Source organism: Mastacembelus armatus, chromosome 5, assembly GCF_900324485.2.
Source record: "Mastacembelus armatus chromosome 5, fMasArm1.2, whole genome shotgun sequence".
In the NCBI taxonomy this organism is placed as follows: Eukaryota; Metazoa; Chordata; class Actinopteri; order Synbranchiformes; family Mastacembelidae; genus Mastacembelus; species Mastacembelus armatus.
Window position 1 is genome coordinate 7,944,767 of NC_046637.1, and position 72,089 is coordinate 8,016,855.

At 39.1% G+C, this 72,089-nt stretch overlaps 3 protein-coding genes across 6 annotated transcripts; 2 read left to right on the forward strand and 1 right to left on the reverse strand.

The window, feature by feature from the left end:
- Positions 1-14,476: 14,476 nt before the first annotated feature.
- On the forward strand, positions 14,477-29,791 carry rtf2 (replication termination factor 2). The gene is made up of 8 exons (XM_026306714.1): positions 14,477-14,631; positions 15,045-15,139; positions 15,265-15,358; positions 15,552-15,691; positions 16,245-16,323; positions 27,167-27,277; positions 28,216-28,270; positions 29,020-29,791. Exons 1-8 carry the CDS (start codon positions 14,563-14,565, stop codon positions 29,214-29,216), a joined length of 840 nt encoding a protein of 279 aa, XP_026162499.1. The 5' UTR covers positions 14,477-14,562; the 3' UTR covers positions 29,217-29,791.
- Positions 18,511-25,962, reverse strand: gcnt7 (glucosaminyl (N-acetyl) transferase family member 7). The gene is made up of 5 exons (XM_026306713.2): positions 25,553-25,962; positions 23,344-23,594; positions 22,270-23,011; positions 20,638-20,733; positions 18,511-19,573 (listed from the first exon to the last, which is right to left on the reverse strand). The coding sequence occupies exons 2-5, from the start codon at positions 23,548-23,550 to the stop codon at positions 19,332-19,334; spliced, it is 1,287 nt and encodes a 428-aa protein (XP_026162498.1). The 5' UTR covers positions 23,551-23,594; positions 25,553-25,962; the 3' UTR covers positions 18,511-19,331.
- A 2,666-nt stretch (positions 29,792-32,457) lies between the features above and the next one.
- tfap2c (transcription factor AP-2 gamma (activating enhancer binding protein 2 gamma)) lies at positions 32,458-43,121 on the forward strand. Of its 4 annotated transcripts, none has more exons than XM_026307632.2 (8): positions 32,458-32,570; positions 35,423-35,884; positions 36,235-36,286; positions 37,557-37,628; positions 38,245-38,467; positions 39,716-39,834; positions 41,226-41,367; positions 41,597-43,121. In XM_026307632.2, exons 1-8 carry the CDS (start codon positions 32,493-32,495, stop codon positions 41,889-41,891), a joined length of 1,443 nt encoding a protein of 480 aa, XP_026163417.1. In that variant the 5' UTR covers positions 32,458-32,492; the 3' UTR covers positions 41,892-43,121. The 4 variants fall into 4 exon arrangements, with proteins under 4 accessions (XP_026163417.1, XP_026163418.1, XP_026163419.1 ...); XM_026307634.2 differs by lacking the exon at positions 32,458-32,570 and adding an exon at positions 34,436-34,854; XM_026307633.2 differs by lacking the exon at positions 37,557-37,628.
- Positions 43,122-72,089: the final 28,968 nt, after the last annotated feature.

The window sequence follows — 72,089 nt, forward strand, 5'->3', positions numbered from 1 at the left end:
CTGAATTATTGAAACATGGCCTGTTTTTCAGTATCTGTAAAATATTATTGTTTTCTAAGTTTTTAGTTACATACTTTTGTGTTATCCGATCATCTGAACTTAGGATATCCAGAAAATGTTGTTTTTATTAAATTAGTTATAATATCATTTTGCTAGCTTAAAAATCATTTTATTTACATTATAATAAAGTAAAAATCACAAATGGAATCTTTAAATGTTACTCAAAGCCAAATTATTTTATCTCTCAACAATTGCAACCAGTTTAAGTCAGATGATATTCTGTATTTTTCTTATTGTTAGAGAGTCCACGAAAAGACCAAGATCATTAGTTCTTTAACTTTTGTATACCTGACCATTACTTATTACTGTTTCCCTAATCTTTGCTAAGAACTATGGTACCCCACTGTAGGAAATTATTTAGCTTTTTTTTTCCAATTAAGAATGTTGGTATTGGTGAAATGTATTTAAGAGTTTTGATTTTTAATTGAAATACATTGCTTGATGGGAAGTCTAAGAAGTATTTAGATTTAGAGGTGGGCTAACACATTATTGGTTCTGATTTCTTTGCAGGATTTATTGACAATAAGAAACAAATATTAGGTATCACCAAACCTTACTCGTAAAGTGGTTGACTGTCAGATTTATTTTTTAAAGAGAAGTGTTATCCTTTCCATTGATAATAATCATTGCTCTTTGAACTCAATTGTTACCTTTCAAAAGAACAAAGTGTCCATATGTTAAACCTCACAAAGGAATACCTCTCTACTCCTTGTGAGCTTTGCAGTTCCTATCAAGATTGAGGCTCTAAACAGCTGCTGCCACGCTTTCTCTGTGTGATGTAGCTGAGAAACCTGAGCTGTGCTATTGATCAGACTTCCACTACCAGGTCATTAGCTAGCAGCCTGATGTCTCTGCATTCACTTCATGACCCTCTCTTAAAAGACAGTGGGGGTGTGATGAATGACAGACAAAAATATACCACATAAATCTTCCCAGTGGGGTTTCAGCATTTATACAGGAAGAGTGTCAATTTTAAATGCTTTCTTGTTCATGACCAATAATTCTTTTAAAGCTCTTGCTGATGTTCATATTTCTTTTTGAAGATATTTAATCATCATTACACCACTGATGTCTCCAAAGAGCACAAAGAATGCACACCAAAGGCAGCTGAGTAGAGTCTGTTTTTTTATTGTCACTTTAAATGCTGAAGCACATTGATGTCCTTTGCTTGAGACAAACCAGGCAAACCTGGATTTATTGTTCCATACTTTAATGAATATCGGGCTGCTGTAGTCTGTCACTCCAGCCTTGAGACATGGCTGATAAACTTGGTGTAATCCTCCTTAAAAGAAAAAGAGAATGGCTGACCAGTGAAAAGATAGGTGTAAAGAGGGGGGGATGCTGAAGAAAAATATTTGAATGTCATTTTGCAAAAGCACCTCTTAAGTTAAGAAAACATCGAAGTTGAGGAGAAACAGCTGTGTGCACTGAAGCCTGGCATCCTCAGGATGAAAACATAGGCCGTTAATAATAAAAATAATAAGTCTGCTGAGTTCCTAATAAAAGGACCCTGATGAAATAATTCAGTACAGTGAGAGGCTTTTGTTGTATCCCAGGCTACCCTTGTGACCAGTCCAGCTTCACCACCGCAGAAGAAGAGAAAAAAGGAGTTAGAAGGGACAATGGGATGCTGCTGGTTTCAATCCATACTGCAATACACCAGATTTACCACAGAAAAAGAAAGTTGGCAGGACAACCTGGTCTTACTCTATTTTGCCACACGTGGCTATAGACTGTACTATATTAATGTTGGCTCAGAGCCAGCAGAGTCTGGACCGACTATTTCAGAGTTTGTGCCTATTTGTGTGTGTGCATGTTTGTGTTCTTAGCTCAATGCAAAATGCCAGGGAAACCCCAAACTCTTTTTCATGCTGCCTTCACTCTTTTTTTTAATTTCTGTCATCTGTCTCTCACCCTTTCTCTCCTTCTGCCATCTGGCTCTAGTGAACAGAGCTCTGATAGCAATGCTCAGAAATCCCAGTCATTCTGTTCTGTGTGGTGTCAGCAGGGCTTGTTTTATTCCCTCAAATCCCAGTGTAAACTTCAGTGCCAGCTTCACCAATAAATACTTAAACACAAGCAATAAACAGCACCAGATTTTTTGTTCATATCTTTATGACTGAAGCAAAGTACAAAATAACAGATCATCCATAATTGTCATTGAATTAAATAGATATTGTTGTTAATAACAGTGAGGTACCATTTGATTTGTCTTTTATGCGTTCCTGTTTTTTTTTTAGCCTTTGCATTTCCTTTGAAAAATGTGTTTGCTTGGCATGAGTGGCATGCAGCCAAGCTTGTCTCCATAGCTATACTGATTTATGGGAGTTCAGGGAGAAGGAATAAATGAGAAAGATGAGTATTAGAACATAAATCATCATCATCAGAATAGCTACCCCATCATAAAACAGCAGTCAAACCTTTGGTGGAGGGAAGAGGGAAATCCATAAAGATGACAGAAAAATGAGAACTGTGAGAAAAAGGAGAGATACCAAAGACCAGCTATGGTCAGTAAACTAATACTGCCATGATTAGTCATGCCGTCTATAGTCTTTGGAAATTACCCTGTATGCACAACACAACCTATCTACTATATTACTAAATTGTGTCTCTTTTTCAATTCTGTTTCACCTAAATTGGGCTACTTGTATTTTTAAAGGGTCTATAGATTACTTTGTGAAAACAAATCAGTTGTGTATTAAAAACCTAAACAATATTATTATATATTAACAATGAGTTATACACACAAACTTACAGTTTCACTTCAGTCTCACCATTGTCATTAGTTGCTGTTTTTAGATTAAAAAAAAAAAAAAAAATTAAAATATGTAATAACACACTATATGCTACCCACAGAACACCAAATAATAAAATAAATAAAACATTCTGTGAGCTCAGTCTGAACATGTACTTATTCCTCCCTCATGTAGAGCTGGAACTGATATGGCAAAAGTGGAGTTGAATGGCCAGTTCAGGTGAAGTCCCTGGGCTGTGATGGTGTTGCTGTGTAGTAAAGGTGGCTGGTCGAATAGGATCCGTCCACATGTATATGAACCCAAACGCAAACGCACATGTTGTTTTTGGGTGTCTGTTTCATGTTGTAGTGGCCACTAGCCAGCTGGTTTGTAAGCACTCACAGGGGGGCAGTGGAAAAGGTGTTTGTTAGTTAATGTTGTTTATCTTTCCTCAGGGCATCTCCAGTGGCTGAGGTAAAAACATGGCTGCTTACACACTAGGACACTCCAAGTACTGTTAGTGCTCTTAGTTACTAGGATTCTCCACCTTCTATTCAGCTCAATAGACTCTTATCACACGCCCATGATGACACTCACCGTCTGGTCTAGTAGAAGGTGGCGTTTGTCCCTTTTCAAGCAGTTGTTGGAGTGATGACAACATAGCATCCATTAAATGGTTTGATATTCAAAGTGGGGGTGTCCCAAGGTTATTGGTTATCAATTTGTTATCTAGCCACAGTAAATATTGCTTTCACATGAATTAGTAGCAATCAATACTGCAACACATACCTCTAACACAGTGCCAATATATTATAATCATATGATGTTGTTCAAGTTTGTTTTGTCTGATGGCCTGACCACAATGTGTGATGTCAGTGTTTGGAGAGCTTAGGCTGGAAAGCTGCTTTTCCATCCACCCCCTCTCTGCCCCTTTATCCCCTTTTCCTCTTCCTGATATACAGTTCATGTGTTGCTGATTACCCTCAAGTCCAGGTCTAGACCCAGAGCTTCCACCTTCTCTGCTCATATGGTTTGGAGCTGGAAGTCCCCCAGTTGACTCCCACCTTAATGCACGCAGCAGTCAAATGCATGTGCACAAGTTTGTGATGCTTGTGGTTCATGCACGCAAGCACAGATCCCATCCCAAGTGTTAACACATGCGCACACGTACTATATGCAAACATAAACACATATATCCACATACACAAGTGCCTGCACATGTCTTCTCCTGCCTTTTTTCCCAGGGGTTCTGTTGATTGACAGTGCCTGCTCCTGCAAGGGATTATAGTGGAAAACAGTGAGGTAGAGGGGTTGGGGGTCCTGGGGAGGGGTTATGAGGTTTGGGGCCAGGGCGAGGGAGAGTGAGAAAGGGGGCTGAAGATTAGGACCACTGAGCTTCATTAACCTGAATGTTTACACAAGCTGATCTCTTGCAATAAGACCCTTTTCCTTCCCACAAGTGTCTCCTTGAAGAATCTGCTGCCCCTTCCTCCATCCCCTCATTCCCAGTGAAGCAGTGAAGCGATGTCCACAGTCATCATACTGTCTAGCCTGATAAATGCCAGGATGTAATATAGTTGCAAAGTAGCATTAACCAATAAATACCTTTAAATACTCACGATTAGAATTCAAATATAAAGTTTATACATAAATAAAAAATTTTGACGTTTTGATACATTTTTACATAGAATGGAGGTTTGTGAAAATGTTCTAGTTTTAATATTATACAGTCTGGTAATAGGGTGGAGGAAGCCAATCTGCTTATATTTGAAATGACCCCCATCTCCCTGTTTTCTTTTCCAAGGCTAACACTGGTAATATACTGTAGTAAATGTTCATTTTAATGGTAAGCAAAAATAACTCAGGGACACATGTGACCTATACATCTGCTACTTCATAATGAATGAAAAAAAAAAAGAATATATAATGAAACAATTTTTTTTATTACGTTTGCTGTTCAAAACTAAACAGAGTTAATGTGCTAAGTTTACGATAATATAGTTTTTCCAATTTGAATTAAATTATTGTATAATGTAGGAATGTGGGAAACTCATATTTTGTTGCATCACATTTGTGGTTTCCATAATGAATGACCCAGAGGATTTTCAAGAGCAGAACATTTGACACTTTTGACAAAGCAGTTCCTGTTTTACCAGAGCAGGATAAATCACAGCTAATTCTATAAGGCATTACAACATAATGCAATACAAAAGTACAAAGGAGGTAAAGAGCCAGTAAATTAGTGCCAATCACATGGCAGACTTCAAACACACCGACTTGTGCTTTTGTTGCTTCTCTCCAAGGACCCATTGAGCCGTCCAGAGTTGTGCCTGAGCTCTAAGGACAACACTGGAGGCTATTTGCTTCTCAGATTAAAGAGGCTGAGAGAGATAGCCCTGAAAGCAGAGGCAGTAGAAAGAAGACAAGTTCCAGAGGTTCCCCCCTAAAGAGCAGTTAGCAGGAAAGGACTGCCTGTATTGTTTAGCATCTCCGGGAAAGTGTGTTTTCTCTCAGCGCTGAGGTGGAAAAGTAAATTAGCGTTCACTCTGTGGCTGGCTCCGGCCCGACAAATGGAGAATGCTGTGTTGACAGCCACAAGATTGCTGTCTTCAAAGAGCTGTAACTAAAAGGACATGGCTCATGCTAAAGTAAACAGAAATAAGTCTAGAGCTCTTAGTTAGACAGACAGGCTGTGGCATGAATTTCAAAATTGCCATCACATCAAATAGGCAGGCAGATCAACTGGGAGTTTTTTTTTCTGTAAGAGGAACTTCTTTGGAGGCATCTGTCATGTGGGTCTAATTTTTCACCTTGAATGACTGAGAATGCTGTAGGTTCAACATAGGTCCACGCCTGCTTGACAAGATGCCGATTCTAAAGACAGAAAAAGAGAAAGAGAGGGAAAGTTTGAAACGGAGAGAAAAAGACAGAAAGACAGACAAGAATGCCAAATCACGACTGCTGAGGACTAGCCGTCTACACAATCTCAGACAGGAAAGGGAATGTGGGGGGAAGAGAAGGGGAATGAGCAACTGGAGAAAGAGGTGCAGTGAGGAAAAGAGAGAAATAGTTTTTGCGACATCTGGCTTTGATTAAAAAGGGCAGTGTGGACAAGCCAGCCTTTGCTGCTTGTTTTGACTGGGCTTTTCAGGGAAGTTGATTCCTGTTTGTTTTTGAATATTTTTGAAGTCGACTTGAATTGATTCATATATGCCATGAACACAATAACTCCGCAAAGATTAAGCATTTCAATAGGGATAGCAGTAGCTTTCCCCATTTGTGTATCTAAGTGTAGTTTGTGCACGTGCATGTGCAAGTTGTGAGAGTGGGTGATGACTCTGTGGGAGGATGGAATACATACAGAGCATATATTTTTCCTAGAGATGCCAAAGTTTTCTTCAATATTGGATTTAATGGGCTTTGATGTCAGATGGATGTCTTTCTTTTTCCAGTATCTTAGAGGCTCAAAAAGCCACTGGAATTCATGGGGTAGATGCTGCTGAAGAAGTGGGCTGTCACTATAGAAGAATAGAAAAGAACAACAACAAAAAAAAGAAAAAAATAGAAAAAAAAACCTAAAAACAAATATACACTATATAATTTCAGAAGTGACATGATTGGACTGCACACATCTAGATGTAAAGTAAAATACAAATCATTAAGTCTTGTTCAACTGTAAAATAGCTCAAATTTTTGAGAGAAGCAGGGAAAATCTGTGGTGTTAGCTGATTTTTAAAATGATTGTTCAGACAAAGAGCAAAATGTCAAAAGCACATAGAACAAAACTGGGATTTATAGCTCCCTTCTGTCACTTCCTTGTAGACATATTGAGTGAGAGAGGAACCTCATGGCACAGCTTCCTGCACCACTGAATATGAATAAACCATCAAGTGCAGATACTCAAGCCAAGCCAAACTCAGCACACAGGCATCACAGCATAACAGGGCGGGAGGCCCTGGAGCTCTTACTGGCAAGCACAGACGAACTCCACCACCCCCCTTCTTCACCACAAACCCCTGTTCCCGAAGTCAATTGCCCATCAAAAAAAGATAATGGCTTAAAAAAACATGATATTTTGCAGTGATTTTTTTTTGCTCTCTGATTTTCAATTATCATTAGGGTGAGAAGACATGCACTCTTGCAAAAGAAGAAGATACCGTAGCTCAGAGAGAACGGGAATCTGAAGGAATACTGGTGATGCCGGTGGGGTTTTGAAGAGTTTCAGAAGTGAAACTGGAGACCCTGAGTCAGGCTGCTTGCTTTCTGAGGGCTCTGAGGTTATGATGATGATTGGAAGTGATGTCTGTTTGGTAGCTGCTGCTTCTGATTCAAGGGCAGCTGAAAAAATGTCAGAGGGGTTTTGAACCTTGGTCTCTGGCACAGTTAGGCAAATCTAAACCCAAATGTGCGTGAGGGATTGAAGAATTAGTGGCGTTTAATAGCTGATGCTCTCTTTATGGCAACCAGGTAAGACTGTTACTTTAGATCAAGTTGGACTGGCTGGGATTGGATAAAACTCACTCTTACAGTAAATACTATTGGATTGAAGTAACTCATCCAAACAATAACAAAACTGGATTAAAATTTCAACAGGGTATTTTTGCTTAATGCTATATCTGTCAGTATTTCCATCACATTGCAATATTTTCTGCCAGATGATCCTAAAGAAGATTCCTTTGATTTAAAATGTCAGTAATGGCATATTATACAGTTTATGCTCATGGAAAAAGAGTAATAGTATGCAATTGTGATTCAAATGATTGTTTTTCTTCACATTTTATAGCCGTGTAGTTGTTGTAAACTACACAGGATACTGCACAGACATTTATTTACAGAATCTAATATATCTTATCAAAACACAGAAATTGAGAATAAAAAATGTCCTAGATTTTTAAATTAATGATGACATAATCTTTCTAGCTATTCTAGTTATTAAATTAATCAAATGCTGATTACAATAACACATTTGCCGTTTGCTTGTCCTAATGTACACTCTCTTATAGCAACCCTAACACCAGGATAGAAATGTTAACACCTCACACAATGGACAAGCTTGTTATCAATGCTGTGTTTAATTGGCTTAGAGGTCTTCAACCTCTGGCCACCACACCTTGGCAGCAGCGGCGCAGTCTGACAGGGGATCAGTGAAACAGTATCCACAGGATGAGAAACCAGCTGGGGAGTGGAGTGCAAGAGTGTCTTGAGGATGTTCTCTATGCTTACCAAACAGAAACGCAAGAGGATTTGTTCTAAAGGTGAGGAGGAAGGTGTTAAAGAAACTATCAATGTCCTGGCTCTTGTCCCATAGCTTTGTAGCCTTCTGATGTGTTTGTGGATGGGATCTAATGTATGCGTGTGTCTAAGAAAGAGAAAGAAAGAACCTACATTATTTAGTTATCAGTGATCACAAAGATGACACTTGATGTTGTCCAAAAGATAATATTTCTGTAACATTTCCCAGCCTTATAAAAATATTTCACACCGCCCATCACAGCCAGCACAAAACAGTTTTGACCTGTAATGGTGATCATTTGCCAAGTGAACACACTGCTGGGAGAGGGAGTGAAGGGGAATTAAATCCATGTTTTTCATTGTTATGTCTGATGACTGGGTGGTCTGAAATTTCTAATTTCCTATAGCTTTTATTAACAGGAAAAATAGGTGGCAATAGGTTTGACACTCAGCACAGTTCAATTTTCCAGCCAGATGCATTACTTCATCCCATCCTCCGCAACATCTTTTTCATCTTGAATTTTAATCAAACTGTTTGCAAATCCAGCGATTATCCCCTGTAAATGTAAGAACAGCATGACATTCAATATGCTAACAGAGGTGAGTTAGATCTGTCAAGCATAATAACACTCATAATTTCAACAGTGTGAGTCAAAAGTTAACAATGCACTGAATTAATAGGGGTCCATATTGAAACTTGAAATGACAAAGCCATGTAAAAAATTTCAATACGACTATTTCCTTCTTCACTGAGAATCTGTCTTGTTCAGATAGTTAGCTGCAGTGTCAAAGCAGGCGATCACAGATGATCACAAAGACCTGTGGCTGTGGGTTATTATGTTATCAATGCATTAGTCAGATGGAGGCACCACCCTGAGGACAGCATTTGCCAATAGGCACACAGGTGAAGTCATAAATCAGTTTTAATTGGGCTGCTGAGTAGCAAGTGTGGTTAAAAGGTTTGGGAAAGTGAGACTGGTGTCCATGAACCTTATTAGGTTCTGACAGACTCGTCACCAACTGCAGAGCCAGATAATTCTCTTCCTATCATCACCTGTCAACTCCCCTAAAGACATACTATTGCTAAACCATTGCTTTTTCCTGAAAACTTTCTCTCACTGCACCATGTCTGTCAGGCTGTTGACCACATGACAGTTATGATTTGTATATGATTGTAATAAATTCTACTATCTATTTTTTTGCACATTATATCAGGAACCTTTTTAAAGAATATTGTGTTGTTTAAATTATTTCTCTATAACACTCACAGAGAAACACCCAAGCAGCAGGATGCCAATCTACATGGCTTTAGTACTACATACTTCTCTCAACTCAACACTGCAAGTTTATTGACAGCTTTTAAAAAATATTTACTGCCCCACTTCCTCTCCCAGCATGCACCTAGTCTGTAATCTCACTGCCTGTTTATTAGATAATTTGTCAAAAACTTTTTTTTTCTCTCTTTCTCTTTTTGTCATCATCCTCTGCTTTAACATTTTGAAGGGGGGATCTGTATATATTGTATGTGCATGTGTGCATGAGAGACGTTGATGGAGAGAGAGAGAGAATAAAGGGTGAGACATAGAGTGAAATGGGCCTTGGAGATTAACTCCTTCCATGCCTTCGCTTTCCTTTTTAAAAGAGAATTTACAGCTGATTAGCCTCTGTTGTAAAGACAGGCCCCAGTTCCCAGAAGGAACACTGCTAAACATTTATGCAAGGCCAGACGCAAAGACTCTTATTAAAAACATGTGTTCTTCCAAAGACCCCTCAGAGAGACATCCAGGAGTGGGCAGAATAAAAATGCTGCAGTCTGAAGGCTCGTTTTCAGCACATCATTGGAGAAATGTATGTCATACTGTACTAGACACTTGGATATGCCAAAAATGACACATCTTATAGTTTTTAGAGAATTTGTGTTAAAAAAAATGCTAATCTTAAGTGCAAAAAGTATGCATATTTGCCAGAATATCTTAACATTATTTTATGATTTGAACTCTATAACTTTATACCATGAAATTACACACAACTAATGTAAAATCTTAGCTTAACCCCAATTTTTGGTTGGCATTCAAAATTAGAGCTCAACAGGTATGTGTAATGTGAGTGTGTATGAGGACAAGAGAGTAAGAGAGGAATCAGATGGTGAAAGTGAGAGTGAATTTTATTATTGCTGAAGTCATGTATAGTGAGGTGGTGGCTGCTGTGTATACCCAGACTCTTAGCTACCGTTGCTGCCAGGCCTCAGCTGCTACGTGTGCTTAGTCTTCACCATGTTCCCACTGAGTACACAAAGCAGCCACAGGTATGTCACCATTACCCGGGGCCACACCAATCACAGCCAGGATGCTGTCAGAACCTTTCTGGTATCCCATCAAGCTAATGAGATGTGACTGAGTCTGTGCTGCCAAAGCACAAGTAATTGTTCCATTCATATACCTTCTACAGATGTATGGAGACTTTCCTTCCTTGGTCACAGTTATCAAGGAGGGACCTAGGATCATGTCTGCGTGTGTATGGGTGTGGGTGTGTGTCCTACAGTTGTCTGTTTATACAAACTGTAAATGTACACATATAAATCTGAGCCATGTGTGCGTGTATGTATCCATTTATCTGTTGCTGGATTGGTATCTGTCGGTGTTTGGTCTGGTTTACCACAGTGGAAAAGATCATCATAAATTGGCTGATGGTAAAAATGTGTCCAGGTGGACTGTATGTGTGTGTTTTGGTGGATGGGTTTGTGTTTTGGCTTTGCTGGGCTCAAGAATGGTCTCAGCGTTTTGTGACATTTGTGGTAAATAAAATGATGAGCTGTACACTTCAGTGCAGCCAATGGATTTAAAACTTTCACATAGCAGGCTGCAACAAGAAAAAAATCTCTGCAATCATCAGCTGGAGGAATTATGGCAGCATTAGACATGTTTTTATTTAACAATCATAATTTTTAATCATAATTCATTCTGAAAAGATTCTGAAAGATACAGACAAAACCTGATTTTTTTTTTTTTTGATTCATCTGTAATGTTTGCTAATCTTAACGGAATTACCTAAAATATTAAATCCTAATCCTTTAATTTTAGAATTAACAGTTAATGAAACTTTGTCAGACGACATGGGGCAATTTAAAATACTAGATCTCCTAAATCTGTATCAATATGTCAGAAGTTCAAGCAGGTTGATCGCACACCATAAGGATAGCAAATTAGCCGCTGCATGAGCGATGTTTCCAATTGACATAATTTTAACTATATGAGTTTCAACATAAACAGAAAAAGGAACAAGAAAATAAGTGTGGTCGCCTGATGTGTGTGGTAACCAATTGCAGTCTTCACATTGGATGTGGTGTGCTTTTTCCAGGGTTTTGAATTTCTCATTATATGTTAGGTACATGAACTTGCATATGGTCTGATGCATGGTGTTAGAGTTGACCGAGTACAGGAGCAATTCCTTATTTAACCTATAAACACAAATAAAGTATTCTTTTTAATAGCAGAGGGGAAATGTTGTGGTGATGGTAGAATTTGCAATTATATTTTTGATGTGGAACTTCTTGCACATGGTATTTTATCACTTCATCCACCACTGTTCTGCCAGAAATTATGAAAGGTCTTCACAACTACCTTTATAATGAATTATATTTATAAGACTTTGTGTTTTGGAATTTTAGTAATGTAATACTGAAATAAATTTGTTCCATTGTGACTCATGAAAGTGCTTGTTGAGGACATTTGCTCTTTCAAACCTCTAACGTTTTTTGCTGCTTATTCCTGTTTAACACCACTGCAAAACTTCTGGTTTTGAGATCAGATCACATTAAAATATTTAACAGCAATGAAAAGATTCATTAGCTCCAATGCTGTTTGAATCTTTCTTTAGTGCACAATACTCCCACTGCTTTACATTAAGGGGAGTCATTTGATCCTACTTAGCTCAAATACAGTATATACCCATTAGATTTAAACAAAAATCTGTCAGAAAAAAAAGATTTCTTCTCACAATTCCCCTTGATAAATCCAAGTAAATAGTCCTCTACTCTCTCCCAAATAATTTCCTTCCATTTCTGTCCAGAGATTTCAGGGACTAGGCAGTTTGGGATTTTTCCCTTAGCCTTCTAGACAAAAATTGGCTCGGAAGCTAAGGGTCCAGCTCTATCAACTAGAGCCAACATAAACACAGGCCAATTCCTACCCAATTAGAAACGCTAAATGCATTGGACTCGGTGCACTACCAGGGCTGATCGGCGCAATTAATGCAGCCTTGGTCTCCTCTGGCTGCTTTAGATGACTGGGATGGTTCAGATGTATACAATTTCAGTTCAAGGCCAGTCTGTGGAAGTCTGATTGGGCACGTTGGTCTCATCATAAAAGTATAAACACGAGTTTGGATGGGGTGCTTGGTGGTTGGGGTTTTCTTTGGGTCAGCCATGCTAGATAGCACCATAACAGCACAGGAAGATATGTGTGGTAGGGAGGTCAATCAGAGGTAGAGATTTAAGGAATAGGACCCTACATTTCAGCTGAGCAAACTTCATTTTTACTGCGATGGTTGAGAAGATGTGTTCAGTAGAGTGGATATGTACTGACAATGATACATTCTGGCTTACTGTTACTTCAGATGTTACAGATAAGTTAATTTATTTATCTACTAACATTTCAAGGTGTTTAAAATTAATTTTTATAATTAGATTTTTTGTTAAACATTAGAACACTTAATTTCCTTATTTAAACAGATCACATCCATGTTGATTTGGAAACTGGCATTAAACCTGCAATCACCCAATTGTGCTACTTATAACAGCAACCAGACTTTCACGATCTACATTCTCATTTAGTTGTTATTTTAGGTACACTGTACTTGATAATTTAACAACACACACCGCACTTTTAAGCTGAAGCTACAATATCTGGTTAGGGTACATCAGCAGTAGTAAACAATTGGCAGAGTTACCACTGTAGCTTGTAGCCATGCAGCTCAAGTAATGCAAAACATCAACACAGGCTTTTAGAATTACTTTCTGCATGCAAGAGGCATGTGGGTATATGTATCATTGTAGTTAATGATATTCTAAACAATGTAAACCATTAACCTGAAATCAGCAATTATAGGTCATTTAGAGGGTTTTATTATCATATATATCAGGTACATGCCAATGTAAAAAAAAAAAAACTATAATAAAAGCCTTGGAAACAACTTTGTCATGGTCTAAAGCTTTCTATGGAAACAGCACAACCTGCATGAGTACGACAGCAAACCATTGTTCTAGTTTTCTTTTGTCCAGTGGTCATTGTCCATTGTGTGTGCCTGAGGTGTTGGTTTGCATTATCAGCCTGGGGTGCTCTACTCTCTCAAAGATAGTTTGCTAACAGAGCTTTCACTCCATTGCCTTTAATGAAAATCTATACTAAACATTTAGCTCTGTGTGAGAAAGGGGGGAAATTCAATAAGACACGTAACACAATTTATAAATTACAGGAAGAACTAATCGAACCAGCGGGCTAAATGGAGAAATGTTTTTGTGTTTATTGTTCATTTCTCTATATTTTTGGAACCACAATATCAGCTACCTGTGTGCGGTGAGGAATAAGAGGTTGAAATCCATTTTCTCAACCAAAATGAACTCCGCTGCTGTGTTTTTATTCAGACTTCCTTTCAACATAGCTTATCAGTCATGCCGCCAGAGATGTCTCCACTGAGGTATTCCCCAAACTAATGGTCGCTCTTGGACAGCGCCATCGATAGTAAACTAATCTGCAGCCTGCAAGGCACAGGAAACAGATCTCATTAGCACTCATTGGACTATCTTCCAAGGAAACTTTCATCTTTAGACCACTCTGACAACAGGCCTGAAAGCCAGACTAATGTCACTTACTAGTTCTGGGTTTAATGGCTGACTGAAAATATCTAATAGATGGATGGACAGTAAAAGAGTGAAGTAATCTGTATGTGTTGTTTTTTTTCCCCATGTAAACATCGAAATCATATATGATATATATATACTATGCTGAACACACACAAACACACTTCACTTTATGATATCCTCCATTTATATTGCATTTACATGTAAGTAAGTCAAATATATAGATATATGCCTGTTTTTCTCTGCTAATGAAGTGAAAAATTTAAGCAAAAAAAGTTAAGTGACTATTCAAAGTTCTTCTTGGCACTTAGGCATAAAATCCCACTAAGCGATGCCAGCCTTTCCTGCTTCGGTTATAATCCGTTTTTATTGTTATGGTAAATTACTATGGTAGTTCCCGTCTGCTCTGCTTGCTGAAAAGAAACAGGTAAACTGATATTTGGAGTGCTGCTTCCCCTCACTGGATGAAACCACAAAATACACCTGAAGAATTTGAAGGTCTATTCATTCAGCCACTAGGGGGTGACATCAAATTAGTCGCACATCCCGCGATTATTCCAGATCTCTCGTTGTTTGTTTACTTCCTGCGAACGTCCTTCCTGGTTGTGAGCAGCTTTGTCCACAGTCAGCTAAAGCTACCCGGGTAGTTGATCAAACTTTTACCAGTCAAATTTCGCCATGGGATGCGATGGTGGCACGATTCCTAAAAGACACGAGTTGGTCAAAGGTCCCAAAAAAGTTGAGAAGGTGATGCACCTTTTTTTTGTCTTAATATTTGCAATTTTTCACCTTTGGCGAAGTTGTCGCAAGATGTCGGTATATTGCTAACTGTTAGCCTGCTAGCAAACTTTATTATTTGGTCTGTTTTATATTTAATATGTTTATTTAATTATTTTTAATCAGGCGAAGTGTTCGTGAAGGTCATTTGTTTGTCACTGGGTTGAATTTCTGCTTTCTGCTGGTTTTCGTGTTCAAAATGTGATGTACGTGGAGACAGGCTAACTAGTTAGCCAAAGTTGGCCTGTGCCATATAGTAGCTCCAGTGGCATAATAATCATACACGAAACTGAAGCGTAATGAACACGTAGTAGCGTGAAAAGATTATTTACAATAAGGTTAAAACAGCAGTTTTGATTGTGGCGTTTGAATTGTGCGTGTAGGTGGATAAAAACGCAGAGTTGGCTGCCAAATGGAAGTATTGTGCCTTGAGCCAAGAAAAACTCAGACGCCCCATCGTTGCCTGTGAACTGGGAAGGTGAGAGGTGACTGATGTCTGATGTCCATCAGCAATCAGGCCATTTTACCACTTTTCCACCCTCCTAATGCCTCACTAAGTCTCAGTGTGGACAACTATGGACTAAACATCCTATTATGTTTCAGGCTCTATAATAAAGATGCCATCATTGAATATCTTTTGGATAAGACTGCTGAGAGACCCAATGCTGAGGCTGTTGAACACATTCGTGGGATAAAGGTACGGTTGAGTCATTGTTTTATACATACACTATGCTGAAATAGTTATTTCCTCAGCTGTCAATTGAGAAAAGGTTTCCTATTTGTGTTATCTCAGTTTGTGTTTTAATTGTTTACATCTCTATGAATTTCTCTTTTGTTCTATGTGTGATTTTGTGCTTCTGTGCATTTTGATTCTTGTACTCCTTTTCTAGGATATAAAAGAGTTGAACTTGACTGATAATCCTGAATGGGAAGGAGAAAGAAGAAATACTAAAGGAGACCGTTATGAGGACATCCACTGTGGCATGTTCATTTGCCCTGTTGTTGGTTTGGAGATGAATGGCAAACACAGGTAAACAACACTGACGGCCTCAACCTAAGAATAATCAAAAAGCTGACTCTTATCTGAAAAAACGAGTCACGTAACAGGCTCTTTATTCAATTTAAATGTTAACTTCAGGAATCTATTACACTCTAACCTAATGCTTGCTGTCTCATCAGGTTAGACTTAATTTACTGACCCAGTAATTTATTTGATCACACTGTGTCATAAATTTCAGATAATCTCTATCAATGTGTTCTGTATGAAAGTCTGTAGCTAACACTGTCTATAACTCATATTTTTGGTTTCTCCTATATACAGTGTGATCTTTATGTGAATAAATGCAGTGATAAATGATGTAAGACATTTATCGCCTCCCATCACCAGCTGCAATTCTCTTATCCAGTTGTTTATACTTAATAGTGCCAGTGCCAGAAAATGCTCTACACAAACACACAGAATAGTCCATTATACAGATTTTGTTCATGTCCATGGAGATTTTGTTTGTGGAGGGTATAGCCTTTAAAAAGTTGTACTTGGAAAGGTTCCAGGTAGAAACATTCTTTAATATTTCTCTTTTAAGGTTTTGTTACCTGCAGACATGTGGCTGTGTCTTCTCTGACCGGGCATTGAAGGAGGTTAAGACAGAAATCTGTCATAAGGTGAGCAGTATTTCATCCTGTCATTTTCAAGTCAGTCAGTCACTTCTGTTTTTTTTTTTCTGTTCTATTGATCTCTGTTGCTGACCCCTCTCCTACCACTTTTCGACCAACTCAAACTAGGTGCTAGTTCATAGCTGGTGCAAGTGCCAGGTCAGAGCTGGTTCCACTTGTGAACCTTCTAAGATCTGGGTATAGAGTCTACCACAACGCCACGTAACCCTGTATCTGTCCCAGTCAAACAAGCTCTGCTGCTTCTTTTAAGTTATAATAGCCGCATAGCAATTGGAAGAGTTGTAAATAGTCCTCTGTTTCTCCAGTGTGATACCAACCGTGTGACACACAGGCTGACCGAGCAGTGAGCACAGAGTGGAGGTGAATAAACTAACATTACAGATTAACATTAACTGACACTGACACAAGATAATCTCCCTGTCAAAAGAAACTCCAACAGGAAACAAAAGAGTAGTAAATAATATTTGTTCGTATTATTCTTCTGTTCACTATTTTCATTCAACAATATATAGGGAATTTCTTTCTGATATGTGCCAAGACAACAACCTGTATTCCAACTAAACAAGCCCAAGTATAGTTCCAACATATTTTAAAACAACCTTCATCCTTCCATTGTTAAAGAAACCCTACCTAGATCGTGATTCTATATGCAACTACAGACCCAGTGCAAAATTAAAATTCTCTCTATTCTGATGTACTGACCATCTAACTAGTCATACATGAGAACAGTCCACACCCAACAGTGTGAGGCTTGTCACTTGCACTCAACTCACATGCATTATCATACCAACAAATGGCTGTTGTGATATTGTAACTTAACCTGGCAGTTTGCATGCTTGTTTTTGCTGTTTTGTATTTGGCACAAGTAAAATGAAAATACTGACCTTGTTATCATAGTATTTCCAGCCACCTGTAAAGGCAAGGGAAAGCAGTGGCTCTTCCTCTTTGAAGACAAAACCATGGTGACATTAACCATTCTTTTTTTTTTTTTTAAATGACTATCTGAATATTCAAAAATCATTATCTATTTCTTCAACTGGCCCCTGTAGTGGTTCAGCAGTCCTGGAGAAATTTGATGACTTCTATCACTTGCAGACGTGGTGTAGCAGATTGGGGCTGTTTTCTTGTTCTCTTGATGTCTTGCCTCTTAGATTTCCATTCAATTGGAGGTTGCCTTCTTTACTTTTCAAATAGTTGTTTACAAGGTGAGGTAGTTATGGCTGCTTTGTGTTTTTAACAAATTTTAGACCAATTTCTCACATACCGTTTTTAGCAAATGTTCCTTGAAAAATTATCTTTTATAAATATTCAGTCCTATCTTGAGAACAATGCAATATATAGTCTTATATATATGCTTTCAGTCAGGTTTTTCTTGCACAGCATAGCATATACTAAGCCCAACTTAGAGTAATGAATGATACTGTAATATCTATGGATAATAAAAACCCAGTTATCCTGGTGTTAATCACTATATCTTATTAGCACAGTCAGTTCATTTAGTACGTTTTAGAGGTGTTGTTTTGACCTAGTTTCACTCTTACATGCCAAACAGTTCTTTTTCTGTGTCTGTTCGCGACCGCTTATTTCAGCGGTCTGCAGTCCAAACTGTTTCTCAGAGCAATGTGTTATTGTGGTGGCACTGTTGGGGTACCTTAGCAGTTTGTTTTCCATTGTGAAAGTATCTTACCACAGATACGTTGGTTGCGGTATGCTGTAAAACTCACCTTCTCATGGTAACCTATGGCACATTGTTGGAACCAATGTTTTTTTTAGTGCTGTTAGTGAATAAACCATACCCTATGTTGTGATGTACAATCCATGGCTCTTTGAATGAGACTTTAACTCAACCGTAGCATCCAGAATCAATTCTAAGAATGTTTCTTTTAGTTCCTTTTTCAATTGCATTTTTCGATTGTGAAAAAATAAAATTAGGCAGCCTGTCTGCATACAGAGAAAAACCTTTAGTAAATTCACTTAACCTTAAGCTTGCACCATTCACCACATTTATTTGTCCTCTTCAGTCATCAAACAAAGCTCAGTAACTGCCTCTGCATATACATTGCTACGACTTCTTCAAGATAACACACACGATAGTTTGTTGAAAGGACGTAGTTCCACTGTCATCTTGCACTGCAACCATCAGGTTTTGGGTTTTCAGGGAGCACAGCACTGATGTGTTGCTTGAGTTCTACTTTAAAACAGTTTTACAGTTTTTAGATCGAGCGGTATTCTCTCTCAGTGTATTCCTGTACTAGACTTTATTCTCTTCATCATGCCTCTTCATCTCCCATGAGCAGCATTTTCCCTTATTTTGCTCAGCGCTGGTAGCTTGGCTAAACTTTAAGGTCACCACCATCTTGTGGTAGACAAGTTAATAGATCTGTGAGCTCATATGAGGTACTGGGAAGTGTTATGCAAAACAAAGATTGTTGGTTGATACATTTTTATTTATTCACATCCTTAATTATTATTAACATCCGTACTCTAGGGTGTAACCTTAAACATCAGATAGGCTAATGTTTCACACAACACAGTGAAAATTGGGGTGGAATTTCAGCTCTGTATTTAAAGAAGTATGAAGGGAGTAAATAGTTTTTTTTGAAGGTTCATAGTTAAAACAAACTGGACATAACATTTAAAAGTATTGGTCTATTAAATATTGAAATAAATAATATTAAATGATGAATAGTTTATTCAATACTTTATGCAGTCGAATTGTCTCATGTATTTTGTTTTAACTGCATTGCTTTATGGTAAAGATGTTTTAATTCTCTGGCACTATACAGTGTTTCAAAAAGAGCAGGGATTTCACTGTTACATAAATAAATTAAACATCTGTGAACATTAGCTGCACTATAGACTGTGAAAGTGCACATAGCATCTTCCCTTCATTCTCCTTTGTTTTTTTTCTTTTTTTTTTTTCGTGGCCACTGAATGAGTGCAAATGATGCAAACTGCATATAGTACAATTTTTCTTTATGATACCAACAATAGTTTCAAGCTCCAGCACTGCTGTTAAAGTAGTTGGTGCTTGAGTTGCTCTGTGTAGCTAGCAGCCATGACGGGTCTATAGGAACAGTTGCCTGGCTCAACACTTTGTTTCTGTGCCACTGTTCCAGACAATCCAGTGCCTCGGGAAATGTGTCACTCTCAAACTTGTTGGCAAACATGCTGTTCCTCTTGATAATCCATGGCAGGTCATCTATTCCATAGATACAGATGTCTCGTACATAATACCCTGAAAATAACAGCATCAATTTTTGGTCATGTTCTTGAATTCTTGAATATAGATTTTGTTTTGCCACATTTCAGACCTTAAACGGTACTGTGTGTGGTGTTGAGTGATCCTTTTGCTATTGGAGTGCTTTTGGCTGAATACATGCATACCGTATATTCTTATATGTTATTAAGCAAACATTTTGGGCTATCATTACAGTAAATTAGTACTAGTATTTTTTGTGTCTAAACATAACACTTAAAAACTATCCTTATCTGTTATTTGGGAGAAATAAATTTTAGCACAGTTATGCAATGAAATCATTTTTGTAGAAAAGTCTATATCAGTTCAAATTCTGTAATGTGATTTGGTTTGAATGCTAGTTAATTTATAATGCCTACTGACAGGTGCTGTCTGTGATTCTAGTATAACTTTTACTATTCAAGCTCAACAGCAAGTCCAATTCTACTATTGTTATTATTGTGTGTTTGTAGGGACAATTTTTGGATGGGGAAAATACTCTAAGGCAGTGTGAAAATACAAACTTTACATTAACATTAATAAAAATCTACAATTATGTAACTTCCATACATGAAAAATTTGGAGAAATGGCCAGCGTTTGGTTGAAAGGACCACGGAAGGAAATATAAAGTATGCACTAAACATATCAGATAGTACATCATATCAGAAGAATACTTTGATTCACTCTCGTGTTGAGTATACCATATGTTTTGTCCACCAGCAATTAGCCCTGTTATCCTGTTTGAAGCCAAAGAGCAAGATAGAACTACGACAAAGGAGTGAAAGCTTTCTATTTAATAGGACACTGCCAGAGTATAAGGTATGAATAAGATGTAATTATTACTTGCTTGTGTCTGCAGTAGTGAGTTTGGCCACAACAGTGTTTAGCAAGTGATAATTTGTTGGAAAATTCTAAATGATTCAGATTCTAAATGACATTTCGATGGCATGAAGAATTAAGAATAGATGAGTGTAGGAGAATTTAAACTAAACCATAGAGTCTCGCAGAACAGTGATTAATAAAATAGGACTTCCATTTTTCAACACTCCATACTGTACTATACCTTTGCAGCCGCTGTGTACCTTTCCCTCTTGATCCCTCCACTTGATTGCCCGGATATCACCTTCCCAACCTCCATCTATGTAACTACCTGGAGCCTCTGCAAACACATAAATAGGCAAAATTAATTATTAGTGTTGATAGAATTATAATTATTTACATAGCCATATTTAGGAATGCCATCACCATTTCAATGGAGACAGTCCCAATTATTTCCTATAGAAAAGCTGAGATTATTATCTTCATTGGGAGTGGGGAAGTTAACCAGATGTGCAATTACCAAACCAGCCAGTTAATCCTCATCCGTAAAGCCTTTTGTTTTCTTTTAAAACTGAAACTGAATATTCCAACAAGACATAGGCAAAAAAACAGCATTAATGTCATCAAGTCAGTTTTTAAACTCAGTGTTGTCTTCTTGTTGTTCTTAACCTTCCAACCCCTAATTAAAAGTGGCGCACAACCACCTTTTAAGCTTTTGTATGTGGATTGTCCAAACAGGGCCAGAATTTACTTGTCATAGTGCAGTCTGAAAATATAAATACATTCCTATGAAAACTAGAAAATGAGACAGAGCAGTTCACTTAGCCCTGTTGTTCCCCTGAGTTGTTCAAGAAAATAATTAGTATCATTACTGATATTAGTTAAAGTCTGTGAGGCTTCATTCTCTGCCATTTCTGTCTCATGATAGTTATGGTGTACAATGAGCACATTCATTGTTAGACTTTATTGATTTCCCTTAGGGTAAATAAGCCTATCATTTAGACACACATAGGATAGTTGCTTAATCAAAACAAATAGCTGTTTTGTAACAACTAACATGATTATTCTTTGCTGTAGGAGGAAAATGTAATTTCCATTCAAATTGACCTCCTGATCATTCATTCGAGCCTATCTCAAATGTAGGATATAGACAGGGACATTGACTGCTACTATGCACATGAGGACTTGATTGCACTGAGATAAAAATCTGGTGGTGCTATTTGTCCAGTTCAGTGCAACTAAATCTGCACAAAAGAAGACAGCAACACATAGCTAAAATAGTGCTAGTCAAGCCTCAAACATCTGAAAAGTCTGTCTAAATTTCCAAGTTTAAAGTGTTTGAAGACTGAAGTCTCATTGTCAGTCTACACGCATCTGATGTTTTTATCATCTTCTGTTTTTACTCTTTATATTGGGGCAGAAGCTTAAGCCCCATTCTTCTTGCATATTTGTTTCTATTACACTTGGATTTATTTTGCTTTGATAAAGAGAGCAATTTTTACATCTCAGCCAAGCTGAAAAACTTATGGAATGTTTCTGTACAAATTAAATACACACTTAAATCACTGGTAGATGGAAATTCACTTACTGTGATTGCCTTTGTCATGCTAAACAGCCCATGCAAACATGATATTCTGTGCTACAAAAGCACAGTCAGTAAGCCAGTGCAAAACATTTGTTAAAGATCAAATGTGCTGTTTGACCTTGTTGCATTGATTCTGTTTCTGTATCTCACGACTCCTTTTGTTTAAACATTGTAATCGAACTAGTTAATAATTAATTGTTCTTTACTAGGATTTGTGCTGCTAAACTTAGGTCATGTATGAAATAGTAGGAAGTTGCTGCATGTCTGTGTACTTGTTCAAAGTAAGTTTACCTTCAATGTGGTTGAGTGTCACCCAGTAGTGCTCATCTGGACTGAATGTGTCTTTGGACCACTCCAAGAAGTCACGGGCTATTGGGCTTTTCAGAACAAAGTCAACAAAGGCCCTTGTGAGAGCATAATAGGCTGTTCCAAAATACACTTCCAGATTGTGTGGAGGAAGACCTTTCTTCAGCCCTAGTCCTTTCAAAGCTCCATATGACTCCATGTCCTCCCTGTACTGGAGCTGTGTCCTGTACCTCATAGAAGCTGGTTGCTTGACCCCAGGTGTCATGTTTCTGTCCCTCCATTTATTGCTCTGCATGTACTGCACCAGTTCTAGGTTGCTCTGTAGAGGGAAATCCTGTCCACAAAGATTCACCACTTTCCTCCAGCCAATCTTGGACTTCACTAGATCCTTCATGCAGTTTATATCTGCTTGTAGGCGAGAAAATCCAGCATAGGTCACAGTTTCGCTGCGGCTAGAGAGGAAAATATTTTGAAAGCAGCTGACTAGCTTCTGTACAGCTGCTTTGTACTCTAATGGAACTTTAGCATCCACATGAATGCAATAGACATTTTGTGGCATATAGATGGCTCGCAACAAGCGCACAAAAAGCTCCAGCTCTTTGTGAACAGTCACAATGAATGCTAAAGGGTAGGCCACCTCTTCATGGCTCAGAGGTTTTGTGATGAAATGTAGGTGTCTCAGCAAACTGGGACACTGCAGATGACTATTCAGAATATAGCTTTCTACCTGCAGACAGAAAAAGATACATTAACACAACATTCGAACAATGTATGTCTGTTTCCACAATGTCTTCTTGTGACTTCTTTTTGCACATTTGTTTACTGTGGTACAATGACAGAGTTTATCTCATCCTGAGCCTTCAGCCAATTTCCTGCTAATTCTTGAGTTTGGTGTTTTTACTATGGTGTGAAGCTGACTTAGTTACTACTACTTTGAAATGATCTGAATGACAACTCGAGCCACAGAATTCTGTGTATTTCATTGCTCAGAAATTTTTACTCAAGTCTGTTCTGAGTGAATAATCAGGCTCTTGTGCATTGTGTAGTGTAGGAGCATACCTGGCAGTCACGGCGGTACCATTCTACTCCTTCCTCGGTGCTAGGCAGAAAAGCTTTGCATTCAGTAGAGAATGGCCTGCAGCTTGATGTCATTAGGGGCTTGGGCTCTGTTGGTGTCCTGGTCTTCAAGTAAATGGCTGAACAGATCATAATGCTTATGGCCAAGCACAACAGGAAGCTGCACTTTGTCCCTTCAAGGTGGCACATAATAACACCGCTTCACTGCATCCAGACTTCACCACACCATAGTCCTGCAATAAAGACATCCAGATCGGTTATTTGCAGAAGGGTCCTGGACCCTAGAGGGATCTTAAATAGGGTTATATAAGTAGGTTAGCACTAATTGATGAAGCCAGTTTTTAGCTCAAGGAATGTAGTTTAGTGTACCAAGTGTATTAGTGTTAATAATTGTTATGAGATGTAACTTACAACTGGCACATTGTCTCCTCTTCAGCTATTTGAAACACAAAATTTAATAATAGCATTCCTGAAGTATGTATCTGTAACTGATCTTTGAATGGTTGGATTGTTATAATCGTGCAATAGTTTAAATTTTACCTGTAGTGAGCTCTTCTGTCCAAAACTAATGAAAGGAATTTGTTATTGGCAAAACATAGGAGCAAGCATAAAGGGAGCTGGGAATGTGTAGTGCTTAAATTAACCCTTTTAAATGCAATAAGTGGAAGTTTTTGTTTTCAGTTCTCGAGAGGAAGTGTTGAATTGATTAGCTAGTTGAACATTCATTGGTTGATCAATAGAGAGTATCTTACAAAAATTAAATATTTTTAGTCATCCAGTCAAAATTAGTTAATTTTAGTTTCCTTTTTGCATGTATTTTTTTTCGTTTAAATTAGCTAGTACATTTTGCAGACAGAATAAAAATATATTAACTGTGAGTAATAGAGAGTAGCTATATCTGATTTTTTTTTTTTCGGCTTCTCCCATTCAGGGTCACCACAGCAGATCAGTTTGTCCGTGTGATCAATTTGGCACAGGTTTTATGCCCAATGCCCTTCCTGACGCGGTAGCTGAGTCAGTAGCTGAGTCTAGCGGCCGCTGGTCTCCCATCCAAGTACTAATCAGGCATGGCCCTGCTTAGCTTTCAAGATAGGACATTATCAGGCACTCGCACTCGGGTGTGGCTGCTAAGCTAAATATCTGATTGTTTCATAAATTAAAAAACTGTTTAGTTTTAATAGTTTATTCATCACTTCCAAGAAGATAAGAATAGTTGTCTGCAATAATGAAAGTAGTTGTAGCCTTAGATGAAACATGCTATAGAGACTAAGACAGTATTAAGTGAACAACTTTTTGTGAAATATGATTTTCTGATTTCAGAACAAGACATATGACAGCTGATTATTTAAATAACAATTTGTTATGTAGCGTTGTATTTACCTCCCAAGCTACTCATTAGTACTTTTCATTGTTTTTTTATTGAGTCTACTACTTTGAAAGGATATAATATAAGGATATCATATATTGCTACATATTTACACATGATATTGAAGTCAAAATATACAAATATACAACTTTGATAATATGTTTGACTATTTTCCTAATATAAGGGCACTTCAACACATTGTTTCTGACAGGTTTGACAGAATAGATGAGTTACTAAACAGTATTTTTGCATTTTATACTAACATGAACTGCTGTGATAATGGCAACTGTCGGAGCGTTATTGTGGCGATCCAAATTTTCCTGTTCATTATGAACAAAAAATAAAACTGAATATCATTAATCAAAATTTTCTTTCAGCTGATCTTGTGAGCCTATGAACAATGCAGAATAAAATAACAAAACATCCTGAGTAGGTCAAAAAATGTCTGAAAACATCTTATTCTCCAGGACCTTCTTCACAGCAGAGAAGCTTTGAACATCTCTGGGGACTTTTCTTAATCCCCTGCTGCAACCCTGTCCTTTAGTGGCATTGAGACAACAGAAAGAACAACTCCTACCCAGCATGTGAATAAGTAATAGCTTGCTGCTCCATTAATTTCAGTGTTTATAGTTAGAGGGATTTTTTGAATTTTACTTTAGCCTGAAACCTTGGTTGCTGTTGCTTTAGGTAATAATCCTTTGACATTACTAACATTTCATTTGGGATTATGTCATTTATGCCTATCTAGAATAAACATGTAGAGCAACACGTGTACACAATGTATGAAGAAAGAATGACAAAGACAGGACGAGGTTAGCCAGTTACCTTTGAGGCACTTCAGGTTGTAGTCTTTATGGTAGTGAAGTAAAACATTAGACAGCAGCGCCTGATCCAGCCACTGTTGGAGAAACAGCTGCTATACTATAATCCTGTCTGGTAGAGAACAAGTAATTTCCATTGGTACTATCAGCAGGAACAGCATCAGTTAGAGTAGTTTCTGTTATATCTTCATGGTAAATGATTTGTCATAATTGTTTTTTCTTGCGGTAGGTGATTTGGGTTGAGCTTGAGTCTTTGTCCTGTGTCAGAGTGAGAGTGTTTTGCGTATGTGTTTTTTTTCCCTCCAGTTATATTCATTGCTGATTAAGTCGCTTCCCCTACATCCCCATGAGACGAGGTCCATCCCTGCCTGGTTACAAGCAGTACACCTGACACACAGGAATATACTCGCTCTTCACACACATGCAAACTCTCTCTCTCGCCCCCCCCCCCCCCCCCTCTCTCTCTCATATATTCCCTCCCTCTCTCCATGTAAGGTTTTTTACACACTCCTCCCCCATATAGTCAGCTTCCTACAGTCTAACTAACTGGTGCGTCCGGTTGGTTTCTTCATTTTTTTTTTTTTCCTCTTCTAGTTGATTCATTCTGAATTATCCTGTGTCACTGTCCATGGAGAAATATCTCCGTCTTGTTCACCTTCTTGTTGGTCATCAAGTAGCTGTTTTAATACTGAAGCTGACTTGTTGACTGACTTGATGATAAGGTGCTCAGCTCACAAGTGGCCCGTGTCATTATTTTGTAATAGCAACAAATAGATTGACTGACTTACCCACATAGTTTGTTTGCTGCTTGGTCAGCTTCTGAGATTATCCCTCTTGTCTTGAACGGAGCACATTTGCTGGATTTCTCACCCACTGAGCCTGCGATCACACAGTAGATTCCCTGCTGCTTACCCTGGTTTTATCTTTTGTTCATATATGGGTGTGTTTTTTCTTTTTCTAAAATAGTCACATCGTCTATGTGCAGATATGCATGAATTGTAAGAGTTTTGCTATCTTTTTTGGTTTGGCCTGAGGGATCCAGAGTTCTGTGTAATGGTTTATTTTTCATTGCTATGTCTATTTACAAAGTGTTGCTGATAATTTATGGTATAGTGCCATTCCTTGAGCTGAATTAATAATTAAAACAAACATGATGCACCTAACCAAAATTTGGGGTTCTACAGGTGAGGATCTGAAAGCTTGTGTAAATGAAAGATTTTGATATTTTTTTTAAATTTGTAAACATTGTTGATGAGAGGTTTTCACACTGTGGGCTCTTAGGTGTAGATTGATGCCTAATAATGAGAGTTTTACCTATTGAAATTTAAAGAATCAAACCAACAACGTGTACAAAGGAGATATGTTTGTCACTGAAAAATAATGGTTTCATATGGAAATAACTTGCCTTTTCAGCCTACCAATACCTGCCACAAATCCCTCACACACAGGTTTAATGATTTCCATCAAGCAGGATAAACAAACTATTACTTTGCAAGACAAAGTAGGCTTATGTACCTGCTGTGCACCTCAACCTACCTAAATATATTCTAAGTATAAGTATAAACCGCCTTCTTAGTTGGAAAAGTCTTTCTATGTCAGTTTCATGTTTGTGCTTTAGTGTGGTGACCCATTTAAAGATGAGGACATCATTGTGCTAAATGGCACTAAAGAGGAGCTGGAGGCACTAAGAGAGAAAATGGAAGAAAGACGGGCTAAAGCCAAAACTAAGGTGAGTTTTACTTAAAACTGAATTATAGGCACTCTGAGATTATGTGTGTTGTCAGGACTTCCAACTTGGTCACCCGCACCTCATATCACTTCTAGTACCTATCACTCAGAGCAAAGGCCACATTTTGTTAGATTGTTCCAGAAATTCTTTCTAGCCTTTTTATTTTTATTTTTTCTTATTTATTATATTTCTTATCCTTTCTTTATTTTAAACCTACTATATTCCTTTCTTAAAAAGTTTAAGTTTATTTAATTCTTGCACATAGAGAGAGCTGAGTCAACCAGAGTCAAAGTCCTTGTTTGTGTGCACAAACTTGGCTAATAAAGATGATTCTGATTCTGAGGTTTGAATATACTAAAACATTGTGTTGGGTTCTTGATAGTAATTTAACTATTAGACAACATGCCCCGTACAAGACAAACTTAACCCTAACACTACCAGACCTATCAACCTATTCACGTTTTGTGGAGCAGGTATGCATTTTGATATCAGTTGCCACTTTTACGATTTCTCACATACACACAAAAAAAAAAAAACGGTTGATGCCTTTTCAGTTTAGACCCATTCCATTCAGACCTAGATGCATTCTGCAGCAAAAGGCTTCCCTTTGAGTTTAATTGATTATGCCAGGTTAATGAGTTGGGCCAATCACAATGTGGTATTCTTTCCCCTTGCCCTCACCGACCTAACATTACAAAAAAAGTAGACTTTCTTAAAGTTTTGCAGGCCTGCACTTCATAGTTTGTCTATCTTATGTCTGCTTGGTGTTTATTGAATTTCTGTCAGAGTTGCTATGGTCTGATATCTTATTCGGCCTCTGTAAGGGGTGTAGTTTGCACGCCTGTAAGGCTGCAGTTGGACAAGCTTAAACTTTTGTGGTAAATGTTTTATTTTAATTGAATTATTTAATAATTAGCACATTCTACTTCCTGTTTTAGAAAACAAAGAAGAGCAAAGCAGCAGAAACTGTGTCCACACCATCAGAATCAAAAGGTTTGTGGAAATCTTGTTTGAGGCATTTTCATAAACAAAACAGCTTGTACGATGCCAGAAAAACCCAACCCTTAACATCTCTATTTGGATAATGTTTTCAGTGTGCTGTAATGACTTAGCTGGGTTGTTCAAACCTTTAACTAACATGTGAAGTAAAGTAAAAATAGTTTTTATTGAATATTGAGGTAATAAACCACAACCCTGTGTTAAAAGTACAGAATGTGACAGTGTCATCAGCTTTAAAAATGTTCCATTGCTGATTTTGCTCATTGGTCTGAGAGGTTTGGTGAACTTATCATAAGACATCAGGTGCTGACACATGTTGCATCATGATGAGTTTAGTTAGTATGACAGTCTAAACAGGAGTCAAATCCCGGTCTGTGTTGGTCAGTCTTAGATCAGAGAACTCCAGTATTATGTATCCTCAGAGATCATGGGTGTAGTTTCCTTGCAGTTTCTCAGGACAGCAGAGGGTGGACAAGTGAAGGGTGTTGACCTTGTCATGATAAACACAGAAAACAGATTTTCCAGTCATATATTCTGTGAAGAAATACCTCTGTCATAAGATTGTTTATTATAGAACTAAATAAATGTAACATTATCTAAATCAGAACAGAAGCAAAAAGACATAAAATACCCATTTGAATATTACCATCTACCTACTACCCTCCTTTTTAATGTTTATCTTTTTTTCACATTTTCTACCCACTTTTTTGTTTTTCTTTGTATTTGACATTTTAACCACCCAGCTGTGGCTGGACCCTCTGGATCCTCCGACTCCTCAAAAGGCTCAAAATCTTCAACAGCTTTGGCCACCAAGAGGTCCATTCAGACCATGGAGGAGAAGTCAGAGGCCTTCAAATCCCTGTTCACCACCCACAGCTCTGCCAAGCGAACTAAAGAGCAGACCTCCAACTGGGTCACCCACACCCCATATCACTTCTAGTACCTATCACTCAGAGCAATGGCCACATTTTGTTAGATTGTTCCAGAAATTGCGTTCCATTTAGGACCCATAATCTAGTGCTTCATACATAGGTCCAACCCACAGACAGACACACATAAAGCACACACATTACCCACATGACATCCAATAATTTACCGATGTGTGGACTCAGTCCCCAGTAGCTCAGTGTTTACATGTTGTGAACATTTTGTTAATAGCTCCCCAAGCTGTTCAGACTCTGTTTTGTAACCTAATTCCTCCCACATGTATTCACCTGCTTCTCTGTGATCTTAGTCACTGTTGCTTTGAGACGTTATGCTGGAGTGACTTCATCATCTTTGTCACTCTGCTGTCACCTAGTGGACAATGTAGTTTGTAGAGCGATTGGTAAATGGTTGAAAGTCTCAAACAAGAGATAATATATAAGCTTGATTGAATCCTATTTTTAAGGAAGGTTTAAAATGTTGTGTAATTTCTTTTTGCAGCCAGACATTTATTTTTCCTTTTGTGCGCATGTATTAAGCAAATGTCAAAATAAATTTCTACTCTATTACGTTAATATTTTTTAAAACAAATAGCTTTGTATCTATTTGTTCTTCCTTATGTTACAAGTAAATGCACAACAGGTAGTTTTTTTTTTTATTTCTTGGTTAAACAATGGTATGAAGTGTAACAAAGTGCAATAATTACCTGTGGTGACAGCAGCAGCAACAACTCAAGGGAAAGTTCACACCAAAAAAAGCTCCTATTATGCACAGCACAGTACATGTTTACATGTGAGAGGTGTGAAAATGACGTCTGTTGTGAGGTTTAGAGTTAAATGTGTTGATTAGGGGACATCCAGCTGGCAGCAAATAAATAGTTGTGGAACTATTAAACAGACTTCACCCTGTTGCTGGGTTGCTGCCATATGTATGGTCTCGCTTAGGTTTAGACATCCTATGATGTCTACAGATATTACAATATTAACAACAGCTGCCTCTGATCAGATAGGTGTGATATATAAAGTATTTTTGAGTGGTAGATAACAATACAGCACAGTAAGAATGCTCAGCAGTGCATGAGAAAAGATGTCTGCAGTAGAATATTTGAGGTTTACCTATGCTCAAAAATATTTTCTACTTTATGTCACAATGGTGTTTTTCAGAATCGTCAACTAGAGGAAGAAGGTTTCTCTGTGCTCTGCCTATATTCCAGTTTAACGCATTTGAGCATGATCTAAGTTGGTCATGGCCCAATATGAAACTGGTGGGATATGAAAAATTGATGCTTTGAGTGCTGATACACTGACAATGTACTTTACAGTTAAGTAAGAAACTTCTTGTGTCCAGCAGTCAGACATGTATATGAACAGTCTCTCAATTTTTCAATGATGCACAAACCTTGGACTAGATGAATGGAACCAAGTCATTTGCAGCGATGAGTCCCAGTTTAAAATGTTTGGATCCAACAACAGAACAGATATCAGATGCAGAGCTCAAAATAAAGGACGCTTGCCTAACGCCATCAAAGAAGCATGGAGGTGGAAATGTAAAGATCTTGGAGAGTGGTCATCATATGGAAGGCATTGTGCAAATCTTGAAGTAATCTTAAAAGTATCTTCTAAATATAGTTTGTAATTGTAGTTACAACACAGCAATATCTCAAGTTGCATTCCACCACCGGGTGGAACAAAATGTGCATATTAGTAGTAGTTAATATTAATTCCACCCAGTCTTTTCTAAGCAAGAACCAAGAACAGCAGCTGTGTGGTGATGTGGTGACTCAGACACAAGGTGGCAGCACAGACGTCCTTATCTCACCCTCTGGTTCTCTAGAGTCAAACTGTGGCACGGTGTAGAAAACAAACAGTTCATCGGCCTCCACAGATGAGTGTGCCTGCTTCTCATGAAATGTAAGTTCCACTATAAATAATCCAATCACTGTGGCAAACATTTGAAATAAACATCGCTTTCCCCTCTGCTCATCCAGCTGCAGCCTGGGTCGTGTTTTTCACTTTGCTGTTGATGTATATCTTTCTGCGCAAGTTTAGATCACCGAGTAAGGTGGTTTACAAAGAACTAATAAAAGTAACAAGAACCACAGAAGCTCGAGCGTAAATGCTTTTCCAATTGACCTCTTGTGCAGGAGCAAAGATAAATACTTTTTCTAACTTGTTAGGACCGTGCTGCGACGTTTTTTCAAAGCACCGTATTATCTTTTTGCCCCCCCCCCCCCTTTTTTTTTTCTTTTATTGAATGGATGATTCTAAAAATGTTTTTACAGCCCACATGATGAAGCAGCAATCGGCGGCTCAAAATCAAAGTGAATTCATCGTTACTACAAAACATTTTTACAACATTCGTTTTTAACTTTAATGCCTTAAGACCAGATAATATTCTGGATTTAAATGCATTTGAGAAAACGCATTTTTCAAGAAACACCCAGTGGTTCCCATAGACGGTGCTATGCATTTAAGACATCATATTAGGCTATATTAATTTCATAGACCTTAGGATTTCATTTCTTTTTTTTTTTTTTTCTTTTTTTTATAAATTGAAAAAAAAAATCTTACAATGTATCTCACGGTTGTTTCCGTCATTTTTTCTCATTATGTAAAGTTGCATTGTTTGAGAAGACGAGTTTATGGCAGGTGTCAAGGCTGCAAATCTGAAAGGTAAGGTTATTTTCTCAGAACCAGATATGTAGGCCTAAGCTGCATTCTCAACCACATAGCCAAGACACTTTGATCTGTTCATTAGTTTAAGCTAAAGTATTTGGGAGATCAGATAACAAGAGCCATTTTAGGCCTTAAAAAGCTTCAGTGGCTTTTGAAAGCAGATTCTTTTGGTCGGCCTGAGGCTATGTGGCTTTGGGGGTGGAATTACCTCATCGTGAAATTTCCCCACGTCTCTTTTCACCTTTTCTTAAACTTTAGCCATTATGACATTGTATCTATTTTTTACTCAACAGTAGCAGATAATTATGAGATTAACTATAGGCTACACGTCTATATTGGTTATAGGCCCAGTCTAATCCTATGAGTCATATATTGATTTTACATTATTTTTAAATATATATAATGGTATATAATATATAGAATGGTTATAAGTGCATATTGTCGCCTTAATCCGGTGTAATATTACGCGCTGCTTTATAGAAACAAAATATAAGTGTCTTTTCATATAAAGAACGATATCGATGAATTGTTCTGATTTATCACACTCAGGTGTTTCGCGCTGCATGGCGCATGCGCACTGCACGGTCATCAGGTGAAGACGGCAATGTAAACCTCCCATGGTTTCACTGCGCCTCAGTGGGATTGTTGCGACTGGAGCTTTCCACATGTCTGTGCTGGAGAGGATAGAGTGGAGGGTGAGTTCACGCGTGTATTTTATTTTATTTTTTTTCTCTTACGGCTGATTTCATTTAACTCAACCTGCGTCATGTTTATCGCTTTTGCTGCTGAGCCTGCTTGTTTTATTACTTTCCACCATTATCACCTGTTTGGGATCGCGCAGCGCCCTGTGCGCTTTTCAGTAACCCGTGATTATTACTCTCTGAAAAATTGAGGCTTATTGGGTTTGGGGCTTCTGGATTACAAACCAGTGATGCTGAAATAGAGTTTGACAAAAGCTTAGTCTTCTCTTTTATTATTTCTACATAAAACAGTAGGACAGTAGAGTGGAACTCCCAGTTTAAATTCTCATCGATTTATTTTTATTAAATTATTAAATATCACAGAAATCAGTCCCGCAGGAACAGAGCGAAATCATACTTTTAAGACTAGGCATGCTGAACATCTTATAGATAACTTATTATAGATTATATAACCAAAGTACTGAAATGTGTATAAAAAGTCATTTACTGCCGATTATTGCTGTGACCTAAGGGCGTTTTTCTTGGTGTTATAGAAAGAAAGAAAAAACAACCCAGTTTGGGATTTCAAAGAGATTTATTTTGAAAAAACCACATCATATGAACGATCGCTACAGCAGGTTTATGGACAGCATATATCAAACCAACATGTTTTGTCCTCAGTTAGAGATCTGATGCATATCAAAGCTTTAAAGTTAAAGCAGGCTTGTTTTGGACATTGCAAAGCTCCACCAAAAATGTAAATGAAGTTAAGAAAGAGCTGTTTGTTGAGCTTCTCTCGGCCTTAGAGGTTTTCAGAGAATGATGCTGCTAAGCCCGAGGGCTTATTGCGGTTTGAAACAGGCACTTAAACACCACTGGGAAACACCGACTTTAAAATGTCATGTGTTTACTTGAATGCTTATTATTCTATTTAGGCACTAAAATCAGAGAGATCCATTATCTTTATCTTGAAATGCTGATTTTCTGCACAAAAATAAAAATAAAAAATAAATAAATTTGGAGTAGGAAGTGAAGTGACAAAAAGAACAAACAGCTATACACCATGAATCACATTAATAGGCCTACTAACAGTGCTACAAGCAGTAATAATTTAATCTGCCTATGGTCAAAATGAAAGGGTCATTGGTGTAAGTAGGTGTAATAAAACATTTTGAAATAACTACCAAATGTTCAGTGTAGGCTTGAGCTTTTTGTGGAATGACAAAGCTGTTTAATCTTGAAATGATAATTATTTATGGTTTAGTGGTTAGTCCGTCTTCAACATCTTTAAAACAAAAATAAATTTTAAAAAAATGATACAAATTGACTTTTATTACCTTACTTATGTATTACCTCACCCGAGTCCATGTTTTGTTTGTGACACAAATAGTGTCAAAGGCGTAGTTATAGAGAAAAATGTTTATTTGTTTTAACACAGAGGAGCCATCGCCGATGGTAACCTGATTGTTTTATAATTGAAGGGATTATTTCAGAACAACAATCATTTTTCCTTAGGCGTCTAAAGGACATGATCCTGACACAGAGCCTACAGGTAGGCCACCCTCCTGTCAAATTAAAAGCCCCCTGTTTGAGTGACTGATGGGGTTTGAGGATATTTAAAAACAAACTAGAAAACAAACTCGTGGCCGGTTTGGGAGAGTTTAACGCGCTCTGAGCCTCCGGAGTTGGGCTGTAGTGAATCGTACGGGTTTAAATGTGTGACACAGTCGGTACAGACGGACAGAATTCAGATTGGGCCACTGTCCCGCCAATCAGAAATATTTTCAATATTTCCTGACGCTGACATCAAGCGGCAGGGTGACGCCCACTCGGAGCGGCTGTGCAGATATAGTACAGTGCTCATGTTTGCACCGAGAACACTGAACGTTGCTGTTTTGTCCATAAGAGGGAGTCAAGTTTCTTACATGCACAGTTTTCGCCCACTTCCACGACAGAGCTGCAGAGCACAGTGACTCGAGAGGGGGGAATCTCGCTTGACAACGGTTATTTTCTCCCTGCGTGGCTGTGGAAACTCATATTTGTGGTCGGATAGTCCGTCGGTCAGTTCTCCTCTTCAGCCTGCACACACAGCTTCGCGTCCTAAGGGCTGGATGATCACCAGGAAGAAGCTCTTCATTCTTTCATACCTGGATTAACTCACAGGCGACGATATAGGTTGTTTTTTTTTTTGTTGGTTTTTTTTTGTCCTTTTTGTACTTGTTTGTAAAGGAGAGTCTTGTTCTCTGTCAGAATGTTGTGGAAATTAGCCGACAACGTCAAATACGAGGACGACTGTGAGGTGAGTTTCGGTGGAGACGCAGAAAGAGGGAATGTGCACTTTCACATCGAACTAAAGTTCTCAAAGCAACGCCTAGAATGAAAATGCGTTGATTTTATTTTCATATGCGTATGGTGAATCACCATAAAGGACGACACGATGGAAACCTTTAAAACAGGCAACAGCTGGGCGACAAAAAACTAAAGAGACTACAAAAAAAAGTCGAGAGACGGCTCTAACAATAAAACACGCGATTTGCAGAATATTTTTTCTTCAGTTACAACAACAATAACAGACATAATAATAATAATAATAATAATAATAATAATAATTATAATAATAATGACGATAATAATAATAATAAATAAAGTAGCAAATTCTGTTTTAGCTGCTTTATTATTCAACATTTTAATCTGTTTTCACGCCAAATACGACCAGTAGCCTATAACATTTAATGAAACATTTTATTTAAGTACAAATGTTCTTTATTTCAGCAGGCATCGTGTCAGTGACTAGTAGACATTTTCACAGATTCCTTTGAGGGACAAATGTCAACACTACCTGCCATCTTGTCATCTGTCATCCTCAGGAAAGGCACGACGGCAACAGCAATGGAAATCCCCGGCTGCCTCACCTGCCAGCGGTCAGTCAGCACCTCTACAGCCCGTCTCCCTCCCTCTCACACACGGCCAGTTCGGACTTCCAGCCCCCGTACTTTCCGCCTCCCTACCAACCCATCTCCTACCCGCAGTCCAGTGACCCCTACTCCCACCTCGGAGACCCCTTCAACATCAACTCCATACACCAGTCCCCTTCGTCGAACCAGCAGCAGCCGTGGCCCGGGCGGCAGGGCCAGGAGGGTCTGGGCGCACACTCAAGGAGCGGGCTCGCAAGTCAGATCCTGGGCCTGGAGGGAGGCTCGCCCGGGGTGAGGAGGGAAGGGTTCCGGCGGCCGGAACTGCTGCCCCCACATGCGCACGGCCTCGAGTCGTCGGTTATTGGTGATAACATGGGGATGCACGACATGGGCCACGGATTGGAGGATGTTCAAGTGAGTGGATTTCATCGAGATGACCACTTGACATTTGTCCAAGCCAAATTCTCTTGTCAAGTCGTGCTGGCATGTGTGTGCAAATGCACTTAAAAGACAGTGACCTCCTGTAGTCAAAACACAAAACACATTCCTTTACTTTATCACATGCATGCATTAGTTTGATCACACACTAGCATCATAGCAGCCAAACTACTCACTGACTGTCCATTGGAAATATCACAGTTATATTAGAGTTTTGCTTGATGAAGAAAGGGTGAAACAGTGAATGTGTTGAACATATATTTCTTTCTTTAACAGTGTCTGTGTTTTTCACCTTGCTACTTCTCTTCTTCTTTTTTTTTTACCAGCATGTAGACGACCACAGTATTATTATGGCAGATCAGACAGTCATCAAAAAAGGTGAGTTCACGCCATGTTTATGACTAGCCATTAGTGCAAAGCAACAGCAGCTCTGTTAATTTGAAAGAAAAGAAGAAAAAAGAAACATGCTGCCTGAGGTACATGTGCCTTTGTACTGTGGAATAATGATCCAGTAATTACTGGCAAGGACTGGAAATTTACTGTAAGGACTATATATTTTTTTTTTTTTTACTCTCTACATACTTGGAAATGTCATAACAATTACTTCTATAGTGGCATGTTAGGGCACTCAGTGTGAGAGTGCAGCAAAGGAGGAGTCTTCTATTTGTACTCGCACTGCATACAATGATAATCCTCATAGCCATGAGATGCACTTATCTAAGCTCGGTGTGATCCTTAGCCCATTCTGTTGAAGGTGCTTGAATGGATGCCCAGTGGGAAAGAACTGATCCCTTTCAAAAGTGACAAGCTATAGCTGACATGAAAATTGAGCAATCTCACAACCTCGGTGTTGACTGTGAGAGAAGAGGACAGCTTTGGCTCATCTTTAGGCTGGTTAAGCTTGCAATTTCAGCTCTTTTCAGTTCACATTAACAGGAAATTATGAGTTGATTTTGAAGCTGTGTTTGGCTCTGCAGAACCAGCTTTTGGCAGGGTGTGGCATTAGGCTTGCATGTGAAGGACAGTTTAGTAATTTGTTGGGACACGAACTGTTTTTAGGGAGAACTTATTCCCGCTGTTTTGTCATCAGGACTTCATTAAACAGACTTTGAGTCAGAGAAAGATCAGCTTGAGCAACGTTATTATACTGCTTAGCTTTCAGTTTTTATTTGAACCATATACAGGACAGATAGATAGATAGATAGATAGATAGATAGATTTCATTACATGTAAGATAAAATCTATAATTAAGTTTAATCATGAATCAAGGTGTTGCATGTTCAAATTCAAACCTCATGCTTAAGTTATTCACCATCAGTTAATATCACAGAAGTATGGTTAATTTATTTAAACAGTTATATTACATTTCACAGTGAACACAGTGTTGTCTTTTTTAAAGACATACCAGCGAAAATTAGGGCAATACTGTGAGGCATTGTAATAAGCCAAAGGCCATTTACACAGTACAATAAACCAACCAGTTCTTTCGGAAATCAGTGATGGCTCATTATTTTTGTTCCCATGCTCAAGGGCACGCTATGGGCAATCTAGGTTTTCCACTTGTAAACAATGGCATGTCATTCCAAAACCATTCCCCAGTGGAGCCTTAATTTAAAGCACTCATGTGACTCTGTGATTTTTGTCTCAGTATTAGGACTACGAGGTGGCAGGAACCTTGATCGCTTACAGAGGACTTATTATCAGGGGGGCATTCTTGCGGGTGAGGATGAAGATAGCTATGTTTTGTAGTGTGCTGTAATGTTCTGTATGTCCGGTGACTGTCAGTGCCTTTGTCGGTGGTTAAAAAAGTTTGAAACTGTGAACTATATTTCATCCAACTTTTGGGGCCGCTAAAAATATTATATTTAGATGATTATTTAGATATTAATATTTTTAGATTATCCATAGCGTCTGTGAGACCCAGTAAAAACAGTACAGAGGTGAACCTGTGGCATAGATGAGGTGCAGTCTGTGCATGTGTACTTGTTTGTGTTGGCATGAGGGCATTCAGATGTTTAACGGTCAGGTATCCAGTGATGGGAAAAGGCACGTAATATTTCAAAACTCTTCAGGAGTTGATTCTTGTATACTTTTGTAAAGCAGCATAGGTTTTCTTAGTCATGCAGAGATGCACACACACACTCTTTCTTGTGATTACGTACAAGAAAACACAGATTCCCTATTTTGCACAGGGATTATGATGATTAGTGCTTATGTACATACACAAGAAAAGTTCATATATAAACAAATGCTATTGCACAACCACAGCCTTTTTTTTCTCTTCTTTTGTACTTCTCCAGTCTTCTGCTTACCCAGATTTTTTCCATACCCTCCAGGTCCTGTCACTCTACCCAAAGGCAATGCGCTGGGTTTACCCTTCCAGAAAGAGTCCCTGCTGGGTATGGTATCAAACCCCACAGAGGTGTTCTGCTCCGTTCCGGGCCGTCTTTCCTTGCTGAGCTCCACTTCCAAGTACAAAGTTACCGTGGCCGAGGTTCAGAGACGTCTGTCGCCCCCAGAATGCCTCAACGCGTCACTCCTGGGAGGTGTTTTACGCAGGTCAGAGCTCAGACTCATTTAAGTTCTCGGCAGTCTGGACTTACAGATTTTCGTCCTCGTTATTGATAGTAAAAACCTTCAGCAAGCAGAAATACAGTAGCACTGATTCACAAAATCTGAGGAGTTATAGCAGTAGTGATCTGGAGACTGAAGCACAGCAGCCCATGGGAAAGGGTTTTCTAAAAGCGCAGCTTGGCTCAGTTGCTCTGGCTCATCAGTTTTTTTGCATAAGGTTCGTGACATTCTTTGTGTGGTCTGCAATTTTGGTTCTCTGCTTCCTCTATGGGGATAGGTTACATCAACACAGTACCAATCTAAAGACTCTGTGGGTGTATTTCTCTAAATGTATTTTTGCATTTGTCAGGGGTTGCAGCATGGGTAGGTTTATCTGTGGCAGAGCAGTTGACCTTATGGCACATATGTTAGTGTGGCAGTTTGCTGAGGGACTGGGAGGTTGCTCCATGTCCAGACTGGAGCATTTTGCGCTTAGAGTGCACATTTGCCACTTCCCATGTGTCTGTATTAATGCTGACATGTACACACACACACACACACACACACACACACACACACCAACAACACACACATATACGTACACAATCACAGGCATTTTTAAGTAGGTCATATAGCAATAGGAGGGGGATCGGCAGCGGAGGGGACAGGGAGAAGGGATGAAGTGGTGGGGGCACTGACACACGCCTCTCTAAAGATGCTTCCTCTCTCACCCACAATGTAGAGAGAGAGCTTTGACCGCCAGTCATGCGGAAAACTGAATTGGCCATGGCAAGTGGAGAGTTTAAGTGTTTCTGCAAATGCGTGTATGAGTGATTTCTCTGCTTTGCGTTTTGAGTGGAAGCATCAATTGCATCAGTGTTTTTTAGGTCAGGAGAGCTGTTTGTGTGTGATTTGTTTGTTATTAGACGTGTAGGATGAGGTCTCTTCTGACAAGTGCTGCACTTTCTGGATCTTGGTGAAAGCACCATAATTATACAAATATATTTTGTTTGTTTCAAATTCTTTGGTTTAAATGTCTTCAAGCAGATACTAATTGATAAAAAAGTATGATAATGTGGCAAAAGAGTGGTAAATGCTGTATTAATTTCCTAATCCCTTTAACAACTTTATGCAAATGTCAACAGATTATGAGACAAAAATGTAATCTTGCATCATCAGTTCAGTGACTACACAAATGTAGACTTAAAATGTTAATAATTTTTTTTGTTGTACTGTTCTTGTTTGGCTTTGCAGAGCCAAATCAAAAAATGGAGGTCGTTCTCTGAGAGAAAAGCTGGATAAAATCGGGCTCAACCTGCCTGCAGGAAGGAGAAAGGCAGCCAATGTCACTCTACTTACCTCACTAGTAGAAGGTATGACATGTCACTCAGTAGTTTATAGCACCTTCTTATGTATAATTGCTGTTTGTACTGGCTGGAATGTCGCTCTTATAGTATGAGAATGTGGAAACGTCAATAGTATGTGCGTCTTATGTACCGAAAAGTATCTGAAACCACACTCCAAACACTATTCATTGTTGAAATACTCTCTCGTAGAAAGACAGTGTCAGTTGCTAACGTTTTTCTTCCTTGAGAAACTTTGTTCATTTGCCTTTGGGTCAATTGCACGTTACTTTTCCTTTTGTTGTGCCATTCTGCCTGTTTATCCAAAGTCAGAACACAGGTTGTTTGTTCTCTGACTTGAGTTATCAAAAAACACTTGATACAATCTTTTTCTAGTCTATCTTGAATGCCAGCACAACCCTTATAGCGCCACAGGATCTCTCATAGCACATTTCCATTGCCAATTTTATAACGCTTCCAACTATATTAACTCAACTAATGTTCAGCTCTACTGTAAGGTAAACATTCTTTAATATACTTCTCATTTAAATGGTTTTCAATGTGGAACATAGCCACAGATCTCCCATTGCCTTCAGTCAGGTATTTACAGTATGTAGTTATAGTGCTGACACACAACATGACACCTTCATCGTTGAATAAGGAAACATGATTTAAACCTTAGCCAGGCAGTGACACTTCACCACAATCATGGTACACTTTAATCACATCTACCTGCTACGGGCAATGGTAGAATATTTTTTTCTACTCTTGCTCCCAACATGCCTAATTTTAATAAATGGACTGATGATTCTCTGCAGCAGAATGACTAGAGGCTTGTGTTATTTAGAGACCTTCAAAGCTGAATTAAGCCTTGTTATCTTGTGTTCGGCTCGCCAGGAGGCCCAGCTGACCTTAAAGCTTGTGCTTCTGAATAGCTGCCTGCGTTCTCAAGTGATGTGCTTGTCTATCAGTAAGCAGTGCTGTTTGGCGCCACGGGCACTCTCTATTAGCATTTATCCACATAAGCCCATTATGACCATGCAAATCAAACCACTCTCAAGATGGAAATATATTCATCTCACTGGCTCTTTCCCTAAACTAGAAAAGTAAGCATAGCTGATCGGTGTGTAGCTCAGCAGCTTCACGTCTTGCGCCTTGATGCTTGTGAATGTCAGGTCCGAATTGGAACTGCTAATATAATGCTGTGAATTGTTAAATTGCTCAGGCCAACTAGTTTACCACTTGATTTTTGTGGTGAAGGGTGTGCTGTGATCATGTCTGTGTAAATAACCGTGATCTTTATTTATTCAGAAATATACTGTCTTGGTTCGAGTCCAAGAACCAGTTGTCACTGTAGACTTGGATTTACAATACAGATGCCTGTTCTCTTACTTTCTTTAACAGTTGTTCGTTTCTTTCAGGTGAAGCTGTTCATTTAGCAAGAGACTTTGGTTACGTTTGTGAAACAGAGTTCCCAGCAAAGGCAATTGCCGAATACCTGGGCAGGCCGCACGTGGAACGCAATGAGGTTAATTCTCGCAAGAACATGCTTCTTGCTGCCAAGTAAGTGTTTCCTCTGGATGGGTGCTTGTAATTTGCATAGATATACCCCTCTAGCAAAGTGAAATTCTGCAAGTTGACACATCTAGACCCTTTTCAAATGCTTATATGGGTTTATAGCATGTGTGGAGCAAATTTACTGCAGTCGACGTAGTTAATTTTGAGTTAAGTATTTTTATTAAGTAAGTACGTTTTTTTCTTCTTCCTAAATCATTCTGTTTCTTACCTTCAGGCAAATTTGCAAGGAGTTCACTGACCTGCTCACTCAGGACCGTTCACCTCTAGGAAACTCCCGGCCAGCTCCCATCCTAGAGCCAGGAATCCAAGGCTGCCTGACCCACTTCAGCCTCATCACTCATGGCTTTGGCTCTCCAGCCATTTGCGCTGCCATGACCTCACTTCAGAACTACCTGAATGAGGCACTCAAACAAGTGGACAAGATGTACCTGAGCTCTGGTAGCGACACCCAAGGATCCTCAGACAGTGGAAACAAATCTGCTGACAAAATGGACAAGCACAGGAAATGAGAGCTCAGTGGAGATCCCTATGAACTCAAGAACCCCTGAGTCCCTTAATTTTGCCACCCTGTCTGCTCTTGTTGGACTTTTTTAAAATCAATATTTAGTATTGTCATTTTGAGCGCTGAATTTCTGTGTGCGCGTGTGTGTGTGTATGTTTGTGTATGTATGTGCGTGTGCATTATTGAATTTATAACATATTTTTGAGAAGTTAACATTTTCTAAAAACATGTTGCAAATCAGCCAGTACTGACATCAAAGATGAACAGCCATGGACTGGTTCTAATGGGAGCGTACCCGTTTGGTTGCCAATGTGCTGATGCTACAACCATGGGACCTGCACTCTGTTGACAAGAAGGGGAGAAGAACAAAGTGCACACTGTTTTTTCCTCCCTAGAGGACATCATTTCAAGATGAGTTGCTGTGGCTGTGAATTCCTCTCGGCTTCCCCCCTCCTGCTCTGTCTGAAGGCAAATCCACTGATTTCCTGTGTCTCAATGGACTTGCAAAGGACATTTTTTCTTTTATATGAGAAAGAGAGAGAAGAAAATCCACTTTTTGTGCTTGATTTGTACAACCACTTCAAAATGGCTCCAGTGTTATTGTGCTTTGTTCATGAGAGATGATTTGAATCTTATGTAGGTCTGTATAAGAAAAGATGATTTTGGTTTGTCAGTCTGTGTTCGGTCAGAAACCAGAGACTTTAAAGTTGGTATAATAGAAGCCTCCTCAGTGTTCATGTGGATTGTAGGCATAGCAATGCTTCCATTGTTACTCTATCTTTTAAACCTGGCAGTGACAACAGTTTCTTTCTGTGACCATGTATTCATCATCCTTAGTATTTTAAAACCACACATTAACATCAACCAACCAGCTCAGTTCTGCCAGTGTATGTATGTTGCGTGAATGTGTGTAAATGTACAGATTTCTTTCTTTAAAAAAAAAAAAAATGTTTTTAATTAGACATTAAATTCCAAACATAGAATTTTATCCAGTGTCTTGTCCTGGATGTAAATATTTTTTAATTTATGTTGTAATTTAATGGGCTTGTGTAAATAATGGTATCATTCTGGTGTATGGTTTAACTTTTTATGATGATGTGTTAAACTTTTATAAATGGGTTAGTTTTTTATCACGTAGGTTAGGAAGTGGGCATGATATACTTTTTTGAAAATATGTAAAAAAAAAATGGTTTAAATTTCAGTAAAATTGAAAATAAAATGAAAGACTCAAGTCTGATCCACTGAGTCAGTGATATTGCTAGGCCAAACAGACATACTGTGCGGACACACACGCAGATACACACAAACATTTTTTTGTTAATGGATAGCACTATTGTTCTGTAGCCTGTTTTTCTGCAATATTTTACAGGATGATGGTTAAATCATGTGTTGGAAGATATTACTATTAATACACAGCAGAGAAAAATCCCCAAACTAATGGGAACAGTAGTCATCATTATCTCTTCTCCCTTAGATTCACAAATAGGCTGTGTGGCTCAGTGAAGGCTGCAGACCTCAAAAGTACATCATGTGATCAACGAAGATGCACAGCAGACAAATGAGTTGTTTCTTTTTAACCTTAGAAAACTCTTGACACAAACTGAATGGATTATACTAAAGAACTATAACTTATTTTCTTATCTTCCTATACTTCCTGTGTTTGGAGCTGCTGTGGCGTGCTCCTACGTGAAGTGTTGCTGTGCTTTTTGTTTTCAAACTGGCTTTAATCTATGGAAACACGGTGCTGTACGTTTCGCTCTGGGAATGACAATTCCTTTGGTGTCTGATAAAAAGAAGTGGTGCAAAATTCCAGATGAGATTTACATGTGGCACAAGGTTGCGTAATCATCACTTGTCTAGCTAGTCCCTGCTGATTCATCTGGAGATTTGTCCATGAGCATCAGACACATTATTATAACAACTACAGTGCTGTATTTCATGAAGAATATATTGTATCGCTATTTCTACTCCTATGTGCAGAGTTAAGACTGTATCCTTCTTTGGGGGTCAGTGGGTGAAACCAGTGTTTCACAAAGACCAGGCTAGGGAGGCAACAGCAGCAGTGTGCCATACCTAGCACTTAAACAAGTATCAGCCTCTCCCCTCAGAACCTGTTTAACCAGACCTGTCAACCAGGTGGCTCACTGCAGCGGTTGACTTTAACTGCCTTTAGTAAATCATGTTAGCTTGTATGCTTGCCCCTGAAAGAGCAGATAATGGCAGGAGGAGGAGGTGGCGGTAGAAAAGGAGAAGCAGGTATTGGTGAGGGTTTGTGGAGGGACAAAGAGGAGGATTTCGACTAATGACCGGTTGAACACAGTTGAGGCAACACCTCCCTGTATCTGAGGTTTTGATTGGAGGGTATTTGGCCTGTGTCTTCTCTCTCTGTCCCGCTCTCTTTTTCTCTCTCTCCTCTCTTTCATGTTGTCATTCTGTCAGTTGTGTCACATTGCAGGACTTTGTTTTGGCAGCTGTCAGCTATAATACACACGCACACACAGACACACATTGAGTTTCCTCACCTTAATTGTCAGCAGAGGAGATCCTCTTTAAACAAGTCTGCAGAGCTTGTTAGATGTATATCAGAGATGTCAAATCTAAAGCTGGATGCACCAGATTTGAAACCTGAATTGATTTTCAAACATTTCTGGATAAAAAGCACAGTGAAGTTAACTCGTAAATACAAAACACAATTAAAAATATAGATGTGGAAAAACATGCGTACCAGTGACATTAAAACACCCAAAACCTACCACCAGATAATTATCATGTTTTCAATCAGACCACAATGCACCTGTTTAATGTGTCATTCCTTATTATGTGTTTTCCAAAACATAGGCAACGGTAACTGGACATTTTCCTCTCAACTGTGAGACAGTATGAGTAATTCACCTCTGACACACCTAATAAAGCTGGGAAAGGGAGGCAAGCATAAACTTGTTGAGCTTACTTGTTACCTTCATGTCTTCTTCTATGGAAAGTAAAGAAAACTCATATACTGCTTTATTTTCAGAGATTATATCTGACGTGCTAATATAATCTTTTGATGTCATTAGGAAGCCCACGGCTACTTGTCAACTCCAGATTCACTGAACTGTAGTTGTATTTCATGCCAGATCTGACTGAATGACCTTTTTTATGTAGGTCATAGCCAGTCACATGACAAATCTGTCAGGAAACATGAAAAATGCATCAAAAAGGAAAAAAAACTTCATGTTCAATATTTTGAACATGAAGTCAAATGGCTACAAAGAGACATACATTTGAATAGTTATATAACAGTTTCTTATAGTGATCCAAACCTTGCATTACCTTTACAAATTAGCAAATTTCACAGCATTTTGCCCAACACGTTCCCAGATACTTAGCACTTTACTTTCACCCCTTTCCATTTAGTCCAACCACTTCCCCTCAAAAACTGCCTTTCAAATCTGTTGTGCATTAAGCCTCATTTGCAGTCAGACTAATGGCTTGCTTGCAGTTCCCAACCACTGAAACCACTTTATGAGTTAAACTGTAGTCTTAACATCCCATGTCACAACCGACAAGCCATACCAGCGACAGTAGGTTCTCTTGCGTAAATCAGGAGTCGAGGTCAAGTCATTCCCAGCTCAGTAAACACAGGAAGTCGATGATCATTTGAATTCAAAATATGTCTCTCATTTGGAGGAAAAAGAGCAGAGCAACTTAATCTTCAGATGATTAAGTTTGCTATTCTGGTGCCTCCCACAAAGAACTGATGAAGAGATAGATGAAGGAGACATTAAATGAGTAAAAAAAAAGGGATGATAGTAACTTTATTGGTGCAAACTAGGAACAGTTTTACTATGGAGTGAAACAAATACTGGAATATCCTACTCCTCACTGAAAGATAAGTGTGTCTAGCTAATGTATGGCTGGAGGGCTGGACAAGTAAAGTAAGCTGAAAATCACATACATTTCTTGAATAACAACAATGGAGCAGGAGATTGGTCTGTTCTGGCTCATTTGTGACCAAAAAAGCATAGTGTTTAACTGTCATCATCACTGTGCACACACTGGCCAGACACATTTGTCGAAATTGTTGTTCATCACCAATTTAATGAATCATTGTCTGCTCCTCCCAGAGTATTCAGTGCAGGGGAATTTCAATTTGGCAGAGAAAAGAGGAAAATCCAGTCAATAGACACATAGATGTATGTATAATTTAATATGTTATGGAGGGTGATGTGATTCAAGCGCTTTACTTTTCTGGATTGATTTAGGATGTAGTGTTTACTTGTTGCTCTGAGGAACTTTTGAGTTGTGTCTGTTCCCAGCATGACTCGTTCCTGTGTGGCATTAAACCAACACACCTGGAGTTACAGTGAATACGCTGTGTTGGTATTTGCCTACTGATTTTGTCTGGAGGATACTGACAGACGTGTTCCCCATGAAATGGTAGTTACAGCATCCTGACAACGATTTTGTTTTCCCTGTCCGATTCGGTGATGCTCCCCAAAGTGGTCCCCAGCTTTAGCTTTAAACATTTAGAGGTGAATGGAAAATCCTCCTGATTGTTGCATAACAGGCCATTTAGACCAGCAATTGCCACCATTACAAAAAATAGGTTACTATTATACATAATAATCAACGTAGTGACAGCATTTAAAAGTACAGTAACTGGGCTGACTGATGCGGACAGCGTTGTGCTGATGAAGTTAAAAAAGAGATAGCTTATGTTCGCTTCGATCAGGGGAATTGTGTAATGACACTAGAGATCAACACTGAGCAGGGAGTTTCTCATTTCTGAGTGTGTGTGTGTGTGTGTGGAAGGCTGGGGGGGTGGGATGGCGTAAGCAGTGAGGGGAATGTAGTTCAATAATGAGAGCATTAACCAACTATTGTAGGGGGTGAACTGAGTGTGTGTGTGTGCGTGTGTATGTGTTGAGGGGAGGGGCTCTGGGGAGAGGGGGGTAGATTGCAGCCTAATCCCTGAGGAAAATGTGGAAGAAATTAATCTAAATTACAAGGATGAGGCTAGACTGGAGTCTGGGTCTGGAAGGGCTACAGAGGGAAGGGAAGGAGGTTTGGGGGGTGGGGGTTGGGGGAAGAAACATCTATTACTCCTGTCCTTTTCTGTGTTTTGGTCCCTGATTTCTTTTCTTCTTCTTCTTTTTTCCTCATCCTGTGGGAATGGGGTGGCCTGTCTTCCTTCCTTTTTGGCTGGCCACCCAGACACCCCTCCTTTACTTGCTCACGCATAGGCCTCTTACCAATTAGTCAGGAGCGTAGCTGTTGCCGGTGTGGACAGGACTGTAGGGACCCCTCAGTCCCTGCTCTCCTCCCTGTGTGCTCCTCTCTCAGACAACAGATGTCTTGGTTTCTCAGGGAACATGCAAGTCTTTGCTGGCCTCTTGCAGCCTCTCCTAAAAAATAAAGATCCTTCCCATTCTGTCCAAAACCTACCACATCCCATCATTCTTAATTACTGAAAAATGATTTGTTGTTAGGGAGCCCTAGATACTCACCACTGCACACATATTACCATATTTACACACACACTCCAACTACTAGTAAGAGCACCTTCATCTTTCTTGTACACCCTGACACAAAAACAGATAAATTACACATGATGGTTGCCGCTGCTCATCTATCTAATGAAAAGCATCTGGCTTCTCCGCCTGCTAACCAACATACAAGCAAGTCTTGTTCACCTAGGCCTGAGTGTAATGAGAACAAGCTGTTTGGTCAACAAACAGGCCTGTAAACACAAAATGTACTGTGCTTTCACATAATACTCTTTATTGGTTTAGAGAGGCAGAAATCATAAGGATAGGAGTATAACAGCACGCAATACATACATGATATCATCGCCTACGCAGGTGTTTCATCCTACAAAGGTTTTCCACAAATGTTAATTCATTTAAGTCTATCATGGGTCAATACAAAACTGATTAGTTTCAAAAAGTAACATTTGTTGCTCATTGTTATTGCTGTTAATGGGATTATGGATTAGCAAGGATTATTGATCTGTCTGTGTCTCACTGTTCATCAGTTGTTCATCTCATCATTGACTCACACATGGCTCATTCCCAAGCCTATAGTAAAGGCAGCCTGTGACCACATGGCTAACCAAGAGGTGAATGCCACCGTTATGGCTGCTTTGGTAAAACATTAAAAAGAGTTTCTCTGAAACCACATGTCATTATAGTGCTGTTTTCACAACACATAAAAAATTTGGGTTGTTTTGAACTTAATGCTAATTTATACCAAGAAAATGCTAACAGAAGGATTTGAGTACAGAAAATTTCATTCAGTTCTGACATTCTTTTACAAACCAGCCACCTAGACTCTAGGATGTGTGTCTCCAGATGAGTGAAGTCACTAGATCACAGCCTAAACAAGAGACTCATTATTTACTGTATGAAATAGCATCAATTTCCTTAACTTTCCTGTTCATAAAAGTGATTTCACTTGCTATAATGTTAATGCAGGAGGTCTTTGTTACAGCCAAGCAGGCTTATCTTTGCAATACAACAAAAGACTGAAATAAGATACAGTAAGTACAAGAAAAATGTTCTTACTGCATCAAAATAACATTTATCTGTGTGGGAAATGGAGTGAATATAATATGTTTCTACATCACTTAATATATAGGTGTGAATCACTTCTTTTCTGTATCACATAAGTATTTTCATTCCACAATAAGGATAAAATGGTCTTTGACTTTCTTTCTATGTATTTGATAGCACTTTTTAACACCCTTCCAGTATTACGTGAATCTGTATCACCTTGTTGATGGAAAAAAAAATAATACGAAGAGCTGGCCAAAACCTACATCAGTTTGTATTTTTCCATAATACTCCAGTGAGGCAAATATGACAGAGACAATGATGTTTTTAAAGGGGTACTAAATGTATATTTCAGCTGCTGAAGGGCAGTAAAAACAAGCTATAATACAGCAGTGGTATGTTACAAAAAGCTAGACTGTTATGTGGAGTTCAGGGAAATTGCTGAGTATGGTGATAATGACTTGTTTGTCATTACTCTTTTCGCATTACATGTAGCCATTTCATACATCATTAATAATAAAAATATTGAGGGGTGCAGCTTTAACCAGTCAGAAGCAGATGTCAGTGAGGGTCATAAAGTATGAGGAGGTCATGGCTAGAAAACTAGTGTACAGGCAGCCAGTAAACATTTTTTAATTTATGATTGAACTGTCTTGAAGATCCCTGGAAAGTGAACATAACACTTTCTTGTTAGCACTGAAACAATATTGTCGTCTTAAGATGTATATGATGAGGGAAAACATTTAGAAGTTGAAGAGAGTGAGTTGTTACAACCGGGACGATGGGGCATCAAGCCTACATGTGTATGCATTTGTGTGTTGTCCTCACTTCAGAGCAAGAATGCCTATAGGCAGGCACCAGCCTTTATGGTTCAGCTAAAGGTAAAACTCATTACTCCGGCCGACAGTCCCTAACCAGCTGTACTGCATGGCCTCAGGCACTTTGACTTTCCACTAATAACGATAGCAGAGCAAAAGAGAAACATGTAGAAATGTTGGATTCTGCTAAGTAAGAGGGAGAAGATGAAGCAAAAAGAGGAAAAAAAAAACAGCAGTTAAAAATAAGAAAAACAAAATGAAGAGGCAGGCAGAGAGAAGGTGGTAGACTTTAGCTTAGTTTCATTTTTTTCCCCTGGAAAAAAAAAATTAAGCTTTTTGTATAAGTTCTTTAAAACTCAAACACAACTATCCAAGTTAGAGGACACAAATCAAAACATATCCTTGGTAAGGTGCATTTTAGAGGTAGGAAATAGCCAAATGAAAAGATACATATCTGCCAAAGCAAGAGAAAATAGTAAACATGTGAAGCCAAAGCTGCTTTGAATGGATTTCTTTGACAGCAAATGCTTCCAGTATGGAGTGAATCATTGTAAAACCACATTCATTTCCTGCCTGTGTTTATCCAAAGAGGGATGAGATACAAAGCTGTCCAGACTTGTTTGCAGTGTGCCGGATAGTGTACAGAGTGGGAGATGCACTCACCTCAGACAGGGAAAGGCCATACTTAAGAAACTTGTGCTAACATAGGAACTGCAGTTTGACAGCCTCATGGCTACTGGATAAGGAATAATGGATGCCAAAAAGCTATTAGCATTTCATTTGCAACCACAATTGCTGTAAAAAAAGAAAAACAAAGAATTGCTCTAATGCACGCTTTTCTTCCTAAATTTGAATGAATCATTCATGAACGGTTTAATCAAAGACACAAGCATTTTCTCCTTTCCTCTCTTTGCTTATTCCTTCCTTCCCAGAAATTTATCCAGCCCATGTTTGGCATATGGCAGCCACAGACTTGCATGCCTCAATTATGCTGAACTCTATTGTATTGTATCGGAGGGAGGGAGAGAAAGGGAGTGATGTTTACAGTACCTACCTGTGGCATCCGGCCATGGCGCTGTTTTTGCATAAAGAGGGAAGGTGGTGATGAAAGGTGTCAGTGTCCATTGTCAGATTGGTACCTCCTCTTTAAACAACAGACTGAGAGACAGAGAGAAGAAAAAAGTGAAACAGTAGAGCTATTTTCTGCTGTGGTTTTACCAAACAGGGAGCATTAAGATGTAGAAATAACATAACAATTTAATCCTCTGTATGAAAACTGAAATATAAAATATTAGACACTATGATTATATTACTCACTTGAAAAAACTGCAGAAAAAAAAAACAATGCTTGAAGTCACAGACGTGAGATGAAGGAAAAAGGAATTTTCTGATGTCTGGATGTGGAAATAGTATGATTAATACAGATGTCTTCAGGCAGTTTTTTTTGTGTAAAGTCTACAGAACGTGTGTATATGTTAAACCAGGCAAACACACATTTGAATATAATATCAAATGTTTGAACTAGCTTAGATGTGCTTGTTTTAAATGTTTGAACAGTGTTAGGACAAATCTCTTCACAACAAACATAATTGTTCAAAAGTCACAAAAAAGTATTTAGCTCTTATGTTTATTTGTGGGAGTTTGAGTTATGTGTATGAGACAGAAAATGAGCGAGCGAACGTGCTGTACTATAAGTGTGACTTTGTTAGTGCGCCAGCATGCACCTGCCTATCCAGGACATAAAAAAACAGAAAAAGCGTGACGGCCGCGGACAACGGTTTTGCTGATGCAACCACTGCAGGATGAACTGGCGTATTAAAAAAAAAAAAAAAAAAAGAAACATGAAGAGCACAAGGGAGAAAGAGTGAGAGAGAGAGATCCCAGATGTCAGTGATATGAGGGCGATAAAACTCATATCTCAGCATGTTTACACTCAGAGAAGTGCTGCTGTATATACTATCTGATTGTTTGGTGAGCAACAGAGGTGTCACAGTTATCACAGCATTCACTGAAAACCCTTCAAACTGATTTCTGTTTTTTCAAACATATTATTGAAATCTGTATGAAAGTCCGCCGTTTTTAATACTACATTTTCATATACAGTGGGTACGGAAAGTATTCAGACCCCTTTAAATTTTTCACTCTTTGTGTCATTGCAGCCATTTGCCAAAATCAAAAAAGTTCATTTTATTTCTCATTAATGTACACTCAGCACCCCATCTTGACAGAACAAAAACAGAAATGTAGAAATTTTTGCAAATTTATTAAAAAAGAAAAACTGAAATATCACATGATCATAAGTATTCAGACCCTGTGCTCAGTATAGTCATTTTGGCAAATGGCTGCAATGACACAAAGAGTGAAAAATTTAAAGGGGTCTGAATACTTTCCGTACCCACTGTACATCATGAGTGGTAAACCTGGGATCATAAGAAAACCTACTATTACTATTATTAGTATTTTCACACAAGGATCTCTTATTTGTGTTATCAGGAAGTGCTGCCAAAGCAGTGACAGAGAAAAAAAAAGGATGTTGTTGACATATTGCATCATCCATATTTAAACAAGAACCTGTCAGAGCATTGGGGAATGTATTCTGAGATACCAGAAGTTCATAAAACACTCTCATCTGAACAGAGAGCACCTGTTTTGAATGTGCTTGTGTGTGAGTGTAGTATGAGACACTAGGTATCTAGTAACATGAAAATTATATAGTATATCCTACTAATCTAACAACTGCACATCTCAGATAACTGTCTTTATCTATGTAATGTGCCATGCTAGGATATGTAGACACAAGCTGACATATATTCACTTTATTTCTTCTGCAAAAACATAGGCAGAATAGCATACAGATTAAAAGGCAGATTAATAATATGTCATGAAATACAGACCTAAATTTTGATGCTTTTATTTTAAAACTAGACAGGAACTAACCTTATTTTGTGTGTTTGTGTGTGTTAGCGTGTGTGTGCATGTGTGTGTATGTGTGTGTGTGTGTGTGTTTCTACATGCATGAGTGAATATGAATAAGAGCCTTGGTGCATGATTACACAAGTGCATGTACATGTATAAGTCAGAACTTATGAACGCGTGCGAGTCCACCCGTGTGTGTTTGCCTGTGTGTATGTTTGTGTGAGTGCTTAGTGCTTAGTGCTTTGTCCAAACAGACAGACAGAAGTCTCCAGCAGCAAGAAAAATGTGCAGCTTGAAAATATTAGTCCTGTTCTGACATGTCTCATCATTTTCTGCTCTACACCAACACCAACCGCCTCACTTAAAACACAGCTGTCTACTTAACTGCCTGACAGTAGCAGAAAATTCACGCCACTGGCTGATCAAATGAGACAACTTAAAAGATCTAAAAGATTTGTATAACATGATGTACTCTTTAAAGCTGCTGTTTTTAATCTGCATCTATTTATGATTCATTTTTATGTTAATGGTACTGAAGCTTTAGTTTAACAAAAATTACGATAAAAACATTAATAAAATGTCTATGTATGTGAGAAAGTTATGTGCAGCACCAGGCAATAAGGAAGAGAGACTTTGAGGTGTAAAGTATCTGTTGTCAGATGTTTTTCTATTTGAAAAGTCCCTTAGGATAATTTTTTTTCCCTTAGTTTGGACATTGTAGAGACAAATTAAAGTCAACAGATAACTGTAGAAAGAAAAAAAAAACAGTAGGTATTAACTGATTTATTGCAGATGAAGGTAAATGTCCAAAGGGAAATAGGTAAATTAGCTCTCCTGAGAAGCTGAGCTCACAACATAAGTCCATTTCCTCTGTTCACAGGTCACTGGTGCCGTAAGCCATACAACACAGTGCCCCTCTTCCCCCTGTCCCACACTTTCTCCTTACTTTACCTCTGAGGTGGAACATATTCTTAACTGACTAATCTCCATCTGATTCCAATTTCCTCTAAGCGTCCTGTTGAAAGCAGTTTCCTTAAAGAACTTAATCTGTATCCACTGACAAAGCCATTTGCAATACTCTGTTACTTCTAACTCTGATACTTTGTTTAAATTGGTCAAATCTGAGGTGATATTATGGTGATGAAACAATGTTAATAGTATGATACTTTAACTTACATCTTGTCTTGCAGTCAGTAGGTATTATGGTCTTGCTTAAAGATTCTCTGGTAGGGAGGAGTTCATCTTCCACAGTCTGCCTGCTCTACATCCTCCAGAAAGCAGATCTAATTTCCCTCACTGTGGCAACCCTTTCTCACTTAAAAACAATGGCGTATTAAAGTCTGCCGCCTATAGAGCCGCACATGTGTCCCTGCGGCCCCTGTGATCATACCTCATCAGTAATTTCAAAAGTCAAGTATGGTTAACAACTTCCCAGTTTTTGATGCTGGCTCAGGATCAAATCCTACCAGCTTGTTTTCTTCTGTGTAATTAGTGTTTTTGGAAAATGCCAGGATTAAAAAAAAAACACACACACACAACACTGGGCGAGGCTCAGGACAACCTGGTTGTGAGGAGGTCAGATTCCCTTGAAGTGGACCCCCCATAAAAAAAAGAAAAAAAAAAAAAAAAAATTATGTGTCATCATTACCACAAAAATCAGCATAAATCTTGCTATATGCTGCTTTCACTACCAATTTGGAGAAAACACAAATGAACACAAGGGGACTAGAAATGAGTTCCTATGCTATATCTCTATGCTATATCTATGTCCACAGAGTACAGACACACACACCATTCATTTCAACACATAAATGCTAGTATTTTAAATTTGCAATTAATCGTGATTACATGTTTTTAAGCAATTCACAGCACTATATGTATGTATATGTATATATATATATATATATATATATATATATATATATTGTATTTCCCACAATGCAAACCCATTTCCTTTGAGGATTATGTACAGTCATATTCTAAATATAACACACAATAAATGAGACAATAGCGTATATCTCTGCCACATTTCACATTATGTTGCAGGAAAGCCTGATTATCCTGACTGACAAGCATAATCACACATTAGCAGAAAGATCTTTAAACCCATTTCCTGCCTTTTTTTAATCTGACAATTAAATAGGAGACTATTTTCTATCTTGTATTTCCTTTTGTGATGCAATTGTGTCTGGTTTAAAGCTTGTTGACCGTGATAAAATGAATTCTGTGTTGATTAATGAAACTTTTTTGGAAATAAATCTTAGGAAATCAAATAAGACCAACTCTTGTTCTTGCCACAGTAGTTGCTATTACAAATTCTACATTACAAAATATTGACAAGCATTTCTAATGGAAGATTTTAATAAAATAAAGATTTGAAAACACTCCCAGTGTCAAGCCAGAGCAGATGTAACAGAGCTCTTACTGTAAAAAGCCCCTCGTGCGTTTTGACAATTTTCATTTGAAGAAAAAACAAAAAGGTCAGTGAGTGCATCAATCACAAAATCCAACTCTTCTCATTCAAAACTTTGCTTCTAGTCTTTAATTTGTATATACATATACATATACGGGTACATTAAAGCAAAAGGCTGTTTTTTTATAGTTTTTTTTGTATTAAGTGAAAATTAGAAAATGAAGCTGTATTTTTTTATTCAACTTCGCTTTTCAAAATGGATTTTCGACTGAAAGGAAGTGGCGCGCTTGAACTTTGTTCTTATCTGTACACAAAAATGCCTGAGTGGATAGGCAGCACCTAATCTGGCAAGCATCAGTACTGATTTAATACAAGAAGATGTTTTGAAAGAAACCTAATGATGCCTGTAAATGCAGACATTCACACACAACCTCATCTAAATATTCTTCCTCCAGCCTGTGACAGAGCTCTCACACAGCAGCTGTTGGCATTTATCACCTGGCTTCACATCTATGTAAAGCAATCTCTGTGAGGATGCTTATTGACATAGTGAATTCCTGAGCCCATTACACTAACCTAAACCATCATAACTAACTAAATCCCCTACCCTAGACTTAATTTTAACCTGAACCTTAAAACCAGGTCTTCATCCTCAAACATTCCTTTTGAATTGTATCAGAAAAACTGGAAGGACTGGACAAAACATATTGTCACACACACACACACACACACACACACACGCACACACACACACACACACACACACACACACACACACACACACACACACAGATAAAGGTGCCTCAGTAAGGCAACAGGTGAGTTAAAACCGGTAACAGGCAGACAAATGTTGTCGATCTCTTGCCCAGTCTACTGTGTCACACTGAGCAGAACGGAAACAGAGCGTGTGTGTTTACACTCACATACGTGTGTCATGTACACGAGTGTGTGTGTGTGTTTTGAGGGGTTAGAGCAGCATGTACACACATAAACATCCTTCAGGCAATGCGAGTCATCCTGGGAATATTTATCTTTGCTGGTAACACAAAGAGGCAGCCAACCTCTAATCTGGCCCTCAGCTATTTTCTCTGAAATCTCCAAAGGGAGGCAGGACAAGAAGAGAGAGGAAGGAAAGACAGGGGTAGAGGAATTAGCAAGGAAAGAAAGATATCTATGAGAAGGTAAAGGATGGAAGGACAATAAATGGGAGAGACAGCACAGTATTCCATGTGTGCATTTCTTGACATCCCTGTGTGTCAGTGTGTATATTAAGTTTTTAGGTGTCTGTGTTTATGAGCCATTCTTTTGTGCACGTGTGTGTCCAGGCAGGGCATGAGGGGTGGCCAGGGGCTGGGTGATGAGGCGTGTTAGGGACGTTGTGTTTGGTGTGTCTGTGAGACAGAATGAGGTGGGGTGATGGAGGTGTGTGTGTGGCAGTGGCCATGCGCCCCAAGGCTGAGGTGGATCTCTCAGTGTGCGGCTGATTCGAAGTGAATGGCAGCATGCCGTGTGGCTCCATCGTGGCCAAATGACTTCTGACACCCCTCGCCTTGTTCTATGATGTCTGAGTAAAAAAGATGACACACATTGGTTCACAGTACCAAAACTGGCACACCAACATTAACCTTCTCAACACACACATGAACAGATGCTTAAAAATACACACGTGCGGACTGAAAAGTGGAAATTTTGACATGATGTTTCACATTTTGTTCCCAGTGTCTTCTGATGGAAAATTCAATGGAAAATTTGATGCTCCACTGTCTCTCTAAGAAGGAACATTACAGTTGGTCATTCTGTTTGCTTTCATTTACTTGCATCTATTTACTCTACATGTGTTTTACTTTAACATCCCTGACCTGAACTAGTAAGGGCCTGGGGGAGAAGGAGTGTCAGGGGACAGAGTGCACACACAAAGGAACGCAGCGTTAGCTGTGCTGCTTCACTGCTCCTTCGTTCTGTGTTTATGTTCTAAGCCTGCATACAACATATGTGCATGTATGCATATTTCTTTTATTGCTTAATGAATGCCACAGTGACCACACACACACACACACACACACACATGCACGCATGCACAAACTATTTGTCAGGATAGTCAGTAGTGTGTGTCCATTTGGGTTCGTTTGGAGCTCTGTCATGTCACATACAGTCTGCTCGGTGCTGTGCTTGTCTTTGCCTAAGGGTGGATGCGACCAAGACGAGCAGTTGATTTGACTTGGGCCATGTTTTCTGGTACAGCACCATGGCTCATCCTTGGATCTCAGCTACAACCGACAAGGCTTGTTTCTTTAGAATTTAATATGAAGGGAATGAAAATAAAAAAAAGGTTTGTCACTATTTCCTATCTGAAAAAGATCTTTGGGTTTAGAGAGTTTATACTGCCATATCAGCAAACAAAGTACAAAAAGGTGAGTGTTTTCAAAATGGTAAAAATTAAAAGTATTACTGGTTGCTAATATTTTTTTGAGGTTATTAAGTGATGAAGTTTAGTGGGAGACAACGTTGTCTGTTATGGTACAAGAGCTGATCCTGAGATGCGTATTAACTGCTTTGATTACTTTCATGAAATGTGTGCAACCCATTTGGAAATAAAACAGATAGTATGAGTATTAAAGTTTTGCCCCCAAAAAATGTCCCCATAAACCATTAGTCTGACTTTGAGCTGAGTAAATAAACAAAGTATACAACCTAAGTCAGATTTTCCATGTAACTGAAGCCCCATACAAAGACTCTCTGAGCGTAAAATTAAAAACAGTATCATACTAGGTGGTTAAGTGATGGTTGATTTGTGGTGCCACAGCAGTGATGAGCGTGCCAAGGCCTGCAGGCTGTTTATTGTGTCATACTGCATTCACAACCTGGATGGGAGAAGATGATCTGGGTTATAACTTAAAATATTAATGTTGCCATTTTTATGGCCAATTTAGTGGTTTTTTACTGAGCTCTGCTCCAAGTCACTTAACTCTCTGTCCACAGAAACCCACTCCCAAGAGATTTATACTTAAAAATAACACAGCTTCATGTGACACAACCTAAAACAAAACTTTAAATTGTCACTACTTACTTTTTTCAACTTGAAGATACTAATTGTTTTTTCAGGTGTATAATTATGATTTGCTAACCTTGATTGTTGCATACCCATTAGTTAAAAATAGCCTAAATTAAACATTCCAGATATGAATCAAATATACTATAAACATTAACTTGCAAACCTTTTATTTTTGCTCAACTGACTAATATTTTATGTCCTTATGTTGTGCTTTTAAAATTATAGTGTAAACAATGTCCTAAGCCTTTTACATTTGTATATAATGTTCATTGCATGAATTCTCCCTATAGCCTACTTGAGTAGTAGATTGTCGTAATTTTTGATGATGCACTGTTCCCAATAATGTATTCTATATTCACTGCTTTGTGTGCAACAGTTGCTTTATTATATGTTGTTTGTTTTATCAGCAGTGTGATTGGGGATTAGAGAGTGTGTGTACAGGCTCCTTCAGTCATCAAACCCTTTTAACTTTATTCGTTGAACCTGTTCACGTTAACAAAACTGTGTGCGGACCACATTCCTCAGCGTGTAGACGTGTGTGTGTGTGTGTGTGTGTGTGTGTGTCTCAAATTCATCTGAATCTACACTGGCTTCCTACAGTGTGTATATTCATGTGCCTTTATGTGTGTTGGTGTGTGAAGGTGTCTGTTTGTTGACTGCATTACCTCAGTGAAAATAAAGGAATTTGATACACCTGCATGCTATTTTAGAGGAATCAGCACTAGATGATTTAACAGAATAACTCACAAAACAAGATTAATCACACGTTCAAAAATCATGCAACCCTGTAAACAATGGCTGGCAGGATAACTGTACTTTGGTCAATACTCTGGACCTATTGCTTTGCTAAATACAAATATCCTTATAATGAAAAAAGACTTTTCAATCTCAACAACTGGTGGCCAAAATATAATGAAATAAACCCATAACATTTTTCTGTGCTAACAACATCAACAAAAGCCAAAAGAAACAAATCTCATAAACTCATTAGGTAAATAAAAAAGTTAAAAAAAAAAAAAAAAGATCTCTGCTATCTCAGAAACTGCTGGCCAAAACTTTATGAAATAAAGAAATAATTTGTGCAAAAATGTTCTGAAACAATGAAGTCAAATACTGCAGCCAATTTGTATCACTCCTACTGCAGGGAACTGTAACACATAAACTTGACAATCCTCATTTTACCCAATGGAACCGGCATATTATGCAAGAGTGGATTATGTGTTGGGTTGCATCTAAGGGCAAATTACATACTTGTCTCTTTCAGTGAGTATCATCCAGATAAGCACTATACATGGCTGCCCTTCCCTCCAGCCCATTGTAACCCTTCTCTGCAGCACATAAAGGGGGACAGAAACAGAGATAGAAGATGGTGTAAACAGGAAAAAAAAGGGAGAGGAGTTTAAGAGAAAACAAAACAAAACAAAAACAGATTTATACCACCATGATCAAAACCTAAAACAATCTATTGTGTCAAAGTATGGAAACTAACAGAGACAGTAAAACAGTAACAGATACAAGAAACATTGCGCTCAAAGGGATAATATCTGCTCTGTCTCTGCTGATGTCATTGCAAACTTGCTTTCCTTTCCATCACCCACACACACACACAGGCTTCTGTCCTTACCTCTGTCCCTTCCTCTCTACACTGAGTGCCCCTGGCCCTGTAGATGAGCTCTGTAAGGATTAATTAACCAATTAAAAGAGGAGCCCCTGGGAGGCGTTTGAGGGCCCCCTTGTTGTCATTGCACACACACACGCGCTGAGCGACATGGGCCTCAATTAGGCTGAACTGCGATAGGCCCGACTGAGTGGAAGATGCACCCCTTGCAGTGGTGTTCATCTCCCCCTTCAGTGACTGAGTAGGTGAATAACCTTATAATTGAATTATGATTATTATCCTGATTTCCACTGTTTCTGCCCCCGCTAAATCCTCCTTTCACCCTCCTTATTTCCCCAGAGGACCTACTTGATGATTTGAAGGAGGAACCCTCATAAAGAGGTTCACCCTCCTTTCCCCTCCACTCTTCTATCTTTTTCTCTTTGCAGAGATCCAAGCAACAGGCCTGAAAGCTTTGTGTCTGCAAATTTACCTAAAGGGGACATCTGTCTCATGCTCAGACTATATGTTCTTATGAGTGTTGAACACAGAGATAAATGGGAGGAACTAAGTACTTAAAATGTAAAGTAAAAAGGTAACACAGCTCTATCATACATCTGTCTTTATCTGTGTCAGATTATGAAGTATGATTATTTGTCCCCAGACTGACAGGAGCTGGGATGCTGGTGAACTGTGGGCAATGCAGGGCTGCACTACAGTATGCTGTGTGTCAGCGCTGACTGGCCTGATTAGGACAACACCACAGACAGCCACAGACACAGCGGGGTGGGGCCTTCATGCTGCTGGAGACAAAACAGCCCCCCCTTCCCCCTTCTTCTCATCATTTTCTCATTTGTCTGCTCACTTGGTCAGCCTTCACAGCCAATCTCCATGCCAGCATGTGACCTGTATATAGTGGGATGCAGATCAGATTTGTTAAATGATTTCCTGACCTCTTGGTTGACATACTTAACCTCTGTGGGAGAGCTGGGCAAGGGTCTAAGATTGGTCTGTTAGTATGTTGACCCCTGCAAAGCATTTACGTGCTACATTAGAGCCCTGGGGCTTGTCCATGAGGCTCATTGTCCCGGCCTACAAACGTGACGATCAGTCTTCGTGGCAATATTTTGATACTTTGCAATGCTAATGGTCTTAAAGTTGCAAATATCACGTGAGATATCCCTTACTGAATAATTCTATTATTGAATCCAAACATCTCTGGACTGAAAGCAGACTTACTTCATGCTGTAAAGATGACAGTTTTTAAATTTTAAAACCGAAATTAGTCTAGTTTGTTAATGTATCTATAACCAACAGTGCTATAGTAGGAAGCAACAAGGTTCTTCTGTATCTACTCTTTAAACCTTGGGAAGAAAAGATGGATGTCACTGTACATTATATATTGATTCAACACAAAATTTCTAGAAATTGTATATATTATATATTTTTATATAAAATATAATTGTGATATATTCTAATAAATTATAAACAACACAGATTATAAATATTTAATAATCTGTATAACATCCACTTGTGGTGAAATGATCTAGAAAATCAGATTTAAAATATGCCTAAATTCACATGACAACCTGAATTATTTTTCTCTTCTCTTTCGTCCCCCTGGCAGTATGAAACATTACTGTCAGTCTAAGCAAACAGAACACACAGTTAAGTGATGTCATATTACAAGATTTCTTGGTGTGAACGTTTACATTTTTCAAATAGTTACCATCTGTTGCTATGCACGGTTGCCGAGTTGTCTCACATTTAAGTCATACATGTTTATGTTCTTAAATTCTGTTATTCATGGTACTGCACTTTTGTTCTGGCACTTTGATCATACTTGAATCACAAAGGCGAACAAGGGGAGGAGGTTTTGAGGGAAATGTTAAGAATCTTAGGGTCTCTTGTGTAAACTACGCTTTCATTTATCAGTACTGATGGGACCACATTGTCTTCACATCAATATACTGATTTTCTCCAATTTTATGATTTAAAATTTGTGGGACATGGAAGGTGAATTTGCAATTTTATGTGACACATCAGCTAAGGGATTTTTTTTTTGTCACCAAGTGATCTGATGCTATCTCCTTTCCATCTGTTAGTGATCTCCAAGAGCTCTGCGTGCTGTGATTGGCACAGGAGAGAATAAAGGGGAAAGAGAGGAAAGAAAAGTAGAGGTTTTACTGCATCCTGGTACATCCTGCCTTAATGAGGCCCCCCTCTCTGCCTGCCCATCTGTCCCCAGCGGGGTTGGCCACACAGGGCCCCCATGTTAGTGAGAAGGATGTTTCTGTGTGTGCATCTGTGTGTGTGTGTGCTGGGGAGATGTGCTTGGAAATAATAATAGTTATGGTAAGAGCAACTCCATCCTCTGGGAAAGACCATGATTTGGATGATATTGCAGAGAGCGGCTAATTTTATGTATTTGAACTTTTCTTTTATTTTGTCACTTTCTATTTATTTAGTTTTAGCATAGCAGCACATGTTTAGGATTCCCCTCTAGCTCATTTAACTCCTCTAGGAAGGGCACTGAGTCATCCATTCCTAAACACCCCCACCCCACCTCTGATGACCCCTCTCCGTGGTACAGTCTCATTAGCCTGAACTGCAGCGGCTTGTTAACCCCACTCATCGAAATAGGAATGAGCATAAAAGAGCCCAAGAATTTACTGCCAGGTCCACACTTCAAAGGGACAGTGAGGAGGGGGGTATCATCTAACAGTGTGTGTATCTGTGTATATGCAGACTCAGGGGGTGTGTGTTGTTTTAATTTGAGGAGTTGGTTTTTGTAACACTATGAAACAATTTGCTTCTCACCTTACATTATGCAGAACAAATTTCATGGTTGTCACCAGAGAAACACAAGAAACTCTGCACTTTGGCAAATGCAGCAACATTTAGCTTCATATTAATTTTTTTTAAAACTTAAGACTCAAAGTTGAGATTTTCTCAGCCTGGCTACAACGTGCGTGCACTGCAGTAGGCTGGATCCTGTGTCAAATTCCCACAGTTATTTAAATAATGTATGTGTATGTGCTTGTTACGGCGTGCCCTGCTCGAGTCTAGTTGCCAACACTGACAGACTCCCCTATGACTAATAACTCCACTCTACCAGGACAGCAGGCCCAATCCACTTTCTTCAGCTACTGAGATCAAGGGACTATGTTCATAAAAATTTGAAAATCAGGAGGAAATATAACATTCACATGCAACTTTAATGTTTTGGTTTTCTCTAAGCCTCTATTTATTTCAGTGTAATCACGGTCAACCACTGCACTAACCACTAAGAAGCTCTAGGTGCCCTAATAATTTAAATGCCTCTTTGTGCAGTAGGAGAAATAAAAGTTAAAGAACTAGGAAACAAACAGAATAAAATCGCTAACAAGCAATAGCTGTTAGAAGCAGCCAAAATCACTATGACACATCTTCAATCAAGAGGCCATTCAAACTTGAAACCTTTTCCAAAGAGAACTTAGGATTTCGTGTAAGCTTAATAAATCTGGTGACCACTGTCAAAGAGGAAAATATTATTGAATCTGCCCATAAAGCTGCAAGGATCAGTCAGCACACCTCATCTCCTCCAAAGCTTTTCACTTGGCTGGGCGTGGCAGTCAGCACTTGGCAAACTTCAAAATCCCAGAGGTGCAGACAGCTACTTTGTCAAGGGGAACATGTAATCCATTTATTCAGTCAGACATGTTTATCTTTTGGACCCTTTGTGTCACTTACACTGTGCTTGTTTGCTTTGTGTCACTTACAGTGTCAGCACAAACTTCTTTTTTTATATTATTCAAACAAAGTGAGACACTGTGGTTTGGTGTGATAGGCCTGGAGAGGGATTTGGAATCCTGATTCATGGTGCACCACAATAGCTGGTATGAAATCCGTTAATACCAACCCTACTCACTACTAGCCAAGCCCTTGGGTGCTTTTAGATACGGGGCTTGGTGGGAGCAGATAAAGAAATTCTCAAAGGATGAATATAAGTTTGTTTAGAAAGCCTGACTTATGTGTACAGGAGCTGACTGATAGAAATGCATCCACATTACAATACTGAGGTCAATCATGACCCACTGTTAAAGTCATCGCAAGTCCAAAGTGCATGATTGTACCAATAATATGAATTCATTGGCAAAACCTGTAAAATGGCACTTGTATGTAAGCACTAGTCAATTCATCTCCTTCATCTAAATATGTATATCAGGATTACATCTGTCCTGTCAGGCCTGGGAATGCAGTCCTACTCCAAACTTTGCAAAGCTAAACTTGAAGTCCCAGCAGGATGACTACAACTCCTCTGAGCCCTCTATCTCTGTTCTGCTTGTTTTCATCCTGGAAAACACCAGAATGACTGATAACCATCTTTTTTATGTGCACTATGAAAAAGGCAACAGTGAGTTGCTCTACGGGGTGTTTAGCAGAAGTACGCTTTGAAGGGGTTAGCACAGATTTGGCTCATTGCAGGGAAACAGGGGGAAGACGCAGAGTGAGATGGATGGTAGGAAAAACAGTTAGACACTTGTGTGGTTTTGGCTGGAACTGATTTTGTGTGATGCTTCTCATTTTCACCACATGCTTTTTTACCAGCTTATATCAGCTTCACTATTGGAACTATGGCAAGCTTTTGTGTTACTGCTGAATAGTGAACTTGTGCTTTGCTGAAACACTAAAAATAGTTTCTTGAAGGGCAGAGCATGTTCTTGATTATGTAAAACCAAAGCAAAATGTGTCACTTATGCTTCCCTCATGACTTTATTCACAGAAAACTCTGTGCTGTGGTTAATGCTGTGCAATTGAGCTGAGTGTACCCATTCATACAACAAAATTTCAGTGATTTCCAATGTACATTTACAAATGTAAAAACATTCTTATACGTGCTACAAATTTTGTCCAGCCACTGGAGAATGTTTCTAGGACAAAATATGATTTTAAAGTTTGCACTTTAAACAATAAGCAAAAAAAAAAAAAAAAAAAAAAAAAAAAAAAACACACATTGCTACACTGATTTTGTCCCTCATTTGGTTGCAATACATTTTTATAAAAACTGATCGAAAATCTTACACATCAAGATTAAATGAATAAGGCAGATATGCAATTTTCAGGAACATTAGAGGCATTTACATCCCACCCAAACATCAGTATCGCTTATCAACAAAGAAACAAACTTTTTCTGGGCTGAGTAGTCCAACCAAAATGGTTCTATTTTTCTAGCAGAAGACCAGAACAGATATTTCTAGGAGGCTATGTCTCTGTCACAGGTCTTTAGAGGCAATCATGTGGCCGTAAACATTAAACCATGAAAGATGTTTTACATCTTTCTGTGAATGTTTGTGAGGACAGTGTGGTTAGGACTAGATCAAAAGGCGACTCTGTGGTCTAGCAGATAGATTGGTAGAGAGATTAAGACAGAAAAAGACATTGATCATAACTACCTCTGTGGGCTGATGGGACTAATGCGGCAGAAAAATGGGGTTCACTGGAGGGCAACAAAATAAAACACTTCTGACCCTGACTCTAGACATATTTTAGAGTGCACATAAGTGATAATATATTATAGTCATTATCTTATTTTGTTAAATCAGCATGAGCTTCAATTCCTTTGCTGCTTCCTGCTGTCTGTGTGCGAGGTGTGTGCGAATATCTACATGTGGCTGTGGCTGACAGGTACCCTGGATTAGAATTATTTGATGAGAGGAGCAATAACCATCAGACAGAGCAGCTGGAGTGGGAAATGACAGCGAAAGAAAATATGAAGCAAGAAAAATGCTTTCACACCCATGTTTGTCTTGTGAAGAGTTCAGTGCACTTGGATAAAAAAAAAAAAAAAAATGATGTCATGTTTAAAGCACTTGTCATGTGGGGCCTAGGATATAATTCAGCACAAAAGAACAACATATACAAGGGAATGGAATCTGAGGCAGATTGTGGCTATATGACCAGTGGCCTTCTTGAACAATACACAAGGTTAGATCTTAATGAATGACAATAATGAACTTTCCAGGGGCTTTGTATTAATGAGAGCCACTATTAAAACAATAAATATAAACTTAACCCACAGAAGCCAGAACAGCTCCCATCGAGAAATGTTTTTTTTTTTTTTTTTTTGCTTGACTTTAAAAAAAAAAAAAAAAATTAAAAAATCCGTCATTGCACTTGTCACTTTGTGTCCCGTCAAGAGCGGGGAATGTATTCAAGCCTTTGGCAAAGTGTGACCTTTTAGGAAAGCCCAGGCGCAGTTTCCCTAATTAACCCGTCCTCCTCATGCATACAGACATCCATATCCACACACACCACGGCGCCTTCTTCATTAGACAGACATGGAGATCAACAGATTAATTTAATCTGCATAAATGCAAATGTCCTACTTGGATGGAGATGGTTAACGCGGACGACAATGTACAGTCAAAAATATTTACTGACAAAAGCTTAATATCAAATTCCACAGAGTACATTAAAAAATGCCTAAATTTGTTTGCAAAAAAAAAAAAACTATTCCAATAAAAAAAATAATCTATAGCCTAATGTATAAGGAAATGTTATATTTTACGCATACAAATAATCCACTTTTATTGGAAAATAAAAAGCTCAAAAAGATGCAGAGGCACACTAGCCATTCATAAAATAAATGACAAAAAGTGTTATTCATCATGTCTTTCGTCTCTTCACACAGATACGGCACATTTCATCCAGGCCTGTCATTAATTAGGCTATTTGGAGACAATGAAGAGTCGAGCTCTTCGTCGACCGCCTCATTAAGACATTAAAAATACACTCGTTATTAGTGCAAATCAACCCAATTCGGGGGGTTTGGATAAGGCGCTTTAGTTTGGCGATCAAAGCGGTGACAAGTCTGACAGAGTCCAGGCGGGACAAACGCGACAGGGCTGCGTCCTCCCGCGCCCGCTGCGCAAAGTCAACCGTGAAAACCTCGCGTTATTAGACATGCAAACTAACTAAACACATGTTTACTCTCATAGGCTGCATCAAGGCAAGACGAGTAATTTTAGTGAAAGCAATATGTCATCGAAATTAATATCTTCGCCGAATCTGTCAAACAAAGTAAGAGGTTTTTGACATTTTATTTGGCTAGAAAAACACCAAAAAACAAAAAGATGTGGTCTCTTTACACCTAAAAACTATTATTAAAAATAACACATAAAACTACACCCATGTCAAATACCAGGTATAAAAAACAGATAAGAATTTGGTGCTTAAATAATATGTAAAACATTTTGCTTGTCTGGCTTTTTTTTTTTAAATATATATATTTGCATTTCAGTCAAAGGTGAAAATGTCTCTGGTTGGGTTAACCGCAGGACAAATCTAAATTTAAAGAGCCATAAAAATACTGGGCACCCTGTCATCCACGAGTCACCGGTGGCATTGAGATAAATGTGGATCTAATCATTGAATAAAACAAATATCTGGATCTGATGCTCTGATTTACAATTTACACGTATTTAAATAAAATAAGCCATAAATCATCCAAGAGAGGCCAATATATATATATTATATATATGACATGTGTTTTCACTTAAATATTTTTATCCATGTGTTTTCAAAAATAATAATATTGATTTGATCGACTCGGTGGGACACACACGTCCACGCACCGGGCTGTGTTAAAGAGCTGGTGGTATTTAAAGGGCTCTATGAAGCGCCTGAGTGGCAGTGATACCCAAAAGGCCTTCGGCGGCCTCAGCGCTGCAGTTTCGCTCCTTCATGTCGTGGTGTGTGCGCAGAGGGGGCCAGACTGGCCTGCATTTAACAAGTTCCCTCCTCGCTTTTTAAAGACATGTTTAAACAAACACGGCTCTTTTCTGCAACCCCCCCCCCCCCCCCCCCCCCCCCGCCAGCCTCCCTTTGAGCCCGACACAGTGTGAAAAAGTGGAACTGGGCTTTGACGGTTTGTGCACCGCAGCGGGGAGAGCGAGCACAGAGGGGTGAGGGAGCAAGGCAGGACCGGCGTGTCTACTGACTGACAGCAGCCTTGTCCGTCGGTAAATACACGGGATTTCACACAGGGACCGGTGGATGAATGGGAGCTGCCCTATAGAAGTACCAGGCCTGTGCTCATTAGCCTCCTTGAACCGAGGCTGCGGGATAAAAGGAGGCAGGGCAGCCGCTGTTTCAGGTACAAAAGCGGGTCTTCATGAGTGTGTTTATCCCCGCTGGGTGGGGTCCCACTGAAATGGAAATGCAGGAATTGCCACGATCTGATGAATGGTCAGCTCCTCCCGGGCCACACTGGCGCCCTTGTCCTGCTGTGATCACATCATTGGTGGGACTGAGGTCCTTGGAAGAGAAAGGTTGGCCCTCAACAGCTGATTTGATTTAGCTTTTAATAGTTAAAACAGAGAAAGCAAATACCTGGACAACTATTTGAACAAAAACTCCCTGAGCCAGCCAGCCAGCATCATTGTCTATGGCCAAAACACCATCTGATTAATCCTTCCTTCCCTCATCACATGCTAAGTGTGAAAAAAAAAAAAAAAAAAAAAAAGCATGGAAGTCCTGTGATCTCACATGACAACAGACTGACATAAGCAGCAATGTCAGGGACAGAAAGCATCGGCAGCAGCAAGTTAGTGCTGTTTTTTTATTTATTTATTTATTTCCAATTCATGTGGTTCACAGGGCCGATTGTCCGCCTTTCTGAAAAGCCACCACCAGGCCGTGTATACATTTAGAAACACAAACTGAACTTATTTGGTCGTCATTTATCATCGGGGCGAAGACTTTAAAGAGTGTGAACAACCTCTCTGCACCCGACAAAGCCATTCTGTACATCACGTTAAACTAGACAGACGTGCCTGTGAGTTTCTTCTCTTTGCTCCTGCGGCACATCTCATTTCCCCACTGCATGGAGGAGCTACAGGCTTTGTTTGCAGTGTCCCTGCCCTGAGACAGAGCAGCTCCCGTGGACTACACTAAACTGGCTTGGCAGCCGGCGTGTGTGTGGTGCCAGGCTCGAGGGACTATGTATGTGTGTGTTTGTGTGTGTGTGTAGGCAATGTAGGCTATGTGGTCTTGCACACATGTATACCCATATCTAAGTTCGCCCGTGCAGGGATGGAGGGTTTCAGACACTGTGCATCATGAAGACTCGCATGTGTTTGTGTCTGCGCGCACACATCAGGCCCAGTGAATCCTCGTACCACCTCTTTTGGCATCTCATCAGTTCGTGACTTGTGAAAAGCGCCAAAGTGAGGATTGTAAGTGAGCAGGACACTCGTCACAGGTCCGCCCATGAGACTCAGTGACACCTGTCATCACAGCTTACTCTGAAGACCTGCTACACACCACCTCCAGCCTCGCCTTGCCTCGCCTATGCTGCCCACAAATGGGGGGCAAGAGGGGGGGGTGGATTTATAGATCCCCTCTTTCTCTGTTCTGTGTACTTGTAGCAAGGTTAGAGGGCACAGCACAGGCGGAGAGCAGGGTGTAAAGGAGGGAGAGGGATGGAGGGATGAGGAAAGTCTACCCAGTTAGCGTTTGTCCTTCAGATGAGCATGTTTCCCTGGCCCTGTGGCTATAGCTCGCCTGAACGCATGCTCAGGACAAAGAGGGTGTGTGTGTGTGTGTGTGTGTGTGTGTGTGTGTGTGTGAGAGAGAGACCTTGAGTTTAACATAGGATGGTCCAAAAACTTAAAGAGTTCAGTTTTCACTTTAACCATGTATTTATGTAGATCAATAGAATTCTTAATGGGGAGTTTCACCATATTAGTGATTATTTCAGCAGGGAAATGTTTATTTCTTCTCCTCCAGCTTTATTGCTTGGTAGTTCATTATTGCATACTAAACCAAACAAGGCTGATTGTAGGCCCACTACAAGAAGCAGCACAAAAAGTAGCCAAGAAAGAAAAGAGGGCGAGAGAAAAAAAAAAAAGCCTTGTTTGGTTCAGAAACCATTTAACAACTTCCCCTGGAAATTGAAAGAGGAAATAGTTTTGGGTTGGATTGCAGTAGGGGGGGGGATGAAGTCCATATGAGGACCAGATGAAGAGAGTAAGCAGCCAAGCAGAACAGAGAGACGGAGAGAGAGACAGAGGGAGAGGGTAAGAGAGTGAGGGAGAGATATACATGAAGGAAGAGAGGGAGAGTCTTTTGATGTCCTTCATTTACATCTCACAACACAACGGAAGAAAAACAAACTGAAATCACTGTAAAACAGTGACAGAAGAAGAGAGAGAGAGGGAGTGGGGGGGCAGGCAGGGGTCTGGGTGTTTATGAGGTCATTTAGCAAACTTGTGTTTTCAACATTTCCTCCCCACTTTAATTTTTCAGCTTTGTTCTACTCTAATTACTTCCATCCACATGTGTGAGAACGCATGCGTGTGTTTGTGCGAGCCCATCTGTGTGTGTGTGTGTGTGTGTGTGTGTGTGTGTGTGGATGGGTCTACTGTATGTGTTTGTCCCTGTAACTATACTGTAACACACACATACTGTTAATGCCCGCTCAGTTTCTTTATCTTTACATTAGCACTTGAACGTGATCTTACAAATTGCTAGCTCAGTACACAACAGGGTTCCCAGACATCTACTAAAAGGAACAAACACAGCAACATTTAAAGGTGATGACAATTGCTCATGAGACCTTTTGACAAGTAAGATTTTGTTACATAACAATGGTATTCTCATGTGATGGTTGTAAAGGCACATATACAATAGGAATAAACATGAAAAGAAACACTGATGCAATGAAAAGTGTGGAACCAAGTGAAAGCTGGTCATGAAGACTAAGAAAGACATGTGATTTGATGTTTGCGTTAACTGAAGCGAGCATTGTAGACTGCAGCGGCACTAACACAGCCCACACTGTGTTTCCATTAACTTGACAGAAACCTCCAGTCACCCAGCGTGGTATTCTAGAAATTACATCCATGTTAAATCCAATGCCAGTGTTCAGTGACAACACAAGTACCGTGCTCCTTTTTAGCAAAGTGGACACTTAAGGGATGTGGACACTTTTTGGATGATGGGTTGGTGTGTGTAGTGCATCTAAATTTCACACAACACAAGAATTCACAACCTGTCACAGACCTCCAAACAATGTCTGCTTTTCTATTAACCGTAAACATGATCTTTGTTTAATGTTATGACCAAGAGTTGAATTTCCCTAAACCCAACTGTAACTTCATTATGATTTATTAGCCAACGAGCACAGTCTTTCAAAGTCCTAATACGTGTTGATACACACTGGGCAAAAAAGAAAACTCTAAACACATTCAACATTAGTTCTGCAGAATGTTTGAGCGGTGACGTTCATGTCTGGCAGAAAGGTTGAGCGATGCTTTTGTGCCCGGAGCAAAGACGGGAGCAGCATGATGTTGTTATTAGCGCCACAAAACTTTAGGTGAATGGATGTTAACCAAGTGTGTGACTTTAACACAGGAGACTGCTGTTAGTTTCCATCAAACACTGAATATGTTGGATTCTTTTAACCGTGACGGTGATCTCTTCCTAACTGTAACCACGACATACAGTGTCTAAACATTATCAGCCCTTTGACGGCTAAAAAAATGGAACACGTGTTGCTTTGCAAACTGTATGTTTTACTTTTTGGACCATACCATCTGCTCACATCACATTTTATTTATATTGCATGAAATAGGCAGATGCTTTTGTGAGAACATTTTGGGATGCCCTTAAGCCTGTCTGATGATGACCATATAACTTAACCTGGTTATGTAGCTTTAATTAGCATAGAAATACCAACTTAAAACTAAGGGTTTTATTTGAAGTAGGCACATTTTCTGATCTACAGCTTCTTGGCAGTTTCATGAAAATGGCAGCACCTCAAATGAAATCTCAGGTGACTCATTACAACTGATTTTCCATGGAATGTGTTTTAATGTTAAGTGTTAAATCCAACAATTAAGCAATAAAGCAAATCATCAGTAGTTTGCTGTTAGTCATTCTGTGCTGTTACTGTTAGAAACTTTAAATAGAGGGTTACTGCAGGTGTGTCCCCAGAAAGCAGTGCTCAGACCTGTCAGTGTTACGCAATTAGGTACATTATGAGTCTCCTGTCAATTAATAGTACTAGTCAGTTCGGGCTGAAAGTTGGTACCACAGAGTTATCAAACATGAAGGCCTGTTTTCACGATGATGAGGAAATGAGATAGACTGGTCCAGAGGGGTGAAATGATGGTGAAGATGATGAATCAGTTTTGCCAGAGTCTTAGAGAATATACTAAACCAGCTTTCTGATTTTTTTCCCTGACTTGTTTCTGTCTCTGTCTTACTTTTTTGAATATACACAATGTTATAAGTTTTTTACTTTCAGATGCTCCATGTCAGAAATGACTTTACTACATCGTAAACCGGCTTCTGGCTGAAAGCTCTTACCTCTTACTTGTTCATGGTGGAGCTTGTGTACTTCAGGCATCAGTGGTGCAGCGATAGCTGCCTGGCATCCTGGCTGCTCTTGGATCAGAGTATGACTAAAGCATGTGTTATGACATTCGGTGATATTTGCATATTCATTTGTGACATTAAGTATTCATCTCTGTTGCCTCAGGTGTTCCCTAGTTCCCAGTGGAACACTATGAATACAGTTCCTCATGGTCCTGCTAAGTGAACCTGACTGTGCAGCTTCGCTGACTGTGGATCTTAAGCCCTTTTAGGTGTTTCTTAAAAGAAGGAGGTAGAGTATTCAGGGCACAGAGGTAGAGTGTAGGCACACAGAGTAAGTCTGGCTCTGACTCACTCTGGCAGTGGCTTTAATCAGGGTGGAAAAGCTGTGGTGTTCTCATGCAATGCAGAGTCAAATACTCACCCTGAGGTCTGCAAGGGGTCAACCATGACAAACAGAGTAAGTGAGAGAGAGAAAGGGAGAGAAAGAGAGAGAGAGAGAGAGAGAGAGAGGGA

Bases quoted from the DNA above. Each gene is read 5' to 3' on its own strand.
- rtf2 (XM_026306714.1), top strand. From the start codon at position 14,563: ATGGGATGCGATGGTGGCACGATTCCTAAAAGACACGAGTTGGTCAAA. The intron at 27,278-28,215 runs GTGAGTTTTACT...TTCCTGTTTTAG, and splicing joins GGGCTAAAGCCAAAACTAAG to AAAACAAAGAAGAGCAAAGC. The intron at 28,271-29,019 runs GTTTGTGGAAAT...TTAACCACCCAG, and splicing joins CACACCATCAGAATCAAAAG to CTGTGGCTGGACCCTCTGGA.
- gcnt7 (XM_026306713.2), bottom strand. From the start codon at position 23,550: ATGTGCCACCTTGAAGGGACAAAGTGCAGCTTCCTGTTGTGCTTGGCC. The intron at 23,012-23,343 runs GTATGCTCCTAC...TTCTGTCTGCAG, and splicing joins GGTACCGCCGTGACTGCCAG to GTAGAAAGCTATATTCTGAA. The intron at 19,574-20,637 runs GTATAGTACAGT...TGTTATTTTCAG, and splicing joins GGTACACAGCGGCTGCAAAG to GGTATTATGTACGAGACATC.
- tfap2c (XM_026307632.2), top strand. From the start codon at position 32,493: ATGGTTTCACTGCGCCTCAGTGGGATTGTTGCGACTGGAGCTTTCCAC. The intron at 32,571-35,422 runs GTGAGTTCACGC...TGTCATCCTCAG, and splicing joins TGGAGAGGATAGAGTGGAGG to GAAAGGCACGACGGCAACAG. The intron at 39,835-41,225 runs GTATGACATGTC...CGTTTCTTTCAG, and splicing joins ACTTACCTCACTAGTAGAAG to GTGAAGCTGTTCATTTAGCA.